The 51,380-nt window shown below is 37.5% G+C and overlaps 5 protein-coding genes, 1 long non-coding RNA gene and 4 pseudogenes across 11 annotated transcripts; 1 reads left to right on the forward strand and 9 right to left on the reverse strand.

Annotated features, from left to right (window-relative positions):
* Positions 1-325: 325 nt before the first annotated feature.
* LOC148698278 (cellulose synthase-like protein E2) lies at positions 326-2,351 on the reverse strand. Its single transcript, XM_088690419.1, has 3 exons — positions 2,001-2,351; positions 1,578-1,899; positions 326-388 (listed from the first exon to the last, which is right to left on the reverse strand). The coding sequence occupies exons 1-3, from the start codon at positions 2,261-2,263 to the stop codon at positions 326-328; spliced, it is 648 nt and encodes a 215-aa protein (XP_088546545.1). The 5' UTR covers positions 2,264-2,351.
* Positions 2,352-8,003: 5,652 nt separating this feature from the next.
* Positions 8,004-10,228, forward strand: LOC137715138 (transmembrane emp24 domain-containing protein p24beta2). The gene is made up of 5 exons (XM_068454376.2): positions 8,004-8,153; positions 8,787-8,996; positions 9,193-9,379; positions 9,496-9,603; positions 9,890-10,228. Exons 2-5 carry the CDS (start codon positions 8,787-8,789, stop codon positions 10,021-10,023), a joined length of 639 nt encoding a protein of 212 aa, XP_068310477.2. The 5' UTR covers positions 8,004-8,153; the 3' UTR covers positions 10,024-10,228.
* A 255-nt stretch (positions 10,229-10,483) lies between these two features.
* On the reverse strand, positions 10,484-13,750 carry LOC137715140 (protein NOI4). The gene is made up of 3 exons (XM_068454377.2): positions 13,591-13,750; positions 11,535-11,729; positions 10,484-10,891 (listed from the first exon to the last, which is right to left on the reverse strand). The coding sequence occupies exons 1-3, from the start codon at positions 13,594-13,596 to the stop codon at positions 10,847-10,849; spliced, it is 246 nt and encodes an 81-aa protein (XP_068310478.2). The 5' UTR covers positions 13,597-13,750; the 3' UTR covers positions 10,484-10,846.
* Positions 11,829-13,584, reverse strand: LOC148698279 (uncharacterized). The gene is made up of 2 exons (XR_015961062.1): positions 12,993-13,584; positions 11,829-11,955 (listed from the first exon to the last, which is right to left on the reverse strand). It is a non-coding gene; the product is annotated as an uncharacterized LOC148698279 (long non-coding RNA).
* Positions 13,751-15,414: 1,664 nt separating the features above from the next.
* Positions 15,415-20,538, reverse strand: LOC137715935 (PPR superfamily protein). Of its 5 annotated transcripts, none has more exons than XM_088691721.1 (6): positions 20,248-20,538; positions 16,366-19,844; positions 16,173-16,246; positions 15,979-16,029; positions 15,828-15,889; positions 15,415-15,722 (listed from the first exon to the last, which is right to left on the reverse strand). In XM_088691721.1, the coding sequence occupies exons 1-2, from the start codon at positions 20,402-20,404 to the stop codon at positions 16,570-16,572; spliced, it is 3,432 nt and encodes a 1,143-aa protein (XP_088547847.1). In that variant the 5' UTR covers positions 20,405-20,538; the 3' UTR covers positions 15,415-15,722; positions 15,828-15,889; positions 15,979-16,029; positions 16,173-16,246; positions 16,366-16,569. The 5 variants fall into 5 exon arrangements, with proteins under 5 accessions (XP_088547847.1, XP_088547845.1, XP_088547846.1 ...); XM_088691719.1 differs by having other exon boundaries at positions 15,979-16,052; XM_088691720.1 differs by having other exon boundaries at positions 15,979-16,055.
* A 1,211-nt stretch (positions 20,539-21,749) lies between these two features.
* Positions 21,750-22,904, reverse strand: LOC137714992 (F-box/kelch-repeat protein At3g23880-like; annotated as a pseudogene).
* A 1,613-nt stretch (positions 22,905-24,517) lies between these two features.
* LOC137716350 (F-box protein CPR1) lies at positions 24,518-27,091 on the reverse strand. Of its 2 annotated transcripts, none has more exons than XM_068455789.2 (3): positions 26,884-27,091; positions 25,340-26,572; positions 24,518-24,854 (listed from the first exon to the last, which is right to left on the reverse strand). In XM_068455789.2, exon 2 carries the CDS (start codon positions 26,546-26,548, stop codon positions 25,352-25,354), a length of 1,197 nt encoding a protein of 398 aa, XP_068311890.2. In that variant the 5' UTR covers positions 26,549-26,572; positions 26,884-27,091; the 3' UTR covers positions 24,518-24,854; positions 25,340-25,351. The 2 variants fall into 2 exon arrangements, with proteins under 2 accessions (XP_068311890.2, XP_088547850.1); XM_088691724.1 differs by having other exon boundaries at positions 25,335-26,572; positions 26,884-27,040.
* A 3,722-nt stretch (positions 27,092-30,813) lies between these two features.
* Positions 30,814-33,142, reverse strand: LOC137715597 (F-box protein CPR1-like; annotated as a pseudogene).
* Positions 33,143-41,643: 8,501 nt separating this feature from the next.
* Positions 41,644-43,128, reverse strand: LOC137715039 (F-box protein CPR1-like; annotated as a pseudogene).
* Positions 43,129-46,353: 3,225 nt separating this feature from the next.
* On the reverse strand, positions 46,354-50,454 carry LOC137714901 (uncharacterized; annotated as a pseudogene).
* Between the last annotated feature and the right edge of the window lie 926 nt (positions 50,455-51,380).

Genomic DNA, 51,380 nt, shown 5'->3' on the forward strand with positions numbered 1-51,380 from the left:
GGAAGTGAAATAAATGAATGATATGTTAAGTGATAAGTGAATGATATGTGGTGAGTGATAAGTGAATGGTTTGATAAGTGATAAATGAACTAGTTTAAAGGGCTAGGGTTTAAGTACATAGAATGGGCCTAAAATAGGTTGGTTTGTATGGCATAATGTGTTAAGCCCAAGGCAAGGTGAATGTAATTGGGTTAGGGCCATTGTTTTGTGTCTTCAAGTGCATACAAGGCCTTCAAATTCGTCCATCTTCTTGGCTCCATGGATAAGCTATCCAATCCATGCCCAAAAATGCTCCAAATGGCCTCAAAATGCACTTTCTTGCTCCCTAGGTCCATCTTCCTAGCTTCACTATATGTTCGATTTCTTTCTTAATGTGTTTGTATAATTTCTATAACAACACATCAGTAAGAAGGCAGATATGAATAAGCTAGCTAATTAATGAAATACTAATAGAAAATTACACTATCATAATCTCATAGTAAATGTGAAATAACAATTAAAGATGATCTTGATGACTTGTTGATTCTGAAAAGAAGATGAGGTGATTTGGGTGAAGAGGAGTTTTGTTTCCAAATGTATTGACTATAGGGTTTTTACTTTTTAGTGAGTGCACTGTGCACCATAGATAAAATCCAAGGAGAATCTAAGTTAACGTGTCCTTTGTGCTCATTTTATGCAATAAAAAGATTTAAAAAAAAAAAGATAAATAAATAGTAAATGAATTTAGAAGAATGGAATTTAATACAAAACTCATTATATGCGTACACGCTTAGAAATACTTTTTAAATAATAGAAAGCGATTTTAGTAAAAATGTTTTTAAAATTAATTTTTAGTAAAAATTTAAGTAGATCTCGAAAAAGTACTTTAAATGTTTTCTGCAATAAGTTCTTGAAACCAAAAATTAATTTTTCAAAAATGCTTTTAATTATTTTAAAATTCTTTTCAAACAAGCAATTGAAAATGCGTCCTCCATGACCAAGGATGATCCTCGTCGAATCCTCTTTGTGAGGATTCTAAGGATCATCTAATCACATTTGTTCATCATATATCGTGCGGTCAGAAATCATTATAAGTTTTTTTTATTTAAAATTGAATATAAACAGTACTTAAAAAAAATGACCACACAATATACGATGAATAAATGTGATTAAAAGAATTCTGCGAGGATCCTCACTCCTCCACGACGGCATTCATATACTATAATTAACGAAATTATTGGCTTTTGTGGTCCTTTGCCTTCCCAACAAAGACCAAAATATAGCTATTGTTGACCACTTGTATGTCGTATCTTATGGCTTGGACCTGGCAGAATTAGATTCTCTGTGGATCCCTAGGGTTTTCGGGAATCAATTAATGACAATTTTTTATCAAAGATTGTGCAGTCACAGTTTTTTCTTTCTTTTTTTTTATATTTTTCATACAAAACGAGACTGTTTTACCTTTGAAAATATAAAAAGTATTGTGACCTCACGATCTTTGATGAATTATTGGTATGAATTGATCTCCCGAATCCCTAGTGAGAAGAACCTGAGAGGATCTAATTCCGGACCTGACCACAAAAAAGAACTGAAAATACCTTAATTGCCCAGAAATCTTTAGCCTGATGATCAACAATTGCATCAGCAGATATTGAGACAAAATAAGCAGCAGGTGACCTTGGCTCCACTTTGTACCTCTTGCAATATGGTATCCACTGCTTCGCAAACTCAGCAGCCTCCAAGAGAGCATAGTATGTAATTTCCGACCCGCCGTCATCGGATAGATAGACGCTCAGCTTCTCCGGCGGGTAATCATAAGCCATCACTGATAAAACCGTGTTTATCACCATCAACGGTGGCTCTATGGTTGCGTCCGCTGTGCACACAAATACATCCACTCCCGGCAACTCATTTTCATATCTGTTCACGTAACTCCAATACGTCATCAATTCAAATCTTATGAACTACAGTTGTTGAATAAAAATGATAATGAACAAACTAACATGAGGTAATTGATTTACCTTTGAGAAAGCCTATCTTTGAAGGTGTGCCTATAGACAGGGTTCCACCGGGAGGCCTGAGTGAGGAGCCAGTAAAATCCAAACCATATCTCAGTACCCAAAAGTCCAATCCAACCAAACCTTCCATCTTCTCCTGCTTTTGGTATGTGACTCGTTCTGTAAACCCAAACTAAACATATTCCTGCAAATATAGATGCTGCAAAAACCCTATATAGAACTCTTCCCTTGGCTCTCTTGGTCTCAAACAATGGTTCCTTCTCCATTTCTCAGCTTACTAGCTACAGCTAGCTCCCTAAGCTCTCTCAGCTCTCTATATATTTGTGGTTGGGAAAATTAAGGGATATCTATCACTTAAACCAATCGTAGTAAATTATGAAACTGTTGCCGCATCACAGTTTATAAATATGAAGCCATCAAAGGATGAAAATCACCCACAATGCTTCAACCATTTACAAATTGTGCCACCATGTTGCTTGTCAGGTGCAACATACGAGGAGGTTTTAAATAATCTGGCATTGTATGTACATAGATGTTATCTATATTCAAGTACAATAGCTAGATGTTAAGACGTTAGTCGGTTGAATTCAGTTAGATGCAAGGACAAACATGTCGACCTCTTTTTTTTTTTTTTTTTTTAAATACCCAAAAAACCGTCTCAAAATCGGCATGTCCGTTAAGTCCAATCAAAATAGCTAAACAACATCGCAGCATTTAGAGGAAACGAAAAACCTCCGTGGATCTAAATAAACTTCAACATTTACAAATCCAGAAGCTGACACGACAATTTTTCCTAAGTAAAATGAAATCCAAAAACAACCAGATTTAATTCAGCCTTTGAGCAGCTTCTTTCGCAAGGAGCTTCTCCTTCGCCTTAGTTTTTGCCTGGGATTTGGAACCCATGATGCCGCCTCCCCACATTTTCCTGTACTCTTCATACATCATACTTGTCATTGACGTTGGCGTTGATTGCCAACAAGACCTTGTCCGTCTTCTTCTTGGAACAGCAGGTTCACAACCTTGTACGTCTTCTTCTTGGAAGCTGCAACCGGAGCTTTTACTCCTTTTTTGGGGGCCATGAAGGGAGAATACAATTACAGAGAGGAGATAGATGAAGAGAGAATAAGGTAAACAGAAAAAAGTGTGTTGATGGATATTTTTATCCCTGCATCTAATAGAGATTTGATGGAAATTTCATTTTTGGATTAACGATCTTCATCGCACGAGTGTTCGAATCCCTTTTTTTTTTTTTTTTTTTAACCACGGAGCCTATCTTCTAAAATCCTATCACGGGACAATTTAACCAATTTGGCCTATTCTTTTTCACTTATAAGTGAAAGATTTCATGTTTAAATCTAGAGAATGATGAGTTCGATACCAATTTATTTTTTCACCTCTTATTGTAAATATTGTATAAAAAAACAAATGAGAGAGAGGTAAAATTTGAAATATAGCATCGAAACATTGTGATAAAAATAAATTTATGGTTTAAAGTTGTGATGCATGTGACATTGTTATCAAGTTATGCGATAAACATACATTATTTGCAAGTATGATATGTATGGAAGGTGCAATTAAATGTTATCAAGCAAAGATGTACAACTACCATACGTACCAAGAAGGAAACCCAATACATGCAAATATATCATCGAAAATACTGAGCGTTTACCTTCTTTCGACTTTGGTATTGGAAAATTTTAATTAGCTAGTAATAATACTAAAGAACTTCAGCTAGCTAGTAAGTACCCCAATATTGTATTTTCTCTATTTATTTTCAATATTAAAAAGAAAAAATCACTAGGCGGTGGGTAAGTCCATCTCCAACCGACTCAGTCAAAGGATCATAGGGTTAAAAATAGCTTGAAATAACACGAAAACCGTCTCCAACCGTAGGCTAGGCCAAAGGGCTTGTGGGCCCCACCGTGTAACAACCCGTCCCGGGATTTACGGAAGAAAAGGCTATATTTGTATTTTCACTAAGTTTGGGGATACTTTTCTTTTTTAAAATTGTTTTTGAGTCTTAATTGGTGAGCCCAAGGGGCCCACCCCCTGTTTTGTTCCCCCCGGTTCCCTTTCCCTCTTCTTTTATTTCTTCTGAAAAGTCTCTCTCTTCTCCCTCACTCTCTCTTCTCTACCGTACTCTCTCCCTCTGTTACTCCCCCTCTCAATGCTCTTTTCTCCGACAAGAACACACACATACACACACCCTTGCCCCACACCTGATCAACGACAACAGCATCACCATCTTCACCATGTCAACTATCTCCCTCTCTTCGTCTCTATGGAGCACAGAGGAACTCGGACGAGTTCCTCGTCCTTCCGTTTTGGGTAAGCCTCAAAACACTCCAAATGCTTCTCTTTTCATCCCTTTAATTCTGTTCTGGCCCTGTGGTTGTGTTTTGGACATCAAACCATGAAGAAACCACCTCGGAGACATTTCCCCAGTTTTCCGGCGAGCACCGCCCCTTTCGAGGCAATTTCCGGCCAAACCACGGCGAGTTGGCCGGCGTGCAAGGTATCAATCTCTTCGTCTCGCTGAGTACTACAACTTTCCTTTTTATTTCACCCAATTTCATTGAGTATTGAAGAAGTTATACTCATTTGAATCTTACCTAGTTTCCAGCGGACACTCGTGGCTTCCAGGCTGTTTTCCAGCCAACTCCGGCCACGATGATGGGAACCAAGGGTATATTTCGATTCCTTACCTTCGGGCTTCAATTTGGTATATTGAATGACATGTTTTGGTTGAGTTTTGAGCTCCATCGGAGCTTGGGAATTCTCCGGCCGAAATCCGGCCTTTTCCTTCCTTGGAATCCGGTGAACCACCAAACCTAAGGCCTTTGGGCCCTTCCTGCCAAGCCCAAAACCCTGGGCAGCCCAACCCAACCTTTTTTATTATTTTTATTTTTGTTTTGTTAATTTAAAGGCCTTTGGCCCGTTTCCTTTAGGGCTTTCGGCCCATTAACCCTAAACCCATTAGACCCAAACCTTTTAGGCCCAAACCTGGATCCAACCCAATCCGGATTGGAGCCCAAACCCGTTTGACCTGTTGACTCGGACCCGGACCCGGTCTGACCGTTGACCCGGTTAACGGTCAGCGTTGACTTTGACCGTTGACTTTTTGGGTTTTCGTGCGGGACCCCTCCTAGGCTAATTTCGACGTCCTAAACCTGTTGCCGATGTCCGTTTTCCCAAATTTAGTCGTTTGAGTAGAGTTTGACTAAATGTACCATTTATGTGCTTAGAGGCAATTATCTATGGCGTTTCCTTCTTCGCTAGGTGGCGTGGCTTTTCGACGGCGAAGTACTATGAGTGGACCCCTTGTAAAAATACATGTTTTAATAGTATAAATGCATACATGAAAAGCATGATTTGATGATTATGTTTTATGAAACGTTTTACGAGATAACATTCTTACTGAGGCTAGTTTGAATTATTACTATTTTTCCTATAACCCATGTTCTTATAGAATATCTTATGGATGACGATATGATATTTAGAACATGTTTAGAACACCTCTTTATAGTATAGATGATGGATGACTTTATACTATAAAGTTGATTTTCAATATATGTATGTTAACTGGTTTTGTACTTACCTAGTGGTCATTTCCGCTACGGGACGTAGGGATAGATCCGGTCCGTCCCGGGCGAAGGTTTGGTGTTGGCATAGGGCCTGGAGTGTGTTTCCTCTGGCTATTTAGCACAGGGATGAGGAGCCGGCATGGGGCCTGAAGTGTATTTTCCTCTGACTATCTGCTCAGAGACGGGGAGCCGACATGGGGCCTGGAGAGTTATATCGGACATTCACTAGTGTTTATTATATATACAAGTTATGATTTGAGACATTGCACGACATGCTAGGTTTCGGAAAACCTATGTTTATCATTATATTTGTGTTTTCATAAAACATAGGGGTTAGTACGTTGATAACTGTTTTATTATAGATATATTTATATATTAACTTGGTCCACTCATATTTGTTTTGCGCCCCCTTCAGGACTTAGAATCGAGGCATACAATCCCGACCTCCAGGCACTTCCGCATCGGCATCTTCGAGTCCTCGTGGTGTAAGACCCACTCCTTTGTCTCATTCAATTTTATATTATTTTCTTTTAGTGTTCTAGATTAGAGGTGTGCTCTGAACACGGTCCTTATTTGCATATTCATTATTCTTTTATATTTATAAGCTTTATTTATCCTTTGTTTTCAGCATTTGCACTCAATAAATGGCTTTCGTCACCCTCGGGTGTCGGCCAACACGTGCCTGTCCTGGTATTCGGGGAATATCGGGGTCGGGGCGTGTCACACCGGGCCAAAACCACCAAATCAGGCCAGCCGGTTGGCCATTTCCAGCCAACCAGCCAGCCCTCTAGCCCAGCCCACTTGCACTCCAACAACTACCCGGCATCAGCATGACGCTAGCTAGAAACGGCTAGCTGACGCGAGGTTACCATTGGAATTTGATTTTCATTTTTTTGGACAAATTTTTTTTATAAAAAAAATTTCTAACTTTTTCCCTATAAATACCTAAGCCATTCCTACACCATTCCTCACATACTTTTCACCATTCCATACTATCTTACCTCATTTTATTTCAAATTTAGAGAGTTACTCACGTTAGCGACACTTATCACTCGAAATCTTATCCGAAAAATTATTGAGATTAGGTAAAGATAAGAAATTCAAAGGCTTATTCATTTAGTGACAAGTGACACTCAAAATATGTCTGAAAACCTTAATTTAATATGGTAGTTTAATTTAATTAACCATATTAATTCAATTAAAATAATAAAATATATATTAATTATGTTTGGCCTGTGGCCCCCTCGGTTGAAATTGATATAGAATATGACCTGACACTATTCATTAAACTATAATTTTTTGTAGGACTACTCCTTCGGTTGAAGATGACATAAGGACTTAGCTAGGTCCCTTAGACGATATTTTTATTTTAATTAAATTTATTATATAATACATAAATAAGTGTTACATATATTTAAAACATACATAATTGTATTGGAAAACCAGAACCTAAACAAATGGAGTGGTTCATTTAGAACATGAATTTGTTAGAGGAATAACACACAACACCACTTTTTATTACTACTATATATACCACATAGATCCCTTGTTATATACTATACTGTGTAGTTTAATAGTTATGTTCTCCTTATTCTATTCTATCTTGTGTAGTTTAAGCCTTTCTTTTCTTTCATAAATGTTTATTTACTGGTAAAAATTAGAAACAAATTCACAAATCCATTCTATTATGACAACAATTCTCTGGTTTAGAGTATTCTGTATTCTGAATTTTTAACTGTCAAATTGTTGTTTTTAATTATGTGTTTATCAACTATCTAATAGTTTTAAAATGTGAATTACCCGATGCTTCGGAGCATCATAAAAAATTATTATTACAAACATCCAAGCCATAGCGGCTTTTGGAAAAAAAAAACAATAAAAATAAAAAGAGTAAATTATATTTTACCCCTTTAAGTTTGGGTACAATTGTAACTTCATATAATGTCTTTAAAACATTTCAATTTTATACGTAAATTTATATTTAGTTACAATTTTATACGTCCGTTAATCAAATCGTTAATTTAACCGTTAAGTGATGAGATGGGGGTGGAGGAGGACGCATGAGGAACGGAGTCGAACAGAGATGCAGATGGAAGGGTGGGCTTGGCATAAAAAATATTTTCTTTTTAAATTGATTTATTTATTTATTTATTTTTAATCTATGTGGACAACTTTGGCTGCCACGTGATTAGTTACCAATCAACTTACTAAAATAATTAATAGATGTATGAAATTAAAATAAAATGTTACACGCTGTATGAAATGGAAATGTTTTAAAAATATTGTATGAGATTGCAAATACACCCAACTTAAGGATATAAAATGTAATTTTCCCTAACAAAAATTTAAGACAGAAGGAGAACGACATGTCGGATATAAGACGACAAAAAGTACTAAACTGAAGCTTTTGGTGTTCTAGCAGTCTCGTTACGTTCGAAGTATTCCCCTTCGAGATGTGAAACATAAATAAACACAAAACTCTTTCATCCTCCCAACTGTTTATCTCCGACAAATCGTTCAAACATAAGTTTTTTCCTCTGTGGGCTTAATCAAAAAGTTCAAACATTCCAAGGTAAATCCTATCTCTTTCTACAAATTTCATAGTTTCCAACAATTAATCTCGTTTTGTTCGATCCTACGTAACTCTGTTTTGATGCAAAAGAAATGAACATAGACGTAGATTTTAGAACTTATGTTTTTACGTTAATTGAGGGTGTTTCTAAATTTTCTTTCACTTTCTAGGCAGCCAAACAGGACATGGAATGGAATCTATTTGTTGTGATTGCACCCTTTGATTGTATCGCATGTTTTAATCTTTAATCTGTTTCCGGCCAATCTCTTAAAAAGTGGATTCTTTTGTTTTAAAATTAGATTATAATTACTTTGCGGAAGAGTTGTAATGGATATTCATAGGGATGGAATGCCGGTTGTAGATTACTTGATGCCCTCCCTTTTATCCGCGCTCGGGACCAGCAGCGTAAGATAAACTTACACAGACGGAGTTTGTAATGGGTACTAGAATTCTTAATTTTTCTCTATTTCTTCTGGTGGAAAATGGTTTCTGGGTGGTATTTATTTTTCAGTTATAAGAGAAGGAAACCGGAAAGTTTCCTATTTTGTATGTAATTATTTGTATGAGCTAGAATTTTCTGTAGTTTTATTTTATATTTTTAAAGATTTTGACAACCCTTTATTAAATCTGCAGATGAAAGTTGGGTTTTCGAATTGTGCTGCTGTTTTGCTGCTGACATTTTTGTTGAGCCTAGAAGCAGCTTTTGGAATCAGATTTGTGATTGACAGAGAAGAGTGCTTCTCTCATAATGTTCAATATGAAGGAGATACCGTCCACATTTCTTTCGTTGTTATTAAGGTTGATACATCGTGGCATTATACTCAAGACGGTGTTGATCTCGTGGTACGCTCCTTGTTTGTTGTCTGATTCGTGTTGATAATTTCCAATATATGTTTTTAACTGCGCTATAATCTTCTGCATTTATTGGCCAAATTGATAAGATAGCTCATAGCATACATAGGTAACAGAAACCATGTTTTCGTGTATGTATATGGATGATGGATCATAGTGATCATACAATGCCGTTGAAAATTTTCAGGTGAAGGGGCCTTCCGGTGACAAGATTCATGATTTTCGTGACAAGACTACCGAGAAGTATGACTTTGTCGCTCGTCACAAAGGAGTCTATCAGTTTTGCTTCACTAACAAGTCTCCTTATCATGAAACCATAGATTTCGATATACATGTTAGCCATTTTACGTACTATGATCAACACGCAAAAGATGGTGAGTGATTGATACGTGACATTTTACTCTTTAGATTTCTTTGGTTACATTTTCATTAGCGAGATCCTTGTAAAAATAAGGACGACAACTTATGGTAGTTTTGTGCGTACGTGCAGAGCACTTCAATCCGTTGTTAGAACAGGTATCAAAGTTAGAGGAGGCTCTTTACAACATTCAATTTGAGCAGCATTGGCTAGAGGCTCAGACCGAACGACAGGCAATAGGTATTTCCTCAACTCTAAATACCTTGATGATTGATTACGTTGAGGGTGAGCCTTGCAAAGCCGGGAACCTTGTTGGTTTGGATTCGCCTTTTTATTGGCTATGTTGAGGATTATATCCAAATCAGGCATCTCTACGACTATTCTTTTCGCATGTACTCTTTCTCAATTGAACAAGTATTGATTCCATAGTGTGCATAAACAAGTATGTTTCGCTAGCAGCATCTAAGTGTAGTGTCTTTGTCAATCTTTTCGTGATGTAAATTGTTTTTTGCATTCGTTGATGCAGCAAACGAAGCAATGGGCCGGAGGGCAATCCATAAGGTTTTTTTCGAATCAGCAGCGCTTGTTGGTGCCAGTCTTCTCCAAGTTTTCCTACTTCGCCGCCTTTTTGAACGGAAGCTTGGGATGACTAGAGTCTAACCTTGACACAGCCACGACATTTTATCACAGTAGAAGAATTTAACATTTCAATTGTTACTCCATGCATACATTTTTTTTACTTTCTCGGCGAATCGTTGAACACGAGTAACCGGAAATTATGTGCGTTTGTGCCTGGTGGTTCTTGTGGCTTGTGAAGAATACACGTTCATATGCAATGGCAATCGATCGATAATTTTGGTTGATATATTAACGTACACATTTGGCTCTTTACCTACAGAGTCATTCCTCTCTTGCCTATAAATCACAGTTTAAAACAAACAGAAATAACTCGTTTTGAGAACATGAGATTTTGAGCATGCGTTAAACTGTGATTTGCAGGTAAAGCGTAATGACTCCTCCAGTATTGCTCATCCATTCAAATCTAGCAAGAAATCATTTCCCTTTGTCTTCTTTTTATCGAAAAGTACAATTTATTTACCAAAACTAGATACGAACGTCATGGAAAAGAAGATAAAGGTTTTCGGAATTTGAAATCGAGAACAATATAATTTCACACAAAGAGTGGTTTAATAATACAATTAGGGAAGAAGGAAAAGAATGTCATAAGCAAAGCTCTAAAGCTTGAAGCAAAGATAAGACGAAGAAACAGATCAGACGGACAATATAGATACAATAAGTATTTGTCATTCTTTACTCCTCCCATCACAAAGTTTTTTTGTTTTGTTTTTTGTTTTTTTACGCGACACGGTAATTCCATCCATCATTGCTATACAGCTCCCTATCTTCTCTGGAAAAATATGGTGGAGCAAGTTACAGAACACCATGCTCCTCCATCGGAGCACTTGCGCAGAGAACAACATTCTCAAGACTCGGTCTGTGGTTGATGAAGGCAGCAAAACCATTTTTTCTGTGCACCAAGAAATCAAATCAAGCAAACTAGATCAACTTTAAGCAGCATAAGCAATGACCCACCGGTCAATAGTTTCTTTCTATTATTCTACTGACTGGAAACACAACAGATACTTAAAAACATAGAAACGAAAAGGTCACGCAATCATCAATTGACAAGAAGAGAGAATACTTTCAGGGCCACTAGTTATTTCAATTATTCACAATGAAACAAACTGTATCTATTAGACTACATCTATCTAAAAGAAGACAACCAGAGTGTTTGTAACTTCGTATGCCAATTCCACTCGCATGGAGCAATCAAACAATGCAGATAAAACAGCCGAATCATCTTCTTTTATTTTACTTTTCAAATATCTTGGTACTAATATTAGATGTAAAGCCTTTTCGCCCTTCTCCTAACTAGAGTTCTATAAAAGTCGGTTGCATTTATTTTAACATCAAATGGTATGCTAAGTTTGACAGGTAAGGCAGCGTTACATATAGTTGTATATTGTACTACCATCACTCGGAAAGCAAAAACTTACTACTAAGAAAATCGCCATCTAGTAGGCAAAAGAATGAACTGCTATTGGCTAACTCATTATATATCAAATCACCAGAGAAAGAAACGAGTCAACAGTTATGAGAAAGAATCTTACAGATGAAGGCCTGCCAGTGCCAGAATCCACTCCTCCTCCCTGCCTGACATTAGGATCAGCCTTTCCTGGTGACTCGGGTTTTCCACCTGTCTTCTTCTCATCCCTAGCCTTGTTAAAGATCACAGTAAACCCCTCGGCCGAAGCAGGATCATTGACGTCCCATTCACCAAATTTTGGGAGTGGCCTGCCTTTTTCCTGTTAGAAATCAGTAAAATATTCTCATTGTTAAAGCAATAACATATTCTCTCAACTACAAAGACAAAAGGACAGACAAGCACTCTGTTACATCTCGAACCTATTTAGGTTGTCATCAATCAAATACCCCACACCAGGATAGAATTGCATTAATCACAGAGGACAGACCACCAGAAACCCAATGTCAAGCTCCCCTGGTTTTCTAGACTGCAAAATGCAAATGATCCTTCAATAGGATCAAACACCATTGAAATCAATTCCCGGAAAAGGTCCATATCTACCAAGCTTACAGGCAATGGCCCCATATACCTAAGAACGCATACCAATATCGTACCACTACTATTTACATGCCGAACACCAATCTAATAATTCTAACCTGATCTCAACCTTGGGCTAGTGCTATATGGTTTCAACTTTCCAAAAAATAAGGATCTGAGTCAAAATATAAGTGCTTACAAACTTTCTCTTGGTAGTAAGTTTGTGCAACATTGAGTTCAATTCCTAACTCCTACTCAGTGCTGCATCTCTTAGGATAATCCTAGACTACAAAAATAAGAGCGATTTCCTCTCCTGAATACTGTGATAGGATTAGGAATCGAAGATGACGTGAAGTTGTGAAACACTCCAATTCATAGTAACATTTCACTGAGTTCATTGTAAAGGAAAAACACGAGAATATACAAATAAGAAGCAACCAGCATACCATGGAGCGAACATCCTATGAAAAAAGGTGGAAAATAAAAATCAGACAGGAAGGAAAAACTCAGAAAAGGCAACTGATTGTTAAATTTGGACACACAACTTTAGACAACATAACTCAGTCATTTTCAGGAAGCACACCTAGCACAGAAGTTCAACCCACCATAATCATACTAATAAAAACTCCAAAGATACACCAATTGACGGAAACGCGAAAAAGGAAAAAGAACTCTAACCTTCCCCGTGGACATAAGAACCCAGTTAAAAGAAATCTATTTAGCCCTTAATAAAATACTTGGTTTGGGCAAGGCAATTACAACTAAACCTCTTTGTCCAGATAGTTTACACATTCAAAGTCGGAATGAAGAACACACACATACATACAGAACCACATATACACATGACCATGACATGAGAACTTAGGACGTACACAATGCCCTTAATATACTAATCATTAAAAGTAAAATACAGAAACCAGACAATACCATCATCAGGAAGCAATTTGTACAAAGATTATATTCCCCACTCAAACAATGAATGACAATAAAAAAAAACCAACAATACCTATAAGTCTATAACAATTCGAGCATCCAACCCAAAACCAATTGGCAACGGTGGTGGAGATGCCCGAGATCACTCAAACTATTTAATCGTCGCTTTAATTCCACGACATGGGATTCGCACTCTCGAAACAATACCTGCTCCGAAAAGCAATATACTCTCCAAAATTTCAACTTATTAATTTTGTAAAAACACAAAGGAAACTTGTCATTTTCTCACTACCCCTTTCAGTTCATTTAATTTTCACTATATTCCTAATTAAACAAAACTAAAAACCAAACTGAAGAATTAGAATCTGCTCCCCTGGAAAATTCAAATTTTGCATCAAGTACGTATTTACTTTAACATAATGATAAAACATAAAAATTTAAATAAAAAACATGAATTTTGCTCAGAAATTAATGTAAAACAGATGCGTCTGAGATATTACAATCATATTAATACAGATTAACGAACAAATCTATGAATTAGAGCTTAATCCAATCAGAAATCCAGCAAATTAAGCATCGCAAAGATTAAAGATAAACAAAAACAAATAAAGGCATACAAAGATTAAGAATTCATATTCGGATTGAAGAAAGAGACGAAAACGATTACGTACCGACATGAATTCGATCACAAAGGAAAGAACTTTTTGATTTTCCGGGAAAATGAAATGACTCGGAAAGCAGAGAGAGAGAGAGAGAGAGACAGAGAGAGAGAGAGAGATAGAGAGAGGAGGTTGGGCCAGAAATGGGCCTATAATTGATGTGAAATCTGGGAAGAAAATGAGAGGCTTTAACAGTTTTTGTTTCTTGGATGAACGGCGTTATTTTGTTGACGTGAACGGAAACGTGATCGCATCGCCGTTAAGTCGGCGTCAGCCCTGACGTGATTTGTGCTTTTGGAATAAAAATGAAAGGAAGGCAGGTTGAAATAATTGCAAAAAAAAAAAAAAAGAGAAGATAAATCATACACTTTTACACGCTTATATTTAATTTTGGCTGTTAGTTTATTTGATTTATTTAATTCATTGGTCAGACACAAAGAAGAGGTATGGGAGAAGATTAAAACGTGTGTCAAAATTATTTTACAGGAAAAATTGTACGAACATTACCTTTTCTATTATGAGCACATGTGTAAATGTAACATAAAAACGTTTACTAGTTTTCTTTCCATGCGACCTTGTATCTATGAGACATCACTGTTGCGGTGTACAGTTTACATGTGCTATACAAGTTGCTCTCCTACTATTAGGTGTGTCTACCACCCAAATATAAGCAAATATTTCCCTAAGCCCGATGTTTTATGTGAATGTATCAATCTTCACCAATTTGAATTACAAATCAGTTAAGGCATAGAGTCACAGAAAACTTGCCGTAAAATTGAGCACAATAATGTTCTACAATTCATACGAACGACTTTATTTAATGAGATAAGATTTTGTTATTGTTTTGTTTAATAATAATAATGTAGAGGCATTTGTGTAATTTAATCCAAAAGAAAAGTAATAATGGAACGGGATGGTGAGCTGGCAGACGGAGTGAGGAAGTAAGGAAGTAGCTGTTGGGTTACACGGAAGCAAACAGCACGTTGCCTTGCTGGCATTCCATGTCTCTAAAATTTCAAAACGGTTGGGCGTCTCCATGTCTCGTCACTTGCCATCAAATTAATTAATTAATTAATCACTTAATTAATCGTCAATTAGTTTAGATCAAAGTTTTTGTTTCCATTAATGAAAGAAAAATGTATTATTTTATTTGCGAGTACAAACACCGATCAGTTAACATTTGTGTTTTGAGAAAGGTCGATAAGCATCCATGAGACCTAATTGAAGTGACGTAGAGATAAGATACAAAAATTGTAAACACTTGGTTTAGATCGTGAGTTAGAAATCGTAAATTGTATGCTAGAATTGTATATGGCTTCACCATACTATATCCTTACAAAATTTAACACTATCAGTTTCTTTGATACAAACAATAATTTGAGAAAATTCAAACGTAAAACTTGAGTTTAGAGTAAATATTTTTAATTACTTGAGCGACTAGCCCCTAGCAACAATATTGGTTTTAGAGTCATCCTATATCACATAAAATCTCAATTTCAAAACTTGTAGATTTTGGGGGGAAAAAAAATAAATTAAAGACTTTTTATACAAAATGGTCATTGAGATTGACATAACTACTCATTTTGGTCTCTAACAACGAAAATCGGTAGAAGTATTCTTGAGTTTGTTCAATGTGAATCATTTTGATATGCACAGATTTTTCACAGAATAACCAAAATGATTTACAATAGAAAAACTCATGAACCACTTCTATCTCATTATCAAGAACCAAATGCGGGGTTACGCCAATATCAATATCATTTTCACTAAAAAGCCTAAAACAGATTAAATTAAAATCCTAGAACCTAGAGGAATCTGAAAGACAAAGAGAATGCATTAATACAAACAAAAATAATAGGCATATCATAAATTACACAAAGTCAACAAATGCAATTTTCCCATGTACATTTTGCTAGATTCTGTCTGCCATACAATTAGCATGGCATCATATTTTGCATATAGAGAACCCTAAAATACATGGAGATCCAGATACAGAGAACCCCATTCGCTGCATTTGGTTCCCTCCTCAGTAGCCAACTCCCTTCTCTACCAAAGATCTGTTTCCCTCCACCTTTGTTGCCATGTTATGCGTCTTCCGAAAAAATCTGGGTATTCCTGGCGCCGGGATGGATTATATTCGCTCACTCGAAAAGAAAAAAATGCAGAATTTAGATTTGATACAAAACGAGAAAGTTCAACGGATTACGGAAAGGTTTCCAGAAATGTATTTCAGGCAAAACACAACTTACAGCAAGCCGAATGACCGTGCTCAGAAACTCTTGCGCATTTGTGGAGATCAAGAGACCTCTCTCTTTAATAGTTGCAGCATAACAACGTACTCAGACACCGATATGAAAGAGAGAAGTAACTAAACCAGATAATGGCATAGTACGGTATTACCTATCAGCGAACCTTATGTATAATAGGAGAGCATCCTCGGCATTCAGGTAACTGTTGCCAGAAAGTAGCCACAGCTACTTAAAAGAGTGTTAACAGAATATTGGTGTTAAAATGGGAAACTGAACCTCGTACGGCCTTGATCATGAAAGAAAACAAGGACTTGTAAATGCACGTAGGCAAAAGTTGGAACTTACATAGCGTGTGGCGTGATACATTTTGGCAGAACAAATATCATATCAAGAAACATGGCATCCAAGCATTAGGTAGACTGCATTTCACCCAAGTAGCAGAAAATATATTACGGTATAAATATAATAATAAGAATATATGTTAAGAAGGTAAAATAAAAAAAAAGGAAAGAAAAAGGAATTGAAGAATGCAGCCTACCTCAGAAGGTCATGTTGTATCATAGCTTGGGCAAGTGATGAGAGCCATCGCACTCATCTCCCATCGATAAAGAGAGATAGAGAGAGAGAGAGAGCCCATTGGATTTCCATCTCCCTACAAACCACCAGATCTCCAGTAGAATTGTATACATCAAAAATTGGTTTAAGTACTGAGAGCCCGCCGAAGTCACAACTCCCAATCAAATTATGTTGATTCACTACACGTCTTAGTATTAGTTCCTTTTATGCGCCTCAAAGAATTGAGTTTTTGCATTGCAATCATCAAAACCTCATGTAGTGTTAGGGCGTTTCCATCCCAATTTCCAGATATCAATCCCCTTTCACATAAATCTTCCAAAAGCTGTTCACCTTCGATAAGATTATTTTCGGCAGAAACAGCCCCAACGAGCAGAGTATATGTTGTCACATTGGGCAGCAGCCCTCTTTGTTTCATCTCCTCATAAAGATCAAATGCAGCCACAACATCGCCATTAGCACAAAGGCCTGAAATCAGAACATTAAACACTGGAACATCAAGCTTCAGACCACAACGTTCCATTACGCCCCTCAGTTTTAGAGCCTCTTCAAGGTTGGCTTCTTTACAGAACATGTGCATCAAAGTAGTAAAAGTAGCAGTCGTTGGAATGAGTTTCATCCGAAGCATGTGATCAAAAACGAGCATGGCATCTTCAATCTTCCCACATTTCGCAAGCCCTCTAACCATAGCACTCTCAGCAATGTCACATGAAGTGACACCAAGAGTTCCCATCTGATCTTTTAGCTCAAATGCTCCTTGTATATCTCCCACTCTACACATACCATTAATTAGGGTGATATAATGTGTATGCTCAGGAGTGAAACCTTTGGCCAACATTTCATAAAGAAGAACACAGGATGCTTGGAAATTCGAGCATCTAAATAATCCATTCAAGATTGCACCATGGGTTTCTATATTAGCAGAAACTCCTAACATATCCATGACCCCAACAAGATCACAGGCCTTCCCCACCTTACCAGTCTCAGAAAACTTTCTAATAAGCATGTTAAATGTTAACTGATCAGCTGCAGCACCTTCCATTATCATCTTATTCAACATTTTGCGGCCAATATCCAACATACCGGACTCACATAATCCCAGAATAAGAGAGTGGAATGTCAATTTATCAGGATATAATCCGGCCCGGATCATTTTCTTGTATAAACCAGAGCATGTCAAGAGGTCCCGGTTTTTCGAGTATCCATGCAAGAGAATATTATATGTATCCAAATTAGGGGCCAATCTTTGACTCCCCATAGTTGAAAAGAGTTCTTTTGCCTTCATCATTTTTCCCATCCTTGAGTATCCATCTATCATTACATTGCAAGCAATAGTATCTGAGTATAAACCTTTGTTTTCCATCTCTTGAAAGAGATATGAAGCAACCTTTGCCTGGCCGGTCTTGAAAAGGCCATCAACTAGACAGGTATACATCGTTGCACTTTGTGAGAGAGTTACCTTTTCCATCACTTTCCCGAACAACAGGATGGCAGCAACAATTTTTCCCTTCCAACATAACCCAGCAAGAAGGCTACCATACGTATAATTATCAGGCAGAACATTATTCTCAACCATCTCATCAAGAAGGGCAACAGCCTCATGCAGATTTCCAGATTTACATGTCTCATGTAGTATCGTATTGTACACTACAGTATCAACAACATATGGAATGCCATGGAGTTTCTTCAAAAATTTCTTCGCCTCCCCCAAATTTCCACCCTTGCATAGCCCTTTCAGTATACTTCCATATGTGAATGGGCTTGGATGATGCCCTGATTTAATCATTTCATCAAATATAGAAAATGCTTTCAACCCATTACCCATGCTTCCGTAGCCATTTATTAGACAATCGAAAGTAACAGAATTGGGATCAAGACCGATACTGCTCATATGACGCATGAAATCTTCTGCCACTCCCAGCTTTCCAGCTTCACAAAGGGAACCAACCAATAGATTACATGTGAAATGGTCAGCACCATGACCGGTGCAGTTCATAGCTGCATAAATGTTACATGCTTCTGCTATGTTACCCATCTTGCAAGAGTTATAGATTAAAGTAGAATATATTATTCTATTCAGTGAAAGGCCAGCTTTATAGATTTTACATACCATCTCCTTCGCATGTTTCATCTTCCCAGCTCTGCAAAGTCCATTTATAAGCACCGAAAATGCTACAATATCGGGATTCACGCCATCCTGGACCATCATATTAAAGAATTTCATAGCTTCATCAAGCAACCCATTTTTGCATAACCCATCCATGATCTCTGTATACATAATACAACTAACAGCAATCCCATCCATCCGCATTTTCTCAAAAAGACTTCTTGCTAAATCAAACTTGGCATGCTTACACAGCCCATTCAAAAGAGCCCCATAGCTGACTTCAGTAGGTCTTATTCCCGTTGCTTCCATCATGTCAAAAAGTCTGAAAGCTTCATCAAGCTTACCATTTTGAGAGAGGCCATTAATCAAAGCATTGAAAGTAACAGAATTTGGTGATAGATTAAACCTAGACATCTCATCAAAAACCCTGGTAGCAATATCAATTTTCCCCTCCTTAACAAACCCATTAATAAGAGTATTGTAAGTAACCTGGTTTGGAGATAACTTCTTCCTTCTCATTTTCTTCAACAGCAGATAACTTTTTGCACTTCTATTATTTCTACATAAATCGCCAATAAGCATGTTATATGTACACACATCTGCTTCTATACCCTTTGAACCCATGTGATCAATAAGCTCAAAGGCTGCTTTATACCTCCCCTTTTTGCAGTACCAATTGAGCAAAGTGTTATAAGTAACTGTGTTTGGAGCATACCCACTCTTTTCCATCTTTCTCAAAAGATAACTAGCTCTCTTAAGCTTCCCTTCCGCACATAAAACACCAATCAATATATTAAAAGTAGCAACATCAGGGCATACCTTCTGAGCAAGCATTTCTTTGAAAAAAGACCATACTGATGCCGCTTTCTGGTCCTTTGCCAACAAAGCTAGGATCATATTACAAGTACAAGTAGACGGTCTAAATCCCCTCAAACCCATCAAATACGAAGCCTCTACAGCACAACCAGCCATTCCTTCCCTCAAATATACTCTAATTAGAAGGTCAAAAACTGAAGGGTTTGAGTTGCAAAGCGGGTAAGTGTCCATTAGAGCACTGAAAACAGATTTCGGGCCAAAATCCATTTGCAACAAATGCCCCAAAACTGATTTGGCAGAATCATACATTCTAGCTCGAACAAGTATATGGGTTGTGACAGAAAGTATACGAGTCAAATGGTTGAGTTCCAAACCAGGTTGTTTGATGACCCAATTTAGAAACTTCAAAGCCAGCTTTCCATGAACCGGTCTGAGAGAAGCCATCCTATACTCCATGTGGTTCAGTGACACCCATCGATCAATGGTCAGAATTGCATATATGCTCTTCTCCATTTCTGAACCTGCAGTTCCCAAATTTCAACAGTTTAGCGGGTTTTTATCGCAAATGGTCTCGTAAGTCTTCAAAACTCAGCACTTGGGTTGGGTCCCTCACCTAAAAATTCATTAGTTTCTGAGGGAACAAGTGACCGAGTTTCGAAAACAAACACACAGTACCCAAAATCAAAACTTTAATCTCAAAGCAAAACAAAACAGTGAAAGAAAACACACAAATTTCAACCTGAATCCCCCAAATGTTAACAGTTTGAAATGCGGCCAAAAATCAAAACTTTAATCTCAAAACGGAGAGACACAAAGAAACTGCCATGATTTCCCAAATTTCAACAGTTCATCCCCCAAAAAAGCCTAATCGTGCACTAAAATCAAAACTTCAATCTCGAAAAAGGCCCACAGAAAGTTACGTACCGGAGGCTTGTGGATTTTCGCGAGCGATGCTTTTTGCGCCGTCGGCTCCGAGATTCGGATTGGGATTTTTCTGGGAGAAAGCATGGAAAGTTCTGAGCTTTGAAACTGCGTGGGAAACTAGAGAGAATTGCTTCGGCCTAGCCGTTGAGGACAACATTGGGAATTTACTTCAGTGGCGCCTTTTCTTCCTCCTTCACTGGAAAACCAAAGAGCTGACCGAAAGTGCCTATCTTTTGGGCGCCGGTGAGCGCGAGTGACAGAAACCGTTGGATTATTACATCCAACGGCTGAAGTATATTACACGCGAACCGTTTATAGGCTAAGAGACAATTGGAGCCTTCTTGTGCGAATTAAAAATTTGTGAGTATTGATCACGGAATTTTTTATAATATGGAACAATAGTCTTTTTGACTAATTCCGTTTGAAGTTTCATCTAATTTTTTTATCTCTTTAAAACCCTTTATTTTGAATGGAAGTACTTATAGAGTTCAGGATCAATAGTCACGGATTTTTAGTTTATGGATCAAAGCTCAAATTCGGCAAGGATCAAGAACAATTGCTCCAAGTTTATCGGTTTAACAATTATAACAAGTTTAGGGATAACGGATTTTTAGTTCAAGAACCAAAACTCCAATTGGGCCAAAGCTCAGTGAGCATTGCTTCAATATTTTCGGTTTAACTATTGTAGTTATGATTCTTCTCGACTTTCTCACGTGGGTGTAAACGAATCGAGCTAAGCCGAATATCAAGATCCTGAAGTTCGGTTCGAATCCTATTACTCAAATTCAAACTCGGCTCAATCTCGAATAAAGCTCGTATACGGTCAAGCTCGACTCAAATGATTTCTTCAAGGCCAAGCTAATATTACCTCGTTTGTGGAATGAGATCGAGCTTTTGGTTGAAGTGACTTTAACTTTTGCGGCTTAGTCTCAGATAAAGCTTGTAAATATGTTCTCCTGTGCGTCCTCGGGTTTGAAACCAAATTTCTACTCAGGAGGATAGATGGGACGATTCAGGTGAATTGCAAGATTAAAAATTGAAAAACTTAAACCCTCGTTTGGCCATAATTAGTCTTTAGGATGAAAATCTTATACCCTAAACCTAAAAATTAAGAATGATTTGATGAAGCACAATGAACGTACTAAGTTAATTAGGGATTTTTAAACTTGTATTTATTTAGTTGTCAAGCATAAGCTTCCTCTTTTAGATCTTGCTCTTTTCGCATTGAAGACAAAAATTTAAATGGTAATGTTTCGAAATATTAAGATACTGACACGCCATAGTGAAAAAAAAAAAAAAAAAAAACCTTACATGAAACAACAACAAATCCACATGATCACAAACAGAGAAACTAGAAATATGAAACCAGGATATCCTTAATCTAGTCGAAACTCGAAAAGAGAAGCAACAGATTCATCTGTCTTTGATAAACTTCTGAAGAACATTATGTCATCACTTGGCAGCTACACAAAAGCCGTCGTACCACCTTACAGTTATTTTCCTCAGTAAGAAACTGCATCGGTCTTGTCGAGTAAGACGAGGCTCTCAACATAAGATTCAGCATAGTAATATTCGCAATCAAGAAATCCAAGACTTTTGAATTGCTTGCTCACAGGGTCTAGAGAAACTATTCCGTATGGATCACCATAATAAATAGCATGACCATGCGGACATAGAGTTGTCAGTTTGGTCCATGACTCTTCCATGCCATACTCTTTCATCACCCATATATCAAGATATGAGCCATCAAGATATGACTGATAAAGGTTGAATAGAGCAATAGATTTCCCGTCACCTGATATAGACAATTGCGTTGACCCTGAGGCTGCGAAATCCGTCGGTGCCATTATCCTGCGAAATGTACTGCTCCCCACGTCAAACGCCAAAATGAACCATCCAAAACCACCATTTGTCGAACGGTAGAATGCCTCAAAATGAATAGCACCATTAACAAAAGCCTGGGGTTTACGAGGATCTGTAACTTCACACATACGTGTTCGAAAGAACAAGGATCACTCCATGAGCCTCCAGCTAGTGAATAAACCTCAAAAAAAGTATTCGGCTCTTCACTTTGCTCAGTGATAAGTCTCACAACCTTGTAGTCATTAGTCACAGCGTCAAAACCAAAACCAATACTAGCATCGTACGGGCCAATGGTGTCGAAGGATAGATGAGGCTTCGGAAGTGTCACTGTCTTTCTTATAGACGGGTTGCATAACATGAATGTGTAACCTAAACAGTCGTTATCAACAGCAAGGCACACCAGCCCATTACAAACTCCAACCACGCGAAGATATTTATTCATCTTGGGAACGATTGGAAATTCTAGCTTGCAGTACTCATCAAAAGCATGGTTGTCATAGTGCAAATTGCAATGCTTCTCCCTTGGCTCGTCAAGCTGAACGTTAACGCTGTTGCAAAGAATAGCTCTAGGAACACAGTGGAGTAGGAGGAGGTGGGTGCCAAACTGGTTATTAAGAGAGATTGTACGGTTGAGGCGGGAGGGAATAAAGCTGGGATTGTTTTTTCGTGGACCTCCATGCCTTGCACACCATGGTGCATCTGATCAAAGATTTAGGCGGTAGTCTAGATAGTATATCATGTATGATTTCCTCAGGCAAATTGTGAGCCATTGTTTCAAATTTTCAGTTCCCAGGCTGCAGATTTCATAGAGATAGACCGAGTCAGGAATTATATAACCTAGCAGTAACCAGTAAGTGAGGAAATATATTACAAAACAATAACCTAGCAATAATTGAGAAGACGAAACTAACTGTCGCTACAACAAAAACTAAAACAGAAGAGAAGAACAAAATCCTACTCTTGAAAAAGAAGAAAAAAATAATGCATAAAGAAGTCACAATATTTGATCGACGAGGCAAAAATAGGAGTTGAGGAAACCTCGAGTCTCGTTATTGTGTTGTGTTAGAGAAGAAGCGTTCCGCAAGCTAGGGTTTTGATTGCGTTGGATGATATTCCTGCATCATCTGTTTATAGGAATATGGATCGACCTTCTAAAGAGTAGGAAATCCAAGCCCTTAGTTTATGTGAAAGAGAGATTGGAGTCCTTGGTTTGTGTGAGTGGTCCAGCAAAACGAATTAATGGGGACAATTAGATTTAATTTGAGTGGTCCGGATTGCCTAATCTCTGGACTCTTGGCAGTGAGATCGAAAGAGGATCTTTGTTCTATTTATAGGTTCACTTTGAAAAATATGACCTAGTTTTTCATGGTGTTTAATTTTCCTTTCTTGCAACTCAAGTGAAAGCACCATTCAAAATTCTAACGAGGCCATCCCTTCTTTTGTAACCCTTTCTTGCTTAATATTACGTAATATTATCGTTTGAAACATTATTATACTGATTAGGGACTAATCAGTTAGAAGTGCTTCTTTGATTCTAAAAGCATTTTTTTTAGCTTTATGGTAAAGCATATGAAAGGTATTTTTTGAAGAAGATAATTAATAAAAACTTTAGGGTTAACTACATCCTTCATATTTATGGTGAATCGTGATTTTTAAAATGGGTAACAAACTTTCAATTTATATTGTCTATTAGACCCTCTGGTCCTCCTGTAGACTAATGATCAAACAGATGTGGAACCCAGTTTTTATGATACATGGAAGCCACACTTACCATTGTGACCAAATTGTGCAACTGTCATTGCAAGAGAACTTGAAGCTCCATAATGACTGTTGTTGGTCTATGTGTAGGTCTCGTGGTTGTCACGTCCTCAATTTAATTAAGGACTCGTTTGAAAGTATTCATAAAATGACTAAAAGTACTTTTAGAGAAAAAAAAAATTACGTTTCAAAAATACTTAAAAATGCTTCCTGGAAGAATCACCAATCATATGCTTATTGCAAAATGTTTATTAGGTTTCCTTATATTTTTACCAATGATTGATTTCAAAAACATTTTCACTAAAAACGCTTTCAATCATTTTAAAAGCACTTCCAATTGAACCCTAAGAAACTGAAGATCAAACATCTATTGGGCATAAACAAGTCTCGTGGTTTTCAAGTTATTGATAATACCTTTTGGAGTAGTATTACACTTACTGAAGGAAAGAGTAGAGATGGAAAACATTCAAGCTACGATATCGAGATATGAAGGTTTTTCTGGGCTATGGAGGTGCAAGCTTCACAAGAAAGGACATCATGATGAAGGTTTGTAATCAAGAAAAGGATATAATGCACTCAAAATATTTGTCACCAACATATCCAAAGCACGGAGCTGGGGTTAACAAGGGGATCAAAACAACATCAAATCTTTGCAGAATGTAATAAGCAACTTTTCTACCAGTGTAAACCGAACAAATTAAAGGGAAACAAAGGTTATTTCTAGCCAATAGCATATTTAGTGACAGGATATTCATCAGTAAGGGGCGGCAGAACATCCCGATTACAAGCGATGTCCTTTTTCTAGTCGAAACTCAAAATTACAGATAGTTAAATAAGAAGGTTACCAAATCCCAAACATCTCCTAGCAAGCAGAAAGATACACCTTCATTCACTTGAAAGGCTAGCACTACACAGCAAGGCTAGCACTACGCAGCTACTGAGAAGACATCGTAAAAGTCATGAAGGTTATCTGCCCCATTTTCGACCTACATGGAGGACGAATGAATACAATTATGCTTCAACGAGCTGTGCTTGATGGACGACAATAACCAATGTTCAATATAGGTATATCCAAAACGTAAATAATTTGCAAGGATAAACATGCTACTATCAAGCAGCAAGTATTACATGGTCTGCACCTTGAAAGGTAACAATATAGAAAGAAGAGTTGCTCGTGATTTCATGGGCAAATAACATTTATTAGAGTTATCACTACTAGTATGTCCTGCTATCATTAATCGTCCCACATTGGTGGTTTTTGAAGCATCTTCAATCACCACTTTGGTTCAACGTCCATTTCATGAATGTAAAATAAGCAACCAATTACAGGGCAAGAATAATTCAAGCAACAAATGCATAACAAACTTTGTTAATGGTCATATCATGTCACAGTCAGTTGGAGTTTGGAGGTATAAGCGTTAAAAACAAGAAGAAAATGAAAACCAAAGAAAAACCAATGCTATCACCTTACCTGCTCTTCTCCTCAGCAAGAAACTGCATTGGTCTTGTCAAGTAAGACGAGGCTCTCAACATAAGATTCAGCATAGTAATATATATATCCATGAATTCCAAGATTTTTAAATTGCTTGCTCATAAGGTCGAGACAAAGTAATTCACACTCCCATAAACCATAAATTGGTACCAACACTACATCACCACACTTCGTAAAACATAATGGCCTGTAGCGAACTCCTCTTTGTGGACCTGATCGACTTAGAGTTGTCAATTTGGTCCATGACTCTTCCTTGCCATATTCTTTCATCACCCATATATCAACACAACGCTTTTCGGTATTAGTCAAATAAGGCTGAAACAAAGCAATGGATTTCCCGTCACCTGAAACAGACAACTGCGAGGTCCATGAGCTATGGAAACTCTTTGGTGCCATTATCCCACGAAATGAATCGCTGCCCAAGTCATATGCCAAAATGAAATCTTCATAATCACCATTTTTCAAACGGCGACATGCCTCCCAATGAATGGCTCCATTAACAAAAGCCTGGGGTTTACGAGGATCTTTAACTTCACATACATGATCCAAAGAACGAGGCTCACTCCATGAGCCACCAGCAAGTGAATAAACCTCATAAAAAGTATTTGGATCCACACATTGATCGGTGATAAGTCTCACAACCTTGTAGTCATTAGTCGCAGCGTCAAAACCAAAACCAATACAAGCATAATAAGGGCCAATTGTGTTGAAGGTAAGATGAGGCTTAGGTACGGTCACTGACTTTCTCATAGACGGGTTGCATAACATGAAGGTGTAGCCTAAACAATCCTTATCATCAGCAAGGAACACCAGTCCATTACAAATGCCGACCACCCGAAGAAATTTATTGTGCATTTCTTCCCTGGGAAAAATTGGAAATTCCAGCTTGCAGTACTCATCAAAAGCATGGTTGTCATAATGCAAATAGAACTGCTCCTCCCTTGGCTCGTCTGCGCGAACATTGACGTCGCCGGAAAGAATAGCTCCAGGAACACAGTGGAGTAGGCGGAGGTGGGTGCCAAACTGGTTATTAAGATTGATTGTACGGTTGAGGTGAGTTTGTATGAAGCTGGGATTTTTTATCATGGAGTTCCATGGCTTGCACACTGATGTGCATCTGATCAACGTTTTAGAAGGTAATCTAAACAGGATATCATGTATGATTTCCTCAGGAAATTTGTGAATCATTGCTTCAAACTTTCAAATCCCAAGCTGCAGTTTCCATATGGATAGAATAACAGTGAATTTAATTACCAAAAAAAAAAAAAAAAAACCTAAAATTGAAAAGAAGTAAAAAAAAAATCAAGGCAATTGTTTTAACAGCAGTGCAACATTCATATAAAAAAATTGCAGATGAAACCAAATATCAAAACCCATCTGAAAAAACGAACACTAAATCCAAATCCACCATTGTTATAGGAAATAAGCTCTTAAAAAAGGCCAGAAAAAAAAATAGAAGAAAACAAAAGACTGTAGAAACTCATAAATTCGATAAGCAGAAAATTGGAGTTAAGGAAGCGAACCTCGTTCTTCTGCGGCGTTGCTGAGCCGAAAAAATGTGGAGGCTTTCTAGGTTCTAGGGCGTTGCTTTCTTTAGGTGAGGGAAAGGCATCGGCACAAACCCTAGTGGAAGGAAGGATCCTCTGTAGTCTGTATCTCACTATCTGTATTTATATGCCCGTTGGAGATTTAAAGGCTTCATGCTTATCTTGTGTTTATACAGGGTTTAACGATTAGTTTTAGCGCTAATAATTCATCTTATTTCAGCTTTGGCCCCTTATTTTGGAGCGTAACTTAGGAAAAGGATCCGGCCCTGAGGATCCGGATTCCGTGCTTATGTTCGTTTATTATACATCGTACGGTCAGTTTTCGTTAGGTATTATTTATATTTAATTTTAAATTTAAAATGATTTCTAACCGTAAGATGTACAATGAACGGACATGATCATAAAATCTGACATGCCCCGATCCCGATGTCCCACGAACATCGAGATGGTCACGTGCTGGCCAACATCCAAAGGTGACAAAGTCATTTAATTAATGCAAATGCCAAGAACATGGAAAAACATGCATATAAGTTCATACGAAAACTAATATAATAAAATAATATTCAACTGTCAACAATGAATTCATAAAGATACCTTGATATTCCCCGAACACCAAAGTAGGTACGTGCTGGTTGACACTCGAAGGTGACGTAGCCATATTAGGATGCATGAGAACAACGAATATAAATAAATACTTACAAATTAAATCACATTGAGCATGCAATTGAGAAACGTGTTCAGAACATATAACTAATCTAGCACACTATATATGATATATGTTTTATGAAAGGGTTTTATGGCATGCTAGGATTTCGGAAACCTATTACATATTATGCTATTAGTTGTCATTAAGCTTTGGGGGTTAGTATGTTTATAACTATTTCAGTATTATATGTATATCAACTTGATCCACTCATGTATGTTTTGCACCCCCCTCAAGACTTAGAATCGAGGCGTACAATCCTAGCGTCAAGACACTTCTGCATCGGCATCTTCGAGTCTTCTTGGTGTAGGACCCATTCTTTTATTCATTCAATTTTATATTATTTCTTTTAGTGTTGTAGTTAGTTATATGTTTTGAACAAGTTCCTCATTTGCATATGAATTATATTTAAATTCTTTTATCTTATTCATATTTTAGTTCTCATGTTTTCAATAAATGACTTTCGTCATCCTAGGATGTCAACCAACATGTGATCATTCCGATGTTTCATGAACATCGGGATCGGAGCGTGTTAGAATTCCTTGGATCTCCAGAAAAAAAAGATCCAGTGAGGATCCTTTTCCCGTAACTTAGATGGATGTACCGGTAAACAATCTGTGGCGTCTCGGTCTAATGACACAATATCTCAATTAATCTTACATCATAAATATTGTGTTTTGAATCATAATGCCACTATAGTACTGCCCGATCCATCCAAGTCATTTTTCTTTCTGACGGGTACGACTTTCGCAAAGGGTGAGCAACAATCTGACTGAACCATCCAAACTAATTGGTTCGTAGTGGCCGGTTTGAGTCTATTTTGATGATAGAAGAGTCAAATGGTCTAAAATAAACCAGACTGTAATAATTGATTTGGTTGAGATTTGGAGAACTTATACTCCCTAAAAAGAATTAGGCTGACCTTTTTTAGTACGAGCAAGATTACTATTTTAATTTACACTAAAAAAAATTATTTAGTATTACGATCTAGTGATATTTTTTTTTTACTTATAAATGAGAGGTTTTAAGTTCGATTTTTGCTAAAAGGTGAATTTAAACTACATTATCACTAGCCCATTGTGAGACTAAGTTCACTCTCTTTCCCTTAGTGTAGATAATATCATTTGTTCAAAAATAAAATATCAAATAAGGTAAATAAAAAAAATTACACTAAAAATAAGAGAAGGTTTAAACTTGAGGCCATCTCCAAACGAATGGTCCAGAGGGCTAGGGTCGAAAATAATCTGAAAATCGTCTCCAACTGAGGGTTACGTCTGAGAGCTCATGGGCCCCACAGAATCTAAAAGGGCCAAAAGGCCAAAGGGCTAGCTCAATCCAGCCAGCCAACCAACCCCGGGTTGGCCAAAAATTATAGCATTTCTATTAGATATAACCGACAGGAATTCTAAGCCAATTTTCAAATGCAACAGCTAGCTGATGTCAGCTAGCCGTTATTTTTTTATTTTATTTATTTTATAGGTTTATTTTTTATTTTTTATTTTGTACACAATTTTTTTCCTATAACTTCTATTTTACAAAATTTGTTTTATATATTTTTTCCTATAACTTCTATTTTACAAAATTTGTTTCATACTTTTTTTAAATTCTATTTTTTTTCTATAACTTCTATTTTACAAACTTGTTTCATGTTGACGTCACTTAGCCATTGGATTTGAATTTAAGTTGTAGTTTTTAAATAATAAATTATGTTTGGCTCTATGGCCCTTTGACCCTCGGTTGGAGACAGATTTTTGTGACATGGCTAAAATGAGCCATATGGCCATTTGGTCATCAGTTGGAGATGGAGGCAAATATACCCATGTACTGTTCATTAAAATATTAATATCTTGGAGGACCAGAGAGCTAAAATGAGCCCTCTGGTCAGCCCTCTGTTGGAGATGGCCTGAGTGGCTGGAAGAGAAAGATCTTAACTACCATGACAATTTATCACTATTGTTGAAACAATCAATTTTTAGTTTGGGATTGATATTTATTGTTATATTGTTAATCTAAAAGTGAAATGTCGTCAATACATGGTATATGTGTCTTCAATGTATGATCGAATTGATATATCATGGTTAATTCTCGAGTCAATTATTTTCTATTTACCTTGGACGCTACTAAAAATGGTTTGCAGAAATTACTTTTACAAATAAATTACTAAAAAGATCAAATTTATATTTTTTTTTTATTTTTTATTTTTTACAAATGGTAGCGTTAGTGGGTTAAATTGTTAGTTGTTAGGACAGAGATTGGTTGGAAACGAACCTACACCAAGGTTGCACTTAGTGGGTTAAATTGTAGTTGTTAGAAGGGAGAATGGTTTGCAGATATAATATAGTTTTCTGACACTGTGATAAAGCGTTATCTACACTAAATTTATATTATTATAATTGGTTCAAGCTTGCACTTTCGTTGTTTAAGTATAACCGATCTGTTCGTGGCATGCCCACCTCCAGTGATACTAAATGTCATTTGTTTTGTTGGTTCTCAAATCAAATTGTTTTCTTCTTCCTTTGGGTGGACAAGTTTCTCTCAAAAACTAACAAGCTAGAGGGATTATCCCTTGCATAATGCTCAGCTGTAATATGGCTCAATGACTTTTGTATAACCGATTGAACCAAACCATTCTATTGAAATTGTCACATTGCAGTTTTAGAGTAAAATCAATCGAAATCTTAAACCCTAAACATTAAGTATGATTTGGAGAAGCACATTGAATGTACTTCGCGAATAAAGACTTTCAAAATTCTTTTTATTTAGTTGTCAAAAATGCGCTTCCTCTTTTAGATCTTGCTTCTTTCGTGTTGAAGACACGAATTTAATAGTATATGTTTCGAAATATTAGTATAGTGACAGGCCACATGAAACTACAAGAAATCCACATAATCACTACAAACAGAGAAACTAGAACTATGAAACCGGAATATCCTTAATCTAGTTGAAACTCGAAAGTCGAAGCGAGATTGTTGAAATAAACCAGGCAGCAGATGCTAGATTGAAGGAGTTACTACAGACATAAATAACAGATCAAAGAGAAGTAAATGATAAAAAGGTGCCAAATTCCCAATCATCTCCTACCAAATAGGAAAAAAAGCAATAGATTCAAAGTCTTCATAAAATTCTGAAGAATATTATGCGCGACGATGTCCTCGCTTCGCAGCTAAACAAAAGCCGTCGTACCACCTTACCTATTCTCTTCCTCAGTAAGAAAATGCATCGGTCTTGTCGAGTAAGGTGAGGCTCTCAACATAAGATTCAGCATAGTAATATTCATATCCATGAATTCCAAAACTTTTAAATTGCTTGCTCACAAGGTCTAGACAAACAAATTCACACCTATCACCATAATAAAAAATACTATCAGTCGGAATTCAACACTACATCACCACTTTTCCTAAAACATAATGGCTTGTAAGGAACTTCTCTTTGTATATCTGGTGGACAGAGAGTTGTCAATTTGATCCATGACTCTTCCATGCCATACTCTTTCTGTCTTTCATCACCCATACATCAAGATATAACTCTCCAGTATTAGTAGAATAAATCTTGGATAGAGCAATAGATTTCCCGTCACCTGAAATAAACAGTTGCGTTGAGCACAAGGTTATGAAATTCTTTGGTGCCATTATCCTGCGAAATGAATTGCTGCCCACGTCAAACGCCAAATGAAACATTCAAAACCACCGTCTGTCAAACGGCAGAATGCCTCCCAGTGAATAGCACCATTAACAAAAGCCTGAGGTTTGGGACGACTCACAACTTCACATGCGAAATCCAGACAACGAGGATCACTCCATGAGCCTCCAGCTAGTGAATAAACCTCATAGAAAATATTCGGATCCTCACATTGCTCAGTGATAAGTCTCACAACCTTGTAGTCATTAGTCACAGCGTCGAAACCAAAACCAATACAAGCATAATACTTGCTAATTGTCTCGAAGGTAAGATGAGGGTTAGGAAGGGTCACTGACTTTCTTATAGACGGGTTCCAAAACATGAATGTGTAACCTAAATAGTCCTTATCATCAGCAAGGAACACCAGCCCATTACAAACACCGACCACACGTAGAAATTTATTGTACAGTTCTTCCCTGGGAAGAATTGGAAATTCCAGCTTGCAGTACTCATCGAAGGCAAGGTTGTCATAACGCAAATTGCAATGCTCCTTGATTGGCGCTGTACGAACAGAGTACAGAAGGAGGAGGTGGGCGTCAGACTGGTTATTAAGATTGATTGTACGGCTGAGTTGGGTGCGAATAAAGCTGGGATTTTTAATCATGGAGTTCCATGGCTTGCACAGTGAGGTGCATCTGATCAATGAGTTCCTCAGGATATTTGTGAATCATTGCTTCAAATTTTCAAATCCCAAGCTGCAATTTCCATACAGATAAAATAAGAGGGAATTAATTAAAAAAATAATCTAAAATGGAAAAGAAGTAAAAATCAAGGCAAGTGTTTTAACAGCAGAGCAACATTAATTTTAAAAAATTGCAGATGAAACCAAACATCTCCACTTTATATATGAGAAAAATCAAAACCCATCTGAAAAACCCAAAAAGGAATTTTTTTTTTTTTAAAAATAAAAAAAAGGCTTCAGAAACTTACAATATGTTGTGAGCCGGAAAATGCAGCTGAGGAAGCGAGTAACTTTGTTGTGCTGCGTTGGAGGACGCTTTCTAGGCTCTAGGGCATCGGTTTCTGTAGGTAATTGTGGTGAGCGAAATGTCGGATTTATCCAATATGAATCAACCTTTAAGTGATCTCTGTATTGAATAGGAATGTATACTATGAGAATAATGTAGATTGTGATTTGATCAAGTGTCTTATATTCTAAGTAGGATTGATGGAGTCCTCAATTGAATGTGATTATGATATTCTACTTGGAAACTAAGAAAGAGGGCTTTTAGGTTTCCTTTATGGACGGAAACTCTAACTTTTTGGCTATATAAATATCAGTTCCTAAAAACCCTAGAACCACAGCAACTACGAGCATCTCTAAAGGAAGCTATCAATTTTCAAACATCAAAATGATATTTGATACCTTATGTGGCAATTTGACATTTTGCACAATATTTTACTCCACCTGATATATTAAATAATAATGTCATTCAATAAATTTTTTTATCTTTTTGTGGGATCTAATGATTGAGGCAACCAATCAATAAAAAATTTTCTCTTTTTGTGAGGTCCAATAATTGAGACAACCCATCAAATACTTGAAAATACAACATTATTTATTATATAGTATATTAATCTATTAAAAAAATTATTTAATAAATTTGACATCTGCTGTCAAATTTGACAGCAAAAGATTTTGCCTTACTCAACGTCATGTAAGAAATTGAACCCTTGGTTGGAGAGAGTTTGCTATCATTTTTTTATTGTTGTATGCCTATGTAACAGTTTTGACATTTTCTTTGGAGATGCTCTAAGCTTCCCATCCCATAGAGCATTGTTATAAGGGTAGGAGTTTGCAGAAGGCTTGGTGTTTTTCCTCCCAGTTTCTTCTTCTCGAATCATCATCACCATACTGGAGCTTCTGCAGGTTAGGGTTTAATCTCTTGATTTTATTATCACCAGCATAGTGTTTTAACCATACAACCATATAAAGCTAACAAGAAATGCATCAGCAAAAATCTTAGTGGTACAAAGCATTTCTAATGGGAGTACCTTATTTAGGAACTCCTACCACCACCTTTGAGTACTCATATAAGGACTTAAAGAAAATCTTTGTGTCTCTATAGGAATATTGCCTCAAATGGGAGAGTTCTTATAGTAGAATCCGTAAATTTGAGGTTTTTACAATTTAATGTGATAATTTGATTAGGTACACATTTTTTGTTTATGTTAACATTACGTTTTCGTAAAATATTTTTGTAAACATTTTAACAAAAATTATTCAAATTCTGACACCAATTTTTTTCTTCACAAAAACGTAACTAGAATGAATAAATTGAGTACAGGTGAACTGAGTATAATAAATGAAGTTGTGGTTAGATAATTTGGTATTTATAGGAATGATGAGAGAACAATATGAAAGAGTAACCTAAATTGAAAATATTAATATTTCAACGGATGCATTATGAAAAGAGAAAACAAAAGAATTTGAAAAACAAGAATCAATCTGGACTCTCCATTTTAAATGGTTGAAAAGAAAAGAAAAAAAAAAGGCAAGGTCATGTGATTGGAACCCACGCATGCTTTTCCACTTAAATTGTCCTATTGGGTCCACCATCTCAGTCTTTATAGAGTCCCTATATATGCGTACATACATCAAGTATCTGACGAGTCCCTATACTTTAAGAACTCACTTTCCGATCCATTGGAGATTTATTTTATTCCTATATTTATTTTATACTCATTTTATACGATGATTGTCCATGTATAAGGACTCCACTGAAGATGTTCTCAGGACTCTGTATTTATATTGCCGTTGTAGATTGAGAAATTATAATTTAGAGCAACTCCACCCCTAAAGACTTTGCGCCAGCACCCAGCCCATTTATCCACTTAATTGAACAGTAATAGGCCAAAACATCTCCACCCCAAAAAAAATGTGCTGGCACCCAGTCAAAAAATGCGCTGGCACAAACGATCTCCACCCCTACAAAATGCGCTGGCACCCAGTCCATTTAAAATATTAAATAAATTTTTTATAAAATAATAAAAAAAAAATAGTTTTAATTTCGGATAGGATTTTTAACCAATCTCGTCACGCCACGTGTCATTATCCGAACGTACTATTTTTGAATAGATTTCCGCTAAGATTTTCAACCAATCCCGACAACCCACGTGTCACTTCCTGTTTACAATAATTTAGGCAAGATTTCGATAAGATTTTTAACCAATCTCGTCACGCCACGTGTCATTATCCGAACGTACTATTTTTTTAATAGATTTCCGCTAAGATTTTCAACCAATCCCGACACGCCACGTGTCACTTCCTATTTACAATAATTTAGCCAAGATTCGATAAGATTTTCAACCAATCACGTAGTGCCACGTGGCATTGTCCAGAACCTATTTTTTTTGTCCATATAAACCCTACATCCCTACATCCATCCTCACACTAAACTCAATCCTTTTTTTTAGCTCAGAATTCTTCTTTATCGCTTTCAAATCTTGAGTTCTTACAATGTCTTCTTCAAGGAGAGCGTATAAACAGTTGCAAGAGCAACAGAAAAGGTTGTTGGCACAACAGGAAGAATTGGTCAATCTTGACCAAGGTGGAGGTGAAGATGAGGCCTTCGCAATGGAGGAGGATGAGGATGATCACCATAGAAGGCGGAGGGCCTCACATTCCCGCCGTATCATGGAAGCTATGGGTCAGATAGCCAAACCCAAACGTGCGGCAAACATCGTTAGAAGAAGGGAAAGACGAGGTAAAGATCTCTTGGAAGATTATTTTACTCCCAACAGCGTTTTCCCTGATCATGTTTTTAGACGTCGTTTTAGAATGCAACGAAGTTTGTTCGCTAAAATCATGAGTGATGTTTGCAACCATGATCCATATTTTGTGCAAAAAGAGGATGCTTTTCATGTTCTAGGTCTTCTTCCTGAGCAAAAAATTATGGCTGCCTTGCGAATGCTTGCATATGGAGCATCTGCAGATCAAGTGGATGAGATCGCAAGGATGGGAAAAACAACAGTTCTGGAGTCCCTGATGCGGTTTTGCTCTGCAATTAAAGCCCTCTACACCAATGAGTACCTTCGGCAACCTACGACAAGGGACATGCGAAGGCTTCTGAGGAAGGGTGAGATGCGAGGCTTCCCTGGCATGATTGGAAGCATCGACTGCATGCACTAGACATGGAAAAACTGTCCAAGTGCGTGGCAAGGAGCTTATGGCGACAGAAAATGAGCCAAAAGCATCATTCTGGAAGCGGTAGCTTCTTTTGATACATGGATTTGGCATGCTTTTTTTGGTGTTCCAGGAGCTCAGAATGACCTAAATGTCCTTGCCCAATCTCCAGTGTTTGACGAACTGCTACAAGGGCGTGGGCCGAGATGCACATATTGGGTTAATGGTAATAAATACGAAGGACCATACTACCCTGCAGATGGTATTTACCTAAGGTGGTCAACATTTGTCAAAACAGTACCACACCCGCAGAGTGAAAAAGAGAAACACTTCGCAAAGTGTCAAGAAGGGTGTAGGAAGGATGTCGAGCGTTGTTTTGGTATCCTGCAAGCTCGTTGGGCCATTGTCAGGGCTGCAGCTAGAATGTTTGATATCGAGGCTCTTCGATCCATCATGATGATGTGTATTATTCCCCACAACATGATTGTTGAAGACGAGTATGATTATGATGCCGTCGATGAATACGAGCCGGACTCGATGAACAACTCAAGAACACAAATCTACTATGCTCATGACCGGACCGAAGATCCCGTGCAACACGAGCCGTTGGAACGGGATGGACGTTACAATGAATTGATCGTTCAACGATACACTTCATTGTAAGAGCCATACTGGCACATAGCCTGCCAGAATGACTTGATTGACCATCAGTAGAGATTGCACGAAGGCGAAGATAATTAAAATAAGGCTCGTGGTTGAAGAATAAAGTGTATTGTTTTTTAAGTAATCTTATTTAGTGTGTTTGTTTTTTTATATAAGTTTAAATGGTGAGGTTATGTAATTTTATTTGGTGTTTTTTTTTTAAATGTTTATTTGGTGAGTTTATGTAATCTTATTCAAATATTTAAATAAAGTACAAAAATTACATAAGAAATTAAATAAAGTTCTAAAAATAAATAAGAAATTACATAAGAAATTAAATAAAGTTCTAAAATTAAATAAGAAATTACATAAGAAATTAAATAAAGTTCTAAAAATAAATAAGAAATTACATAAGAAATTAAATAAAGTTCTAAAAATAAATAAGAAATTACATAAGAAATTAAATAAAGTTCTAAAAGTAAATAAGAAATTACATAAGAAATTAAATAAAGTAGTACAAATAAATGCGAAATTATACAAAGTCTGTGGAGTTAGGATATGTGGTGCTAGGATTTCTGTAGCTGGAACCCCCTTGACTTGTTTCGGCATCTCTTGCATGCCTCCTTTGTGACATCCCACATCGTCCAGGGGAGTGATCCTTATATGTATATTTCCATCCCTACCTAGCACGAGGCCTTTTGGGAGCTCACTGGCTTCGGGTTCCGTAGGAACTCCGAGGTTAAGCGAGAAGGGGGCTAGAGCAATCCCATGATGGGTGACCCACTGGGAAGTTGCTCGTGAGTTCCCAAAAACAAAACCGTGAGGGAATGGTAAACCCAAAGCGGACAATATCGTGCTACGGTGGTGGAGTCGGGCCCGGGAAATGGTCCCGCCCGGGCCGGGATGTGACAAATTGGTATCAGAGCCTAACCCTGGTCGCGTGTGTGCCGACGAGGACGTCGGGCCCCTAAGGGGGGTGGATTGTGACATCCCACATCGTCCAGGGGAGTGATTCGTATATATATATTCCCATCCCTACCTAGCACGAGGCCTTTTGGGAGCTCACTAGCTTCGGGTTCCGTAGGAACTCCGAGGTTAAGCGTGAAGGGGGCTAGAGCAATCCCATGATGGGTGACCCACTGGGAAGTTGCTCGTGAGTTCCCAAAAACAAAACCGTGAGGGAATGGTAAACCCAAAGCGGACAATATCGTGCTACGGTGGTGGAGTCGGGCCCGGGAAGTGGTCCCGCCCGGGCCGGGATGTGACATCCTTCGCACGACATCTCTTTTTTCTGATGTCCAAAAATATTTTGAATTCGGAGACAGTCCTACTAGAGACTTGTTCATAGTGTCACGATTTGTTTGAGCCATCCCTTCTTCTCTAAGCATCTCATTCTCTCGATGAAGTGCTTCTCTAATCATCTCGTTCTCTCGATTAACTATTTCTCTTTGTCTCTCAGCCGCCGCATCACGAGCCTCAGTAGCTGCAATAATTGCTGCCATAGCAATAGCTTTTTCCTCATCTCTAGCCTTTTCCCATGCCATGTTCAGTTCACCTTGACGAGTAAGTTCCTCCATATATTTAGTGTAGTCATTTTTGGAAGAACTACCTTTTTTCTTTGATGCCTTTTTACCTTGAGGCCTGAGGGACTGACGAGTCGGTTGGGTCTCTGGCACTTGTTCAGGCGTCCCTTCCGTGTCTTCAAATGTGTTGGCTTCTTGTTCGGTTGTGTCTGCTTCTGGCGAACTGTGTAGACCCATACCGTGCATGACAACTTCTGGACCGGTTGCCACAATTTTGTATCTAGGGCAATCTTTGACAATTTGCCAACATTCGCATTTGTTGAATGATTTGTTATGGTTCTTTGCATTGTAGAATGCTTGTGTTTGTAGTGTCTATAAAAATATGGGATAAGATAGTATTAAAAAATACGGGTGTAACACAAATAAATAAATTAAAATATTGATGGACGTGGAATGCATATAAATTACATAAGAAATTACATAGAAATTACATAAAATATTGATGGGCGTGGAATGCATATTACATAAAAATTACATAAGAAATTAAATAAATTAAAATATTGATGTGGGTGGAATGCATATAAATAAATAAAAATATTGTTACCTCATCCACTAAACTTGTCCCACTACGCAGATTACCAGAAGCATGAGAGAGGGTGTTTTTCCAACAAGTAAATGATGCGTTGAGTTTTTTCCAACGACCTTGAAGACCTTGACTAGATCTGGCATCTTTTCCATGTACATCGCAAAACGATTTCGTAATTTTACTCCACATTTCTCGCTTATCCATCTCATTACCCGTAATCGGGTCATGAGTAGTTCGAACCCAACATTCACACAACGTAACATCTTCACTGAGCTTCCACGAAGTCATTTTTTTCTCTCAAAGTGTACAAAATATTCAAATGTAGAAAGTGTAGAAAGTGTAGAAAATATTGAAATGTGGTGTAAGGTGGAAGATGAGGGTTAGGTATTTATAGAAAAAAAAAAAGTTAATTTTTTAAAATTTTTCAGTATTTTTTAAAAAAATTTTGACAATTTTTAATTAATTTTTAATAAATTTTAATGTTGTAATTAATCTGGACCGTTGGATTTGAAAAATAATCAAATCCAACAGCCAACACGTTGCCATGTGGCCAACGGTCAAATTTCTGACCGTTGGGCCCTTTTTTTTTTTTTTAAAATTTTTGGTGAAAAAAACGTGGACCATTGATCTGTGATCGGACGGTCCAATTTAAAAGTGAAATTTAAATTTTTTTTACCTTGGAAATCCAACAGCTCTGAGGAGGGCCACGTAGCCCTCAGCCGGTCGAACGCAAGTTGCCCTGCACGCAGGCCCCACCACCTGCAATTGCTGTTGGCTACTTGCGCCAGGAGAGCGTGTTGTGCACGCGCCAGGGAAATGGACCGGCTTCTGAGTCTGTCCGAAATGGACTGGGCTGCTGCCTGGCTTGGGTTGGGTGCCAGGTTGTTTCAAGGGCTGGAGGGTGTGGACTGGGTGCCAAACTATTTTTTTCACTTGATGCCGGTCCATTGGGCGTGGGCTGGAACTGCTCTTAGTAGAGTACTACCACGTGGCAATGCCAAATGGTGGTACTACCAATCAAATATGAACATGTGGAGAAATGAGCTGTCAACTAAAATAGTTAATTAGTATTTTGTTAAAATTTTCATTAACTGTCCATATTACCTTCTCCCCACATCCTCTGTCCGCTATCGGCCCACGGGAAAAAAATCACACCGTCCCTTCATTCTTCTTCCTCCTTCTCTCTCTACCTATATGTTGTCTTCATTTTGTGATATCGTCTCTGTCACTGGCGCTCCACCGGTGACAGAGTACTAATCGGAAATTACATCAGTCTCATCTTATTCACTCGTTTTTTTAGGCCTTGGCCTTCATTAGTTCATCCATCAATAAAATTAATATTTATTTGGGTAGAAAAGAGAATGGGACAAATGTCAGAATGAATTCAGATGAGGACGCTCATCAGTTTCCTTCTTTCGTCCCTGTGAAATTTTTAATAAAATATTAATTACTCATTTTAGTTCGGTTTTTTAATTAAAATGGTTTCTGAGATTTGCTTAACATATAACTTTGGTCTCCGAGATTTAAAATCAATATAAGTGGTTCTTGAAATTGTCTACCATCTGTTATTCTGGTCATTCCGTTAAAAAATTCCATTAAGTTGATGGTATTTTTATCAAATCAAATTTTCCACATGCTTTTTCATCATTTTTCTCTCATTTCTCTCAAAAAACACCCTTATGTTGCTAATTTTGGCAGTGATATCAACTTTTCAACTGTTATTAAAAACGATTTGGCATCAAACTCAAGTAAATCATCGCAAACGGTACTTGACTTTTTCCCTTTCGTTAATTTTTGGAAAAAACTGTACAGTTTGCACACTTGAATATAATGAAATGAACGGTTCAAACTATGGTATATCCATATACAAGGCTAAATCAATAGAATTAACAAAAAGAGAACCATGTTCCATTACATGAAGTTTTCAACATGATTAGCATTAGACTTTTTAGCTAAAATGGTCCCTGAGATTATCCATCATCCATCATTTTGATCATTCTGTTAAACGGCTCAGGGACCACTTAACGGAGTTTTTTAACGGAATGACCAAAATAATGGATGGTGGACAATCTCAATGACCACTTCTATTGATTTTAAATCTCAGGAACTAAAGTTATGTGTTATGAAAATCTCAATAACCATTTTGACTAAAAAGTCTTTTAGTTCACATCTCACTCCACCACACTTTTGTATAAATGATGCTAGTTACCTTTTTCATTTGTCTTTTCGTATTTATCTTTCTTACTCATCATGTATTCAACTAACAGATTAAACTATGTATATACTTCATGCTTTTAAGGTGGAAAATTAAAATTTGGTTTTAATGCATTAATTATGTGGTTTAATTTGTTAATAAAATACACATGTCAAGTGATGAATGAGAAAGGTAAATAGGAAAAGACAAATGGAGAAGATAGTTCCCAAGGCAAATGGGAAAAGGCAAATGGGGAAGGTAGTTAGCATTCCTTGTTTGTATTTGATTAGTAAGTACAACTATTTGGTAAGTACAACTATTTGACATTGTCACATGGTAGTATTATACTACACTATAGTGTCTCAAATTAAGGGAATGTAGTTAAATTAGGATTTTAAATTTTTTCGAAAGTGATAAATTTAATAGGATTCGTTAAATCATGAGAGAACTTGTATGAACTTTTACATGAATTTTCAAGGATTTGTATGGACTTTATTTATAAATTTTGATGGATTTGCAGAAGACCTTTTAATTTATCGGGATAATTTCTTTTTTGGAATAACAGAACATCATTGGAAAACTTTTTCTCTCACCCTCCCTCCATTGCCCTTGTCCCCATACCATGATTTCACAAACCACTGGAAAAAAAAGTATGTTAGGGAGACTAAATTTATAAATCAAATTATATGTCATTAATAATAAATAAGCATGTTAATCAACGCTTAAATAATAATTCAATCATCAACATACATCATTTGGTTTACAAAACTTGGTTTAAAAATTTCTCCCTTGCATTACCTAGGAAATAATTTCAACCCACAAAATGTTGTAGTAGATATTAAAATTCCCAAACAAAATAAAACTTCGGTTTTGCCATTAACCAATTAGCTAGGTTTAAGAATAGATTTGATATTGCACATTGAACGTATTTCGTTAATTAAAACAACTTCTTTTATTTAGTCGGAGATAACTGTTACCCTTGCATCACAGGTAGGTTCGAACTCTATCAATTCCTTAATCTAACATCAAATATAAAAATCTATCGTTTGACAAAACGAAAAGAAAAAAAAAAACAAAAGCTTCTCTTTTTTTTTTTTTTTGTTGCCAAAATAAGCTGCCTCTTTTAGATCTTGCTCCTTTCGCATTGAAGACACAAATTTAAATAGTATGTTTCGAAATATTAATATATTGACAAACCATTGCTTATGGGAAATAAAACTTGCATGAAACGACAACAAATCCGCATAATCACAAACAGAGAAACTTAGAACCATGAAACTGGGATATCGTTAATCTAGTCGAAACTCGAAAGTAGAAGCGAGATTGTTGAAATAAACCATGCAGGAGATACAAGATTGAAAGAGTGACTACAGGCACATTGAATAGAAAGAGAAGCAAATGGTAAAAAGGTGCCAAATTCCCAATCATCTCCTACCAACACAGGAAGAGAAGCAATAGATCAAAGTATTCATAAACTTCTGAATTATATTATCATAACTTCGCAGCTACATAAAAGCCGTCGTACCACCTTACCTGTTCTTTTCATCAGTAAGAAACTGCATCGGTCTTGTCGAGTAAGACGAGGCTCACAACATAAGATTCAGCATAATAATATTTATATCCCTGAATTCCAAGATTTTTTAATTGTTTGCTCACAAGGTCTAGAGAAACTAATTCATACCTATCATCATCGTCCCATAAAATAGTAATCGGAACCAACACTACATCACCACTCTTCCTGAACCATAATGGCCTGTAGAAAACTCGTCTTTGTGGACTTGGTAGACTTAGAGTTGTCAATTTGGTCCATGACTCTTCAATGCCATACTCTTTCATTTCCCATATATCCAGACAAAGCTCTCCGGTACTAGTAAACCAAGGCTGGAACAGAGCAATGGAATTTCCGTTGCCTGAAATAAACAATTGCGTGGTCCCTGGGATGCTGAAATTCTTTGGTGCCATTATCCTGCGAAATGAATCGCTTCCCACGTCAAACGCCAAAATGGAATATTCATAATCACCGTTTGTCAAAGGGCGCTATGCCTCAAAATGAATAGCCCCATTAACAAAAGCATGGGATTTTCTAGGACTCATAGATAAATGTGTGAAATCCAAAGAACGAGGATCACTCCATGAGCCTCCAGCTAGTGAATAAACCTCATAAAAAGTATTTGGATCTTCAAATTTCTCAGAGATAAGTCTCACAACCTTGTAGTCATTAGTCACAGCGTCAAAACCAAAATCAATACAAGCATAGTACCGGCCAATTGGCTCGAAGGACAGATGAGGCTTAGGAAGTGTCACTGACTTTCTTATAGACGGGTTGCATAACATGAATGTGAAACCTAAACGGTCGTTATCATCAGCAAGGAACACCAGGCCATTACAAATTCCATCCACGCGAAGAAATGTATTCATCTTGGGAACAATTGGAAACTCTAGCTTGCAGTACTCATCAAAAGCTTGGTTGTCATAATGCAAATTGTAATGCTCCTCCCTTGGCTCGTCTGCGCGAACATTGACGTCGCCGGAAAGAATAGCTCTAGGAACACAGTGGAGTAGGCAGAGGTGGGTGCAAAACTGGTTATTAAGAGAGATTGTACGGTTGAGGTGGGTGCGTATAAAGCTGGGATTTTTTATCATCGAGTTCCATGGCTTGCACACTGAGGTGCATCTGATCAAAGATTTAGGCGGTAGTCTACATAGTATATCATGTACGATTTCCTCAGGCAAGTTGTGAGCCATTATTTCAAAATTTGAACGCCCAGGCTGTAGATTTCATAGAGATAGAGTGAGTGAGGAAATAAATATACATAATTACAAAACAATAACCTACATATAATTGAGAAGAAGAAACTAAAATTCAAGGGAATTGTTGTTATAACAAAACCTAAAACAGAAGAGAACTAAAAAATCCTGCTCTTGAAAGAAAAAGAAGAAAAAAAAACTTTAGGAACTCACACTATTTAATCGAGCCGAAAATTGCAGTTGAGAAACCGAGTCTCGTTCTTGTGCTGTGTTCGAGAAGAACAGTGCTGGAAGCTAGGGTTTTGATTGCGTTAGATGAGCTTAATTCCTGCATCATCTATTTATAGGTTCATTTGGAAATTATTACCTAGTTTCCCGCGGTGGGAAAGAGATCCTGTCCGCATTTCTCCCTCCAAAGCCCAAGGATCAAGTGATCTGAGCTTTTGAAATTTGATGAAACGGTTAAAAATTATTATAAATTTTAAAAGTTTTTACTAACTTATCTATTTTAAACCGTTGGATCAAATTTCAAAAGCCGGAATTACTTGATCCTTGGGCTTTGGAGGGAGAGATCCAGAGGGATCTCTTTCCCTTGCGGTGTTTAGCTTTCCTTTCCTAGTAGCGTCTCGTGGTGTTTAGTCATTTAGTACTACGGTCTAGTGGTATTCCTCCCCGCTTATAAGTGAGAGGTCTTAAGTTTAAGTATTGCCAAAGACAAATTTGAACCTTCTTATTGCTAATTCATTATGTGGCTAAGTCCACCCCGCTTAGTGTAGATAATATCATTTGTTAAAAAAAAAAACATAAAAAAAATCCCTTCTTTCGTAACTTACGAAATATTTTTTGAAACATTATTTACCGATTAGGGACCATATAGTTAAATGTGCTTCGTTGATTCTAAAAGCATTTTTTGACTTTATGGAGAAGCAAATGAAAGGTATTTCTTCAAGAAGATATTTAATAAAAACTTAGGTGCTAACACTTGAATATCATAGTGCGAGACGAACAAACGAACAAACTGAATATGAAACTCTAATAAACGAAATTGCCAAGAAGGCTACATGAACTAAAGAGACTACATCTTGACTGACTTGATAAAATAAACTAATACAATCATCACTATATATAATGAAAACTAAAGCAAAACCCTAATCCTTGACGGGTAAGAAACTCTAATATCCTTGGCCCATAAGAAAACCATAAACAATAATAAAATAATAACTAATTTTCCAACACCCCCGTCAAACTCATGGCTGTACACGTCATGAGTTTGCCAACAAGCAGATGCGGATGCAAGCTCCGTTAGGCAAACACGACAAGGCAAACTCCTTTAGGCGGACACAACAAGGCAAGCAATTCAAACGAGCAAACGAACAATTCAAGCAAACAGGCGAGCGAACAAGCAATTCTAGCAATCAACAAATTCTGCAACCAAACGTTGGGAGTATGGACTTCGTCACTAAACAGACTAGATTCCTATATCCCAACTGCAGCAACCAACGAATAAAACAAAACTTATCACTCGGGTGATAGCCAAGCAAACTTCATTCTGAATTCAAATCAACCAATACAAGCCCAACAGTACCCATTCTTAGGTCTACCATGTGGGCCTCTAAACAAATCAGGCCCAACATTAGCTTCAATCAACGAAGGCCCAAGCTTCAACTCCATTCTCTCTTTCTTTGATTCACGGTAGCAAACTAGACGCAAAAACAAGTGCAGACCAACACTCCGAACTCAAACTCTGAGTTGTGTTTGCAGTCTTTTCAGCGAGGACGCAATAGACAGCGGCTTCACTGTTCAAGAAACAGGAGTCGTGGCCTGGGTAGGTGGACAGGATGATGGGTGCGGCAGAGAACGGGTGGGGATGTCACGGTGCAGGTATGGTGCAGCGGGATGGTGAAGGTCTGGTGCAATGGTCAAGTGGCGACAAGGCATAAGGTGGTCAGGCAGCAGCGGCAGGTCGTGGTGGTTTGTGTTCCTGATTCAGGCAAGCAAGAAAACATGCAGGGAACAGGCATGCTAGACACAATTAGCGGCGGTGAGATTGTCGGGACGGTAGCGGTGGTGGATGGTTCTGCAGATCAGCACGCGTGGATGGTGATGCGGGTTCGTGGCGGTTGTTCTGAGTGTAGAAGAAGACGATGACGTAGTGGAGCAAACATATTCAAATTTTTTGTTCTCTCCCTTTTTTTAAGCAACAAAACCCTAACTAGGGCACAACGACAAACCACAACGAAGAAGAGGAACGTGACAAGACAAAACAAACTAGCTACCAAGAACAGATTCAACCTAGAAGGATCAAACTTGCTCTGATACTAAGTTGAATATCAGAGTGCGAGACAAACAAACGAACAAACTGAATATGAAACTTTAATAAATAGAATTGCCAAGAATGTTACATGAACTAAAGAGATTACATCTTGACTGACTTGATAAAATAAACTAATACAATCACTACTATATATAGTGAAAACTAAAGCAAGAAGTGAAAACTAAAGCAAAACCCTAATTCTTGACAGCAAGAAACTCTAATATCCTTAGCCCCCAAGAAAACCATAAACAATAATAAAATAATAACTAATTTTCCAACACTAACTACACCCTTCGTATTTATCGTGAATCGTGATTTTTAAAATCGGTTACAAACCTTCATGTTTTTTTACATTGCACGCCAAAGTTCTGAATATCAATTTATTTTTATTGTCCTATGGACCTAGTAAATTGATGATCAAGCAGATATGGAACACGATTTTTATGATAGATTGAAGCAACACTTGTACCATTGTGACCAAATTGTGCGACTGTTTGTCCTTTCAAGAGAACTTCAAGCTCCTCAATTACTATTCTTGGTCTATGTGGAGGTCTTGTGGTCGTCACGTCATTAATTTAACTAAGAAACTAAAGGTCAAACATCCATAAGGCATAAAAAGTCCCATGTTTTCAAGCCATTGATAATACCTTTTGTAGTACTATTACACTTACAGAAGGAAAGAGTAGTGTGATGAAAGAGATGAAAATATTCGAGCTATGAAACTAAGATATGAAAATTTTTCTCAGCTGTCGAAGGGGCGATCTTCACAAGTAAGGACATCAAGATGAAACTCGAAATTACAGATAGTTAAATAAGAAAGGTACCAAATACCAAACATCTCCAAGCAAACAGAAAGGTACACTTTCATAAAAAATCTTGATATACTTTGGAACAATATAACATTAGAAGCAGAAAGGCTAGCACTACAGAGCTACAAAGAAGGCATCGTAAAAGTCTTGACGGTTATCTGCTCTACCTGCATGGAGGACGAATGAACACAATTACGCTTCAGGGAGCTGTGCTTAACGGTGGACGATAACCAATGTTCAATGCAGGTATATCAAAAATGTAAATAATTTGCAAAGACAAACATGCTACTATCAACCAAGTATTACTAGGGTGGGTTCGGTACGGTTACCGTAACAATTACCATACCAAATTTTTGGTTTGACAAACTATATACCATTACCGTGTCAAAATTTCAGTATTCCAAATAGTCCGGTTGACATGGTATGACAATGGTAATTACTACTTTGTTTTGGCTCATTTTTTTTTTTACCAAATAAGTCTGATTTTTTTTTTTTAATTGAATGGTTCGATGTCCATTTCATGAGCGTAAAATGAGCAACCAATGCATAAAAAACTTTGTTAATCGAATGATCATATCATGTCACGCTCGGAACCTTGGAGGTATATGCATTTGAACAAGAAGAAAATGAAAACCAAAGAAAATCAATGCTATCACCTTACCTGTTATTTTCCTCAGTAAGAAACTGCATCGTTATTCTCGAGTAAGGCGAGGCTTTCTACATAAGGTTCAGCATGGTAATATACATATCCATGAATTCCAAGATTTTCAAATTGCTTGCTCACAAGATCTAGACAAACTAATTCATACCTGTCAGGCTGTCATCATCACCCCAACAAGCATCTGTCCGTACCAACACTAGATCATCACTCTTCCTAAACCATAGTGGCCTGTAGAAAACTTTTCCTTGTGGACCTGGTGGAGTTGGAGTTTTCAGTTTGATCCATGACTCTTCCATGCCATACTCTTTCATCACCCATATCTCAAGACAAGTATAACGAAGATTGGACAGAGCAATAGATTTCCCGTTGCCTGAAATAGACAAGTGTGCGGTCCCAGCTGGGCATCTGAAATTCTTCGGTGCCATTATCCTGCGAAATGAATCGCTTCCCATGTCAAATGCCAATATGAAATATTCAAAACCATGGTTTGTCAAATGGCGCCATGCCTCAAAGTGAATAGCCCCATTAACAAAAGCAAGGGGTTTTCGAGGATTCATAACTAAACGTGCGAGATCCAAAGGACGAGGATCACTCCATGAGCCTCCAGCTAGCTAGTGAATAAACCTCATAAATAGTATTCATATCCTCACATAGATCAGTGACAAGTCTCACAACCTTGTAGTCATTAGTCACAGCATCAAAACCAAAACCAAAACCAATACAAGCATAGTACGGGTCAATTGTCGCGAAGGATAGATGAGGCTTAGGGAGTGTCACTGACTTTCTTATAGACGGGTTGCATAACATGAACGTGTAACCTAAACGGTCCGTATCATCAGTAAGGAACACCAGCCCATTACAAATTCCAACCACGCGAAGAAATTTATTCATCTTGGGAACAATTGGAAATTCTAGCTTGCAGTACTCATCAAAAGCATGGTTGTCATAGTGCAAATTGTAATGCTCCTCCCTTGGTTCGTCTGCGCAAATGTTGACGTTGTTGTGCCTTGGCTGATTATCTTCACCAACATACAAACCCACAGTTGAATAGTTTAAAATACAAGAAATAAAGACACCGAGAAATTTACGAGGTTCGGCAAAAACCTGTCTACGTCCTCGGAGAGATATTGCTCTTCACTATGAGAAAAACAGTACAAGTTACACATGAGTTAAATCGACATAACCCAATCCCATATCCCTTGTACACCCTCTCACAGAATTTTCCCAAGAGCCTCACTCTACCCCAAGAGTTCTTTCACAAGAGATTTTTCACTCTAGCTCTCTAGATTTTTTCTCACCCATGCCCCCTTGTTTAGCCAAATGCTCTCACCATCTCTTTTTATGCTTTTCTTCATCCTAGCCAAATAATTATGGCTTTGAAAAAAGTTACAAAACAAGGAGCAAATTAAGCCACAAAATAAGCCACAAAACAAGCCACAAAACAAGGAAACATAATCCTCATCAATTTTGTTTTGTTTCCTAGCCTAATTTGGCCACTATCCAACAATCTCCACCTTGGCCAAATTGTACCAAAGTCCATTGGCCTTACGTACCAGCATGCACACTCTGAATCAACCTCGTTGGTCCTGTTCCGATTCAGTCACTGCTAATGCATGTGCAGCTGCTGCAAGCAAAAAAAAACATTTAGCTTCAGACAGGATCTCGACACATCCTCGTCTCCTCCAGTAGGTTTTCCTCATCTTCATTGTCTGCAACTTGGAAACTTGTTAGTGCACCCATTTCCAGCAACACCCGTCGAGCCAGACAAACATTCCTCACACTTCTCATTCTTCAGGACCATCTTATCACCTGTGAATCCCATAGCTCCACCTGCTGCAAAACCCCTGCAACACTTGAGACTATACATCACCAGGAGATGTGTTGCTTCGAGTACCTAGAGGGCATACTCGAAGTCTTCCGCCACAAAATTGCTGCTACCTGGACCAAGATCATCCTTTCTTTTTCTCAAAGGACAATTTATCTTTTTATGCCCGAATTCTTTGCAGTCATAGCATTGTGGTCCCTTGCCTTTGGAGCTTGATTTGAACTTGCTGTCTCTCTCAAATCCTCCTCCCAATTTTCTTCCATGATTCCAACCTTGAACAGCTAAAGCAGTCTCGTGCCCACCATCAACAATGGTTTTCCTCTTTTGTGTATCATAAGACACCAAAGAAGCTTGCACCTGCTCCAAACTTACTGTATCTTTTCCATGCAATAAGGTTGTCACAAGATTCTCATACGAATCTGGAAGTGAGGTAAGAAGTAAGAGGGCTTTATCTTCTTCCTCAACCTTAACATCAACTTTCCTCAATTGATCCAAGTATCCATTGAACACATTCATGTGGTCCATGAGATTCCCGCCTTCATCCATCTTCAGCTTGTACAGCTTCCTCTTCAGATGTAACTTGTTGGTCAAACTCTTAGCAATATAGAGTTTTTCCAACTTCTCCCACAATGCGGGCGCAGAATCTTCATCCATAACATTGTTGATAATGTTATCAGCTATGCAGTGTCGAATCATGCTAACACAACGCGACTCCAGCTCCTCCCACTGGTCATCTGTCATTTCTTTAGGCTTTCCATCTTTTCCCTTCAAAGCTCTAACCAAGCCTTGTTGAGTCAAGACATCCTTTACTCTCATCTGCCAGAGAGTAAAACTGTCCTTCCCATTAAACTTCTCAACTGAAAACGACATGTTTGTAGTCATCATGGTGAATAATAAATCTGAACCTTCAATGAACCAAAGCCTCCAACAAAGCTCTGATACCAATTGTTGTGCCTTGGCTGATTATCTTCACCAACATACAAACCCGCAGTTGAATAGTTTAAAATACAAGAAATAAAGACACCGAGAAATTTACGAGGTTCGGCAAAAACCTGCCTACGTCCTCGAAGAGATATTGCTCTTCACTATGAGAAAAACAGTACAAGTTACACATGAGTTAAATCGACATAACCCAATCCCATATCCCTTGTACACCCTCTCACAGAATTTTCCCAAGAGTCTCACTCTACCCCAAGAGTCTCACTCTACCCCAAGAGTTCTTTCACAAGAGATTTTTCACTCTAGCTCTCTAGATTTTTTCTCACCCGTGCCCCCTTGTTTAGCCAAATGCTCTCACCATCTCTTTTTATGCTTTTCTTCATCCTAGCCAAATAATTATGGCTTTGAAAAAGCCACAAAACAAGGAGCAAATTAAGCCACAAAATAAGCCACAAAACAAGCCACAAAACAAGGAAACATAATCCTCATCATGATGTTCCCTCATCAATTTTGTTTTGTTTCCTAGCCTAATTTGGCCACTATCCAACAGACGTTGCTGGAAAGAATAGCTCTAGGAACACAGTGGAGTAAGCGGAGTTGGGTGCCAAACTGGTTATTAAGAGAGATTGTACGGTTGAGGTGGGTGCGTATAAAGCTGGGATTTTTGATCATGGAGTTCCATGGCTTGCACACTGATCGTGCACCTGATCAAAGATTTAGGTGGTAGTCTATATAGTATATCATGTACGATTTCCTCAGGCAAATTGTGAGACATTATTTCAAAATTTGAATTCCCAGGCTGTAGATTTCATAGAGATAAGTGAGGAAATATATATAATTACAAAACAATAACCTAGATATAATTGAGAAGAAACTAAAATTCAAGGGAAGTGTTGTTATAACAAAACCTAAAACAAAAGAGAACTACAAAATCCTTCTCTTGAAAAAAAAAAAAAAAAAAAAAAGCAAAAGAAAAAAGAGACATTAGGAAACACAATATTTGTGGAGAAGGTTGATGTTCCACTATAAAACCAATTGGCAATATGGGAGTAGTCCAACCTCTTATAAGCCCATACAAGATCCCTCCTCCCATCAATGTGGAATTCATTCTCAACACGCCCCCTCACGTGGCAAATTTTCAAGCCTATCACGTGGACAACACAACGAGGTGACGTGAAGCGCCTGTGGCCTTTTGGCTTTACACGTGAGACAGCCTACTCCGAGACCATGAAGAACGTTGAGGTTCCACCATAAAACCAATTGGCAACAAGGGGAGTAGCAAAGATCAAACAGCTAGCTGTTTTAACAGTAGAGCAACCAAATATCCTTGCATTAGGTTTGCTTTGGAAACTATTACGTTAAATGTAATTGAAATGCAGTAAAGATCAAAGCAACTGTTTTAACAGTAGAGCAACCAAATATCCAAATCCATCTGAAGAAACGAAGAAAAACACCATTGTTATAGGAAATAAGCTCTTCTAATAAAAACACCAGAAAAAAAGAAGAAAAGACTTTAGAAACTCACAAATTCGATGAGCCGAAAATTGGAATTAAGGAAGCGAGCCTTGTCCTTCTGATAGAAATTATAATCTGATAATTATATTCATAGCTCAAAGGTATATAATCTCTATAAAACAGGAATACAATCAGAATTATATTACAATAATTATTCCTAAAGGCCTTCATCTTTCTGGGTTCTAGGGCGTTGCTTTCTGTAGGTGAGGG

Source organism: Pyrus communis, chromosome 3 (assembly GCF_041283825.1).
Source record: "Pyrus communis isolate YQ-2024b chromosome 3, ASM4128382v1, whole genome shotgun sequence".
NCBI classification, from domain to species: domain Eukaryota; kingdom Viridiplantae; phylum Streptophyta; class Magnoliopsida; order Rosales; family Rosaceae; genus Pyrus; species Pyrus communis.

Bases quoted from the DNA above. Each gene is read 5' to 3' on its own strand.
- LOC148698278 (XM_088690419.1), bottom strand. From the start codon at position 2,263: ATGGAGAAGGAACCATTGTTTGAGACCAAGAGAGCCAAGGGAAGAGTT. The intron at 1,900-2,000 runs GTAAATCAATTA...TTACGTGAACAG, and splicing joins AAAGATAGGCTTTCTCAAAG to ATATGAAAATGAGTTGCCGG. The intron at 389-1,577 runs GTATTTTCAGTT...GTGTTGTTATAG, and splicing joins AAGATTTCTGGGCAATTAAG to AAATTATACAAACACATTAA.
- LOC137715138 (XM_068454376.2), top strand. From the start codon at position 8,787: ATGAAAGTTGGGTTTTCGAATTGTGCTGCTGTTTTGCTGCTGACATTT. The intron at 9,380-9,495 runs GTGAGTGATTGA...GCGTACGTGCAG, and splicing joins TGATCAACACGCAAAAGATG to AGCACTTCAATCCGTTGTTA. The intron at 9,604-9,889 runs GTATTTCCTCAA...TCGTTGATGCAG, and splicing joins GACCGAACGACAGGCAATAG to CAAACGAAGCAATGGGCCGG.
- LOC137715140 (XM_068454377.2), bottom strand. The intron at 10,892-11,534 runs GTAAGATTCTTT...CTTGGTGCACAG, and splicing joins GCACTGGCAGGCCTTCATCT to AAAAAATGGTTTTGCTGCCT.
- LOC137715935 (XM_088691721.1), bottom strand. From the start codon at position 20,404: ATGTTGTCCTCAACGGCTAGGCCGAAGCAATTCTCTCTAGTTTCCCAC. The intron at 19,845-20,247 runs GTACGTAACTTT...TGGGAACTGCAG, and splicing joins CGAAAATCCACAAGCCTCCG to GTTCAGAAATGGAGAAGAGC.
- LOC137716350 (XM_068455789.2), bottom strand. From the start codon at position 26,548: ATGATTCACAAATTTCCTGAGGAAATCATACATGATATCCTGTTTAGA.